At 42.7% G+C, this 69,987-nt stretch overlaps 4 protein-coding genes across 11 annotated transcripts; 1 reads left to right on the forward strand and 3 right to left on the reverse strand.

Annotated features, from left to right (window-relative positions):
* Nucleotides 1-7,606: 7,606 nt before the first annotated feature.
* MEIG1 (meiosis/spermiogenesis associated 1) lies at nt 7,607-14,626 on the reverse strand. 2 transcript variants are annotated; one of them, XM_027679494.1, is made up of 4 exons: nt 14,474-14,626; nt 11,833-11,966; nt 10,989-11,118; nt 7,607-9,057 (listed from the first exon to the last, which is right to left on the reverse strand). In XM_027679494.1, exons 2-4 carry the CDS (start codon nt 11,934-11,936, stop codon nt 8,929-8,931), a joined length of 363 nt encoding a protein of 120 aa, XP_027535295.1. In that variant the 5' UTR covers nt 11,937-11,966; nt 14,474-14,626; the 3' UTR covers nt 7,607-8,928. The 2 variants fall into 2 exon arrangements, with proteins under 2 accessions (XP_027535295.1, XP_027535294.1); XM_027679493.1 differs by having other exon boundaries at nt 10,956-11,118.
* Nucleotides 14,627-14,721: 95 nt separating this feature from the next.
* On the forward strand, nt 14,722-26,485 carry DCLRE1C (DNA cross-link repair 1C). 7 transcript variants are annotated; one of them, XM_027679497.1, is made up of 16 exons: nt 14,860-14,879; nt 14,981-15,032; nt 15,959-16,122; nt 16,316-16,479; nt 16,664-16,748; nt 17,816-17,875; nt 19,140-19,195; nt 19,850-19,951; nt 20,198-20,270; nt 20,436-20,576; nt 21,443-21,544; nt 22,162-22,298; nt 22,461-22,515; nt 23,897-23,985; nt 24,853-24,953; nt 25,430-26,485. In XM_027679497.1, exons 4-16 carry the CDS (start codon nt 16,466-16,468, stop codon nt 26,392-26,394), a joined length of 1,980 nt encoding a protein of 659 aa, XP_027535298.1. In that variant the 5' UTR covers nt 14,860-14,879; nt 14,981-15,032; nt 15,959-16,122; nt 16,316-16,465; the 3' UTR covers nt 26,395-26,485. The 7 variants fall into 7 exon arrangements, with proteins under 7 accessions (XP_027535296.1, XP_027535302.1, XP_027535298.1 ...); XM_027679496.1 differs by lacking the exon at nt 15,959-16,122 and having other exon boundaries at nt 14,864-14,879; XM_027679499.1 differs by lacking the exons at nt 14,860-14,879; nt 16,316-16,479 and adding an exon at nt 17,337-17,586.
* A 1,587-nt stretch (nt 26,486-28,072) lies between these two features.
* SUV39H2 (suppressor of variegation 3-9 homolog 2) lies at nt 28,073-38,639 on the reverse strand. Its single transcript, XM_027679504.1, has 7 exons — nt 38,564-38,639; nt 37,420-37,565; nt 35,780-36,451; nt 33,785-33,931; nt 33,073-33,202; nt 31,614-31,729; nt 28,073-29,049 (listed from the first exon to the last, which is right to left on the reverse strand). Exons 1-6 carry the CDS (start codon nt 38,580-38,582, stop codon nt 31,620-31,622), a joined length of 1,224 nt encoding a protein of 407 aa, XP_027535305.1. The 5' UTR covers nt 38,583-38,639; the 3' UTR covers nt 28,073-29,049; nt 31,614-31,619.
* A 1,688-nt stretch (nt 38,640-40,327) lies between these two features.
* On the reverse strand, nt 40,328-52,660 carry HSPA14 (heat shock protein family A (Hsp70) member 14). Its single transcript, XM_027679503.1, has 14 exons — nt 52,559-52,660; nt 52,356-52,436; nt 52,196-52,278; nt 51,126-51,174; nt 50,210-50,303; nt 49,999-50,089; nt 48,730-48,834; nt 47,965-48,126; nt 46,945-47,100; nt 45,574-45,676; nt 44,124-44,336; nt 43,560-43,733; nt 42,531-42,601; nt 40,328-40,969 (listed from the first exon to the last, which is right to left on the reverse strand). The coding sequence occupies exons 1-14, from the start codon at nt 52,613-52,615 to the stop codon at nt 40,891-40,893; spliced, it is 1,518 nt and encodes a 505-aa protein (XP_027535304.1). The 5' UTR covers nt 52,616-52,660; the 3' UTR covers nt 40,328-40,890.
* Nucleotides 52,661-69,987: the final 17,327 nt, after the last annotated feature.

Consider the following 69,987-nt stretch of genomic DNA (forward strand, 5'->3'; position numbering starts at 1 on the left):
TAACCCAAAATTCCTGGAGGACCCAGGAACTGTTTTCATCTTTGTTTTCGAGTCTAAAGTGAACCTGAGTAACAGACTTGGTTTGTTAAAATGGACTTTAATCTCATCTCTGTCAGCCCTCAACCCGAGGAATTACTCCAGAAGATAAATAAATGGACAAGACGTTTATGACACTGAGATCCCTCTCCATCATCCCAGAAGAGCTGGGTTTGTCTCCCTCTATGGAAAGGGTCACCCAACCCGGGCAGATCAAAGGGAAAACCAGCTCAAGGACTGCTAGCACTGCTCCTCCACCCCAGAGCAAGGGCATGACTTTTTCCAGTTATTCCTGCCATGCTGAGACTGTACATTTCTTGCCCTTGCATGTGGCAGGGGCACATGTTCTGCTGAGAGGACGGGTTTCTGCAGAGGGTTTTGAAAAGAGAAGAGAAACCAAAAGCTTTAAGTTTTGGAGCTCCTGCGGTCAGTTTTACTCAGTAGCTGCCTGTAAGGACTGAGATATTTTTAAATTGGTACCCAGTGGTGTTACAGACATATTCAAACCGAAACAACAACAACAGTTAAAATTCAGCAAAAATATTTCCAGCATTCCCCAGCTGTAATCTCACGACGTAGCCAAAGGTCCCTGATTGCATCTCTCAGTTTATGGTAACTTTCCTTGAGTCTCTGCCTTACAGCTTTCAGAGATTTCCCCTAAACAAGGATTCATGCATTAATTTAGTGTTAATGGAGAACTCCAGTGGCAGAGGGATCCACGGGGCAGGTGTCACAGGGGGAACACGACACTGCTGTAGTGACACCCACTGGCACCGCGGGGGTGGGGCTGATGTGAGCAGCTCGTATCCACCAGCTCCCTTGATGTGACGGTCATTGCTTGGGACACGGGAAGGAACATCAGCCCAACAGGAGGGGAAAAACAACCGCGGCCCTTTCATTTGCAGCCAGGGAGAGAGAGGTCTGGGGGAGGCAGTCAGCAGAGGGAGGCATGAGCTCACAGATTCGGTGCGAGCCTCGGCCTGTGGCGTCCCTCCGAGCTCCGGAATGCAGGCAGGGGGCTTCAAATGGTTCTGCAAAACTATTGCATTTCACTTTTTCCACCTTTGCACTTAGCTTTAAGAGATCAGACAACAGACTGAACAAATTAAGAAGCTCAAATATTCTGATCCAGGGATGCATTGTCTGAATTATTCATTATAATCTTCATTCTTCCATGAGTTTTCCAGCAGTTTGAGTTTCATGAAGATTGTGGATTCGCCCTCTTTTACATTATCTTATTTAATGTATTGCAGAAGCTGTCCCATCTGCTCCTTCATGCTCCAAAATCTCAACTGAGTCACAGTGTTTGATAGAAGAGTTAGAGAAAAATGTCCTCAAGATCTTTTATTTTTGAGAATATTTTCAAAAATATAACTGTTTCATTAATATACATGTGTGTATGCATATATAATTAAAATTTTCTTTCTGTGCCTTTGATAAACGTATAAGCAGTTTACCAACACCCAGCTCTCCTCTGAGGCTGGTGGCAGACCTTAAGTGGGGCAGCAGCTGTGGGGCTGCTTCAAAACACCCCTTTGAGGAGCAGAGGGAGGAGCTCGGACTGACACCGGTCGTTACACACTATCTGAACGGCGAAACAACCCTTCATCTGCTACAGCTGCAAATCAGGCAACATCACTTGTCAGCCCAGCGAGGGTGGCAGGAACATCACAGGGAAATGTGGATTGTTACTGATCTTCAAGAGGGAAAAAAATGTTACTTTGAATTGCAAAAGTACTTATAGCAGCAGTACCACCTCCTGATTTTGCAGGTTTTCCATCTTGTTATTTAAGCTTTCCACAGCAGGACGAACAGCAAAGAACAATCTCCCCCTCCTTGTCCTTCCTCGTTATGTGCATATGGTCCCCTTAGCACCACCTCAGCCTTGAAATTCAGGATTTTATGATGCTCTCTGCAGAGATGAAAGACCTTCCTCACCCACAGCAAGCACGCTTTGCTGTGCCAGGAGAGGTCATCCCACCAGCAGCGAGGCTCTGTGTGATTCCTCCATCTGCCCAAAACATCTCAAGGCTACCTGGCAGCAAAGTGCATACAGGAGAAGGAGATTTTCTTCCCCAAAGTCGGTGTTCCTGAGGCACACACTCCATTAAACAAAGGCTAGCCAGAGGGTGAATAAAACACCTGCCTGGCATCCAGACTGCTGCCTCCTGTGCTGAAAGGTTTCCAGCTGGCACTGCCCCAGCCACAGGCTTTTTCTTCTCCATGGGCTGTGCAATTCAAAATCTGCAGCAGCTACAGCCTCTGAATTGAAAAGCAAGTACTGTAAATCCTGTTTGCATGGGAAGCTGTTATCTTACTAAAAGCTTATGGATTTCATTGTGTCTGAATTGATGCACCATCCCACATGAGAGGTGTGAACCTCTTGTTTAGGGTCTCGCACAGCACAAGTCACTGCTTATCATTAGGTAACTCTGGGCTGAGGTTGATGACAGTGTTTGGAGACTGTGTTACTCCTCAGGCAGTAAAATAATGTTCCAGAAACAAACCCTCTGCCTTCTCTGTATCTGTCTTGTACCTCTGTATCTATCTTGTCTGTGTCGGACAAGATGTGTCTGATCAGTGAAGCACAGTGGAAAATACTTATTAACCTCTATTGACAGAGTCCCAGCGTAACCACTTCATTAGCTTATCCCTGACTAGAGTCTGTTTATTCAGTCTAGTATCATTCCCTTTGAAGTACTGGCTCATGTTGACCCTTCATCCATCCTCTGGCACCTCTCCAGTTTTCCAAAGTTTGTTAAGGTCTAAAATTCATGAAATGGAGTCCTAAGCTACTGAGAGTGTACATGACCCTGGACTTCTGAACTGAAAGTGTTTATATTTAGCAGGTGATGCTTCATATCCTCCTTAGTTACAGATGGTACATTATTTCATCTGGTGTAGATGGATTCCACTACTTTGCTTTGATATAGTAAAGAAGGAACTATGAACATTTGGTGTGATTTTTTTCCCATCTGAGGGATATAAATGGTAAAATTGTAAATAACAGAGAAGCTATTCCTAAATGAAGATTTTCAATGGTATTTTAATATCTTACTACTGTCTGTAGCATACTTAAGCTTTTGTGTTTCTTCTGTTTCTTTTGTCTTGCATTCTAAATAGTCTACTTGCAATACACATACTAGCAATGAATATCTCTTCTCTAAATACCACTTCTGAACTTATTGTTCATATCTATATCTATATCTATATCTATATCTATATCTATATCTATATCTATATCTATATCTATATCTATCTATATCTATATTTATATCTATATCTATATTTATATCTATATCTTCTCTGTTTCTCTCCAAAATATTGCTCTGGTCTGACTAAATATTAATCCACTGACGTTTTAAATAAATCTCTGTCTTTGTAGTTGCAAGTGTAGTGATCTTTCTCACTTGTTGAGACTGAAGTTGTGAGTGATAGGCTATCAAAGACATATTTCATCTCTTTAATTAGCATCTCCTCCAAACACTGATATTTCAGCCCTTGGTACACAGACCTCCTCCTTTTTTAAGAGTCAGTGAAGGGAAGCTGGGTCCCTCTGGGCTGTGACTCAAGCTCCTTCTGATCAAGACGGATCTGTCAGGGAGGTTAGGATAGGATCTGGAAGGTTCTAATCACCACAGTCACAGAATGGGGCCACAGAGCGAAAACTCCACTGTCTGTAGCTTCAGGAGACCAGAGCCAGGGAAAAAGGCAGATCTGCAGGGCCACCGTGCTGTTTTCTCCAGAAACACTGCCCAATACATCCCTGCATGGAGCATGCCTGGCTCAAGCCCATCTCTCCAGGCACAGCATCCTAGAACTTATCTCCCAGCACCCACAGCCCACCTGCTGGCTCTTCCTCGCTCACATCCCAGCGCTGGCTGTTACTCAAAAGCACCATGAGTTTGGCACGAGGATGCTCCCCGGGACAGCACAGCAGACATCCTCTAGACACCCTGGGCAAAAATGAAGAACCTGCCACATGTCCAATCCCCGTGCTTTTTGCTCCATCCCTCAAGCAGCTGCCAGCATCTTATCCACCCAACAAGAACACCTTCCCCTTGGATGAGGCATTTGGAGGAAGGAGGCAGGAGGAACATCTGCAGCAAGGAGCTGGGACTGTGTCCCGCTTCCCCAGCCAGCTAGAGCTGAGCTACTGCCAGCAAGGGAGGAGGTTTCTGTGGGTACAAGATCGCTGGCAAAAGGCTGATGCATCTGTGTGGTTGACTCATTAATGTGTTCATCCTTCCCTGAACCCATCCCCTTCTTCCCTCCCTCCCTACCACATCCTCCTCCTCCTCCTCCTGCTTTTAGGCATTCCTTTCTCTTTGTCTCCCTATCCTTAGAGCTGATGCCTGCCTGGACACCTTCAGCAGCAGCACCACAGAGCTCCTGCTGCGTAGGTGCCTCTCCAAGGCTTCATCCTTCAGAGCCAAGTGCCCGCCTTGAGGAGGCTGCCAGGAGGATATGTGAAACAGGAGAGCATCTGCTTCCCTAAGTTGTGTGGCTAAGGTTTATTCCATATCATGGAAATACAAATAACAAGGAAAACAGTAAATTAAACACACAGACATATAGCCATTAATGAGCAGGTGATGAGAGAGTTAATAAGGGAAGCCAGAGCTTGTCAGGCACTGATGGAGCTACTCTGGCTTTGGAGAGGGTCAGCCTCAATTTTGAAACTGATAAGATGGGGAAAAAATGGTTAGTGTGAATATTAAGGGGTATTTGAAGGAGGCTGGGGGACTGTACAAAACTTACTATGGGATGTTTAAGGGAAGGACCAAAGAAGGAAGGGAAGGATCAGGGTGGAACAAGTATGGGAAGATGGCAAAGAGGAAGGTTGGAGGGATCAGATATGTCAGCAGGTGTTTGGGCAGGACGTTCATCTGACTGGGCCCTGCCCCTGATCCCTGCAGTCTGGCCTGTCTTGTTAAATCCCTTTCTTAACTCCAGCCCCTTGAGAAGACTCAAGATCTGAGCCAAGGCTGGTTGAGACAGACAGGATAGAAGACACTGGACAGGATTTTCAAGGGATCCATGAGTGTGAGGTGCCTGTGAAGACCAAGAATATGGAAGAGTGTTGATGGGAAAAAAGATCCACAAAAGCACCAAGCAGCAAAGATATTTTATCCCAACACTGAGGTGTGCAAATACACTGGCTGACAAAGTATTCATAAAAATGATGATGTTTGTTCAAGGTTATATTGCAGGGACTTTTCAGGTGCCAGCCTGGAACTCTGCTAACAGTAAACATTCACCGGTCACCCTTCCAAATGCTATTTGTGAGTGTGCTGGGCTTCAGACTTGTCTAGATTGCAACAAGAAAGAAAATGTGTTTTATTAAGTAATTACAAGTTGCCAAGAGATGTTCAGCACAGGCAGGTACTGAGAAAGCAGATCCAATGAATAAATTCAGTGGAACTGGAGTACTAGGAGAGAACCTTCAAAGAGCGTAAGGGAACTCCATTCCGGCTGCTTTCGGGCAGCTTTCGCTTCAGTAAAGTCAACATGAGGAATAGCTGCACCACCAGATGCTGAGTTAGAAAGTTGTCTTTAACAAGTTTGAAGCCAATCAATCAATTTCAACACCTTGAAACAAGGGAACCATTTTGAAAACCAAAAGGTTGAGGTTTAACTGTCTTCAGAGCTGGAAGAACAACTGTCCACTCAGGTGCCTAAGTGAAAATTAAAACACTTAAACCATCTTTCTGTGTGTTCTTTGAGCTGCTGTGACTGCAAAGCAACCAAATAACCATGATATCACTGTCAGAAAACACTGTTCCACAATAGATTCAAGTAAAGGGTGAAATCAGAGCACACCAGCCTGGAACACATGAGGTTGCACTCTTGCCATTCCACATGTAGCTGTCAAATGGAAAGCCTGAAAAGCAGGTCTTGGAAGTTTATTCTACCTCCTTTTATGAGCTTCAACAGGCACAGAAAGCCTTTATTCCTGTCTTGAACTAGAATTACCCCAAGTAGATCAGTGCAAGCTCACGGGGAGCCTTGCCACCAGCCACTCCTTGAGCTGCTGCAAATGGCTGTTGAGAGCATTACAGTATTCCCTGATAAGAGGAATACCAACAGATAAAAAAATACCTTGGATGATATTTTCACAGAATTACTTTTTACTAGGACTCTTATCAGAAAAATAGCACATATTTTCATCTCAAGGCACTAAAACTGAGAGGTGAGATTTTATCTCCAGCTCTTTAAAGTTGCTAAAGTTCAGTAAAAAAGTTTCTGTAACGAAGTTCAGAAATTATTTATTTTTCTATGAACTTTGTGGCACCCCTAAAACAAATCATATCTTCTCCAGATTGCTTACCCCCAATATTTCTTCACAAGTTGGTGACATTACATTAAGACAAAAGTACGCTCACGTTTCCCCACATGCTTAAAACTGAGTTAGGGGACATTTCAGTTACAGATGTGTCAGATAAGGGAAAATATTGACAGCACTTCTAAGTGAAAGATACATCCAGCATGAGTGTAGCAGGGGAAACTTTGCTGGTACTCAAGTGTCACCTTCATGTTCAGCCAGAAGGGCTGAACACCAAAGCCAGGTCAGGAAGAACTTTGACAGGCTGAAGGAATGGTTACATTACCTTAAGTTTAGCATGAACTGGAGTGAAATCTGGATATGAACTGGATGCCAAAGGACAGTCATAACTGGAACTATCACTGCCAGTACAAAACCTGCTGTCCTGGCAATGAAGTGAGAGAACTCTCAAATTCAGCAGAGTCCTGACAAAGGCTATGTCTGTCCACTGGCCTCCAGCACTGATTACAAGGCTTGTCTTTCCTTTTCATCCAATTAATCTTTCAAACATCACAGTGAGATTCAATCTTTTCCCACACTGACAACACTGAAAAATACAAGTAATAAAATCTAGGTAGTTCACTCTCTCAAAGGGAGAAGAATCTGCCAACTCATATAAAATCAGCATTTCAGAAGTGGAACGTGAATTCCCATGCTGCTCATCTGAAATGAAATATCCACAGGCTGTAAGAAATGCACACTCTTGATCTTAAAATATAGACAGAAGCATCCAGCAGTATGGCAAAAATATTAAGGAGTAGTCAGGTAAAATGAGGGAATACTACAATAATTTCTTGCATTTGTTTCAATTTTTAGAAGTCTTTCTTAAAAAAGAAAAAAACCCCAAACCCTAAAAAGTTCCCTGCAGTTTTAATTCCTGCTCTTCAATGCCCAACTGTGTCTTTTTTATAGACAGAGAAAATGGCTGTACCAAATGTTCTCCCTTCTTCTGCGTTTGCTGATAGCAATAATTTCTGTCAATAAGTGTGAGTTGGCTGTACAACACATCTATTTTTCATGGTTTTTTTAAAAGGCTCTTTTCATGTCTGCTAGAAGATTTCTTTTTTAGGAATCTATGAAGTTAACAAAGTGAGATCCACTAAATTAAAGTGACAAAATAGATGGGTTATCTCAGTAATTGTTCTGTTCCCACTGTTTAGTTGCAAAGTACGCAAAAAATTCTGTCTTAAAAAGTAAATCCAGAGCACTCCAAACAAAAAAAGAAATCATAACGAAAGGCTGAAGTGACATTTAGTGTTGCAATGCTTTATTTCTGTCATTGCAGTAACTCTCTCTTTATGTGCCATTAAAACCTTCTTGGAATATAACACTTTCACAGTTGCTTCTGAGTATCTTTCAGTCATTTCTCTAACAGAGCTTGTAAAAAGTAAAGTTGAAATTTTCTAAGCAGTCTCAATAAGTGAGGAGACCATCATCAGCCACTGTCAGTGGGATCTTTTGAATTTTGCACCCATACTACTTATTTTGATTAGGAGCTGTAAGTCCTCTATTTCACATAGGCCTCTTGAGAGGCCTCCATCTTAGGCTCAAATGAAAGAAGAATATCCTTAAGACGGATGGTAAAATGTAGACTGCTAATCTATGCCTAAAACTCAGTTTAGTTACCCCTTGGTTGACAGTCTAGAGACAGGAGATATTAATAACATTTTTTCTGTAACTACCATGAACATACCTATTGGTTTACATAACAATAATCTGTCAATGGTCAATTATGCTGACAATGTACCATTTGAAGTTAGATGAAATTAATTCTGCCCAGAAACTCCACATATCATCCGTGGAAATTACCTAACCTTAAATATTACATAGTGTGTATTTCATGTCCTCCCTGAAGGTTGATACTCCCTGTTCTTACCATGTGTAAGTCCACAATCCATCCCCCACCTCAAGAAGGCATATGCTACCAAGTCAATTAATACTTCCTCCTGAGTAATTAATACTTACACCTGACTAAAATACTTTGCGGATACCTTACCTATTGCTCAGAAAGACGTTTTTGTTGTGACTGTTTCTATCACAATAACCAGTCTTTAAATTTACAGGTCATCACTGGCCCTTGCTGCTTGATTGTTCAGTGTCCTGCATTTCAATTCTTTGCTTGTTATTCTTGCACTGCTTTTCAGTGTTCTGGCCTCACTTTAGCTCTTTAGCCCCTGGAGTCTCATAACCCTTAGCTACACCAAGAGGCTGTGTCTGTCATTACCCAGTGCCAACAAGATTATATTGTTTTGAGTAAAGGTTGGTGCCTATACTTATAATGGATGTTACACACAGTTAACCCAAATATATGATGCCCATTTACCAGCTTTTTATCTTTATGTCTAACCATTTGTAACCAGGAAAATGAGGAATAATAAGACTTCCAGTTATAGGAGGAAAAAAAGTGAAGTTTCTATGTTTATAGCTCCAGGCTTCTCTACATTTCCAGCACTCCCCCTTTTATATAAGCATGGCATCAATACTTAAGGTAAGTCAGATTACACAATTCATTTACTTGCAGGTCTTAGCAGACAGATTTATAAAAACAAACTAGAACAACAACAAAACTAATACACATAAACTTTCACTTTATGGACATCTTTGTCTTCGCATTCTCTCTGCTTGTTGTAATAGAAGAACGTATTGTCCCTTCTCTGAAGTTTCTTAATGAATCCGGTTTCTGGCCAACACTCTACCTACAAATAGAATAAAACCACCTGAACATGCTCACATTAAACCATGTTTGTGCATTATCTTGCAAGGAATATAGGGTATACTTCCATGGGAAAACCTCATTTGCATCTAAATACTGCTTTTCTATTAATTTGCTGAACTTTTAAAAACAGATTAAGAACGAGGTGTCAGAAACCAGTTTTCAGGTTTACTACAAAGAGTTATATGATCCAAAAAGTCTAGAAATGGATATCCAAGGATATTTGATGGACAAATTTAAAATTGGACTAGTAAAAGCTTTTAAAATACCTTGTTCAGGAATATAACATTGATGCTATTCAGTTATTAAGTAACCTGGGAGGCTGACAGATTCCATTTCTGTAAGACTGACATATACTTAAAGGTTTCTTCCTGACCTTGAAAAACATGCTTCTTTGTGAAAATAAAGTCAGCCGTACCTATCACAGCAGGATTGGTCCTGCATGAAACAAACCAGCACTCCCCTGGTGCTCTTCAGTGTTGCACAGTGTGAAGCTTTAAACTACAGGCTTGAGCACTTGCATGTTCAACAGCTTTATGGCTTGAGTAGCTCTTTGCAGCTTCAACACCTGTGAACTGCTTCTGATCAAACTGAACCTCATTTCTCTTCCAGACAGAGCTGACAACAGGATGTCAGACTAGAGCCTTCTCTAATTGGAGAGTCCCAGAAGTGGTTTCATCACTTACCTTATTGCTTAAAGGCACACAGCTGTATTACTTGCATTGTCTGTCTAAACATAACAGCCTTAATCTTTATTCTGCCTACATTATAATTGCATCATTAGTAGCAGCTGCATTATAGAAACCTAATATAGGGTAAACAAGACATTTCAGAATGTGTTTGAAAGAGAATCACTGCCAGGCCCTGGCAGGTTGGAACAGAACACCCGCTCATTTTACAATGAGTCTGTGGTGTTCTTTAATGTTCCTCAGGGTTTAATTGCCAGTGATTGTGCCCTGACATAAATCTTAAACGCACAGATCCTACCACACTAATTACAGGATTTCCTTCTGCAGTTATTGGAATTTACATCACAGCCTTTGCAGTGGTAACTGAGCCCACAACAAAATAATAAACTGTGTCTTATGCACACCAATGTTTTGCTGTGTTGTGAGGAGTAGTGTGTGAGGATTAACTGGATGAGGAGTGACTTTCTCAGGAACATTCTACTCTTTCTTCTGTGCAGAGGAGTTTAAGATCTTTTAAAAGTGAATTTTTCATACTGTATTTGCTGTTTTGGAAGATAAATTGCAGACCTCTGAAAAAGATGGTGCGTTTGCTGTATTAACCTCTTGGTTAATACCAAAGTATTAAGTAGCCACCAAATGCCTGGCCATTACTCAATAGCTCAATGGCCAATACTCAGAGGAGCAAGTCCTTGGTGTTGACAAAAGCCTGTATCACAGCTGCTTTTACCACAGCTGGCATCAAATATTTCCATTGTGGAAATATTTCACTTCCAATAGAGGTCAAGTTTTGACTGTGCACAAAGTCTGTGCTGCCACACAATCCAACTGCTGAAGCTCGTGATAGTGACCCAGGACTGACTCCTTGGACAACAAACAAGTTTCCCATCAAAGCCATTGACAGACTAATGGGGAAACTTCAGAGAACTCACTTTGAAATATTGCTTTCCTCAATGCTGAATTATTCCCTTTAGTTATCAGCTACATCTATTCAAAGAAATCTGTGATGCTTCTAAATGCATAAGAAAGGGGGAGCAAAAACAGCTCAAGAATTCAAGTCAGACCTGTGAGGAAAAACACTGTATCAGAACCCAGACTAAATGAAAGGAAATAAGCAGCACCTCCATTTTTATTTAACCATTTAACATGGGACAGAAGTTTAAAGTAATAACCCTTGCAAATTCCTAAATCTTACCACATCAACTTGTTTTACTTGTTTATATTCCACCTCATCTCTGTATCCAGCTTGCTGGAATCTGTATAAGTTCTCTACATCATCTGACCATGTTTTGGCACGATGCATAGATTTTGGTTTGATGTCAGCTTTAGCCATGACTCCAGGAACTTCAGACTTCTTCCTGAAATTAGATTTTTAAAAATTAAATAGAGAAGACAGAAGCAGGTGATTTTGATGGAGATATACAGAAATGGGTAAAACAAAATTTTAAAATAAGGGAATTACAGATTGAGTTAAAAAAAAAAAGTGATAAGCAGTTGGAATCAAATTAAATACGCTATTTGATCTCAAACCCAACTTACCTATACCTCAATATACACCCTGACTTAATCTACTAAAATTTAATTGTGCATATTGATGCATTTAAAAAAACAGCAATTTTAAAATTTCACATCTTTGCAGTTGCTGTCCTTTTGGGACAGACAGTTTTTCTGTTTTTTTCTTTCTTCCTCCTGTAGTGACACCAAACTGAGAGACACAGAATGAAGATCATTTTGCAATTGAAAGCAACCATTTACTAAAATCAAAACATAGTTTTCCCACCCAGTTATGAGGTGTCACATACGAATTAACAGGATAAGCACATATCCTTATTCTAAATCTTTAGGGTAGTCTTGAGATATCCATCTCAACATAATTTTTTTTCTCCTGTACTGCAAAGGGCTCTTTTGTAGCCACCACAGAATTTTTTTCAAGCCCTGCATATGCTCATCAGTGTTTGATGAGAACTGTTTTCAGTCAGTATTGACCTTAGGCAGTCAGTATGATTAGCAATAACAGTAGATCTTAATAAATTATAAACTGTGATGAATTTAAGGGTGTTGTGATAACTTACATGTTACTACTGTTATGTACTTCTTGAGAAGATATGCTGGATTCACCTAATGAATGTGCTTCTTCAAGACATCCAGATAGGTCTGGTGCTTCCTGAGTCACCATTAATTCAGGGTGCCTGATCCACAGGCTTTCCTGCTCAAAAAACAGATGTAAAGGTCATATATTGAAAGTTCCAGCTTGGTGACTTCAAATAACAAAAGCACAATCCTGATATTGGGCTGCTATTTAAAAATTTGTACTCTTTGTCTATTTTAGTGTGTCCAAGTTCCACGCACTGTTGTTCCACGAGCTGTTTTCATTGCAGCAGAGCAGGAGACAGCTGTACTCCAGCCAGGAATTCAGGGAAGAGACAAAAGACAACAGACAGATAAAGGCAAATGAAAGAATTCAAGAGAGTGGTAAGAAAATATTCAGCATAATACCAGTAGTTTTCATTTAAAGAGAATTGTTGAACAGTGAAGTGGACTTTGTTAAAGATTACAATGTTTGCCTACTCTTCATTTAGGGTAAGTAGTGAGATTTCATATATCTCTGTTTTGGCTTTAGGAACACATTTACTAATTTAATCATAACATAATTACTGTGGAATCCTGACTAGCCTGGGCTGGCATATAGTGGTTTCCTTAACAGTTACATAAGAGTTTGTGGGAGGAGAATGTCTGCTCCTTAAGGGCATCTGCTCAAGGACCATTTTAAGCGCAGTAAGGGATTACAGGAAAGGGAGGAAGCCATGAAACAAGAACCTATGGAGACTCAAACCTGAGCAGTAAATGAGGGACGTGGTGATGAGAACCAAACCTGGTCGGTCACATTAATTGATGCGGCATGAGAGGAGTGTGAGAATGTTTATTCCAGTAAGGTTCTCTGATCAGAGCCCCTTGTCAGTTGGGAAATTAGGGAAAAGGGGGGAAAACAGAAACAAAATATAAAGAGACAAGGACCTGACAAAAAAAAGAAAGACCATGACAAGAAACAAACCTCACCACTCCCACCAGTGGATGGGGTATCAAGAAACTACAGGCATCAGGAAGAGCAGCCTGGACTTTGCACTGATAGGACTGTGAACCAGGGGGACCCAGACTTGGAGAGGTGTGGGAATCCACGGAGCTGTACAGACCTGTGAGGAATGCATGCCTGGCTGAGCCCCACGCCTGATCAGCACAGACTGTCCTACTCTATTGTAACTTCTTAAATCTTAAGCATCTCTGTGCATAACCTCACTTTGTATCCCGTATATGCATGTGATGAAGGACAAAGTGCCAGCTGCTGGTGAGACCTGTGTGTGAGTGAACACTGGTGCCAGCTCCTGGAGTCAGACTGGGGGCAAGGGCACCTCTGGCCTATGATGTCAGCTGCTGGTGCAGGTGGGGGGCTTTAACTTCCAGCCACTGGAGCAGGAACAGGATGGAGGAGGGCTGTCATGAGTGAAGGGCTCCATGTCAGCATATGGAGCAGGGCTGTGGGTCACAGCTTGTGTGCCTGGTGCTGGATACTGGGGAGAAAGGGTATCTGTATCTTCACCAGCTTTGGTAATCTTAGGGCACACACCCATGTTTATCAGCTAATTTTAAGCTGAAGGGTAGTGGCACCTTGGGTCCAGGACAGGGGGCCCTGCAGCATCCTCAGCCCAGGCAGGAGCCCCATGTTCCCATGCAGGAGAGGCTCTGGACCAGAGCAGAAGGCGAGATGGCTGTTTCCCACATCACTTACCACGAGTCAGCAAACACAGGGCCTGTTTGGGGTCCCAGAAAAGTCACTAAGAGATTTCATAGAATCCTAGAATGGTTTGGGTTGGAAGGGACCTTAAAGACCATCTCATTTCAAACCCCCAGCCATGGGCAGGGACACCTCCCACTGGATTAGGTTGCTCCAAGCCCTGTCCAACCTGGCCTTGAATCTTTCCAGGGATGAGGCTGCCACAACTTCTCTGAGAAGCTTTTTCCAGCGTCTCACTGCCCTCTTTGTAAAAAAATTTCTTGCTAATATCTAACCTAAGCTTTCCCTCTTCCATAGAATCATAGAATCAGCCAAGTTGGAAAAGATCTCTGAGACCATCAAGTCCAACCCTTGATCCAATACTGCCATGGTTACCAGACCATGGCACTAAGTGCCACATCCAGTCTCATCTTAAAAACCTCCAGGGACGGAGAATCCACCACTTCCCTGGGCAGCCCATTCCAATGCCTGAGTACCCTCTCTGTAAAGAATTTTTTCCTAATATCTAACCTAAACCTCCCCTGGCAGAGCTTAAGACCACGCCCTCTTGTCTTACTGATAGCTACCTGGGAGAAGAGATTAACCCCCACCTGGCTACAACCTCCTGTCAGGGAGTTGTAGAGAGTGATAAGGTCTCCCCTGAGCCTCCTCTTCTGCAGGCTAAACAACCCCAGCTCCCTCAGCCTCTCCTCATAGGGCTTGTGGTCGAGTCCCTTCACCAGCCTTGTTGCTCTTCTCTGGACCTGCTCCAGCACCTCAATATCCTTCCTGAACGGAGGGGCCCAGAACTGGGCAGAATCTACAAGGCAGCTCCTTGTACGCGCCGAGGTGCGCAGGCTGACGTTCCGATGTGACAACAGTGTGACCGCAACCCCGCGCTGCTCCCACAGCCACCCGCCCACCCAGCCCTTAAGAGGGCCCACCTCGCTTCGAGAGCCGCAAACGAGGGGGTCTCCTCCCAAGCGAGGCGGGGCGGAGTGGAGCGGCGGCCGAGGCGCGATGGCAGCGGCGCCTCTTAGGGCAGCTCCCTCCAACCCCGCCCCGGGTCCCCCCTCACTCGGGTCCCCCCTCACGACGCCAACGGTCGCCAGGCAACCGTCCGCCATGGCCGCTTTAAAAGGGCCGTGCCCGCCTCTGATAGGCCGGCGGGGGGCGGGGTTGAGTTGCGATTGGCTGGGGGCCGGAGGTGAAGGCGGAAGCGCGCGGCGCCGGCGGCGGCCATGAGCCGGTTTGGGGGTCGCATGCGGGAGTACCCGGCCCTGTCCATCGACCGCTTCGACCACCACAACCTGCGCGCCCGCGCCTTCTTCCTGTCGCACTGCCACAAGGGTGAGCGGCCGCGAGGGGCTGGGAGCGTCCCCGGCTGCGCCACACCTCCCCTACACCCCACTGACCACCGTGCCTCTCTCTCTCTCTCTCTCTCTCCCCAGATCACATGAAGGGGCTGCGGGCGCCCGCCCTGAAGCGCAGGCTGGAGGGCAGGTACGGCGGCGGCTGAGGGGGGACGGGACCGGCAGCGCTGAGGGGGAGGCGGCTGGTGCGCGGCAAAGCGTGGGCAAAACACCTTGAGGAGCTGCCGTGGGTTACAAGTCACAGCAAGGACACACCTCCCTCTAGACGAGGATGCTCCAAGCTCCGTTCAACGTGGCCTTGAACACTCCCAGGGATGGGGCAGCCACAGCTTCTCTGGGCGAGCTATGCCAGTGTATAATCCACCTCACTATACGAAGTTTTCCCCTTTTATCTACCTAAGCTTTCAATTTAAAGTCATTCTCCTCTATCTTTGTAAAATGTCCCTCTCCATCATTCTTATAAGCCCCCTTTAAGTATTGAACGGTGGCAATATTGAAGGCTCCCCAGAGCCGCCTTCTGTCTATGCTGAACAACACCAACTCTCTCAGCCTGCCTCCATAGGAGAGGTGATCCAGCCCTTGGATCGTTTTTCTGTCCTCCTCTGGACCTGCCCCAACAGGTTCCTGTCCTTCCCGTGCTGGGGACCCCAGAGCTGGACGCAGCACTCCAGGTGGGGTCTCAAAAGGGCAGAGCAGAGGGGGGAGAATCATCTCCTTCGGCCTGCTGGTGATGTAGCCCAGGATGCAGTTGACTTTCTGGGCTGTGAGTGCACATGACAGGCTCATGTTCATTTTTTCATCCAGTAGTACCCCCAAGACCTTCTCCACAGGGCTGCTCTTGATCCATTCATACCCCAGTCTGTATTAATGCTGGGATTACACAAACTCAGGTGGACTTGGCCTTGTAGAACTTCATGAGGATCTCTGCTGTTACTCCCTGGAAGTGCACGCTGACAGTGCTGTCTGTGCTTGTGCTGTGAAGAAGGCCAGCAAGTTGAGGGAGACAGTTATTCTGCTCTGGCCAGCACTTGTGAGACTTCTTTTTGGAGTATTTAGTCCAGTCCTAGGCTCCCCTGGACAAAAAACCCACCCCAACAGGTGTTCTGGAGCAGGATCACCACACTGTTCTGGGGCAGGAGTGTGTGATGTGTGAGGAGAGGCTGAGAGCTGCATGTCTGCAGCTGTGGGACTAGGAGTCAGCTGTGTGTTACTGTTTGCAGGTAGGGATAGAGAAGACGGAGCCAGACTCTTCTTGGAGGTGCATAACGAAAGGGCAAGGGACACCTTTTTCACCATGAGGGTGGTCAAACATGGAAAGGGAGGTTGTGGGATAGCTCCCCGGCACTTTCCATTTATTAGAGTAGATGTTGCATCTCCTCAGATGCAAGCAGAGAATCTCTTTTTGCTCGTCAGGTCTCTGCACTGTGCACAAGATTAATAGGGAGTATTCTGTGTTCTGCTGACTGCTGACTGCCCCAAACACCTGTTCCAGGGGTGTGGGTATAGAAACAGAAACCTGTACATGTGACCACTTCATTTGTGTCTACAAAAATCCATGCAGGCATGGGCACACAGAGGTAAGCTTGGGTTTGCTGTGCTGAAGAAAAGCCTGCAGGCTTCCTGCTCTGCAGGTCTCTTCACATGAGAGAGTGTTCTGAGCACAGGTTTTGATGTGCTGGGTGCCAGGTGCTGATGTGTCGTTAGATTGTTCCTCGCCTCTACTTTAAAAAACACTTCTCTGTGCTTTTTGTCTCCTCACAGCTTGAAAGTTAAACTATACTGCTCACCAGTAACTAAGGAATTGCTATTGTCTAACTGGAAATACAAGTTTTGGGAGAATCATATTGTGAGTTTGTGTTTATTTTCAAATTGACGCTTTCCAAGCAGTGATTGTAGGAAAGAGGAAGCCTCTGCTCCTCAGAAATGCCTAAATGTTGGTGTCGATACAATGTTTCAGATCTCAAGTATTTCCAACAATGTGTCTTTGCGCTGCTTGCTGTGTGGGATTGATTTGTTGATGCTTAATTATTATTCCCTTCCCATGAGTTTTTCTTTCCTCTCACCCTCAGCTTTACATGGCCGTCATCTTTATATTGATCATTTGTATCTCTATATTCATTTCCTTACCTTGCTCATGTGTTTTTGCTCCTGTCCTTAATTAATTTCTCTTTTGCTTAATTTAAAATCTCTTACTGCTTGGAGAATATATAACCTGTAGTTATATTATTTTCCTTTTGCTTTTTGGAAAATGGACTATGTCTAACATGAAAAAGTTTTAATGATGTAAAGTCACTGAAGAACTTAATCAGTTTACATGATTTCCACTGTTTGGAGCCAAACTTCAAGGGATCAATGTCATGTACAGATGTGACTTGTAGTTATTTCCTTACCTTTGCAGACACAGGCAACATGAAATTGCACGTTTTTTTTACAGAAATAAAAATAATCACCTCTGCACAAACACAGGAATCCATACTCCCTGTGGTCTGTGGGCTCTCCTGGTAATAGGGGGCAATGGGAAATGCTGTAGCACAGATCTGTCCTAGGAAGATCCACTGATCCACTGGTGTGCTCTAGGACTGGGATGTCTTGGGTCTTGCAGTCATCCAAAATAAGGCATATGATCCAGCCACAGAAAGAAAAGCTGTTGCTGTAATAAGTCCCACATACTCTAACTTTTTTAGGTATGTAAACCTTGGTTGAGGTATCTCCATTTCATTTTTAGACAACTTTTAGGAAACTTTTTTTTCCACTGGAAATAGAAATTCATGACTATGGGAAAATGAGTTTAATTTTACAGGCTTAGCAATAACCACAGTGAGTGCTAGAGATATCTAGATAATGAATACCAGCCATAAACATGAAACACAATGTCCAGTAAATCCTATAATGCAATTAATCATTTTATTCCAGGTTGCATTGGAAGTTGAAACTCCAACTCAGATTTCTTTAGTAGATGAAACATCTGGTGAGGTAAGTTCCAGGAAAAAATGATTCATATATTAGTAATGGACAGTAATGCTGTTTATATGAGTATAGGAAACACCTTACCTGTAACATCCCAAGAGGACAAGCTATTTTTAAAATGCATGTTACCCTCCTCTCCTGGATGTGCAGCCAATGAATTCTGTTGCCGTGCTTTGTTCTTACAATCATAGCAATCTTTTGGTAATGCCTTTCCAGGGCATTACCAACTTACTTATTGCTCTTGTGATCTTTTTCACTTTGTATCTTCTGACTTATTTTAATTAACAAGCTTTAAATGCAGAACGTTAAGGTCTAGTAGAGGATCTCCACACAAAGTGTATCCCAAGAGGCCATTTCTGTGGTGTTTGTGGATGCTTGGTAGATGGGATCCTGCACATAGCACGTGCTCACAGGCCAGAAAGCCAAATGTGTCCTGGGCTGCAGCACAGGAACTGTGGGCAGCAGGTTGAGGGAGGGGGTTCTGCTTCTCTGCTCTGCTCTGGGGAGACCCCACCTGGAGTGCTATGTCCAGCTCTGAAGTCCCCAATACAGGAAAGACATGGACCTGTTGGAGCGGGTCCAGAGGATGGCTACCAAAAAGGGGAAGGGCTACATCTGAGGAAAGGTTGAGAGTTGAGGTTGCTCAGCCTGGAGAAGAGAAGGCTCTGGGGAGACCTTTCAGTACTTAAAGGGGGCTTATAAGAAAAATGGGGACAGACTTTTTAGTAGGGCTTGTAGGGACAGAACAAGGGATGATAGATTTACACTAAAAGAGGGTTCATTCAGACTAGATATAAGGAAGAAGTTTTTTACAATGAGTGTGGTGAAACACTGGAACAGGTTGCCCAGAGAGCTGGTGGATATCCCATCCCTGGAAACATTCAAGGTCAGGATGGATGAGACTGAGCAATCCAATCTAGTTGAAGATGTCCTTGCCTGGGGCAGGGGTGTTAAACTGGATGAACTTTAAAGGTTCCTTCTAGCCTAAACTATTCTGTGATTCTGTACTTGCTCACCAGGAACTAGGGAATTAGAACTGTCTTATATCCAACTTGCTTTATAGGCACCTTACAATACTTAGTCCTCTCTTCAGACATGACAAGATGCTCATTGCTCTTTAGTGCTTGTTGCAATGTGAAGAGACTCTCTTGATTTAAATGCTAAATTCTGCAAGAGGCTGTGGAAAGTAATGTGTTCCTTTCATTATGCTGATAAAAGTACTGGTAGTACTTGCTACACTGTGTAAATAATGCTAACCCATCTCTTCCAGAAAGAAGATGTAGTGGTGACACTTCTGCCAGCTGGTCACTGTCCAGGTTCAGTCATGTATGTACTTTCAATGCCCTAAATGTTTCTGCTGAGAGATTTGTCCTATAGAGTTCTCACTGAGTACTGTTTTGGGTTGTGGTGCTGGTTTTTTTTTTCCAACTAGAAGAAGCTAATGAATTTAAAATTCTTACTTGGAGGAAATACTATTGTGGCAGGGCCCACCACCTTTGATGAAGCTTGGAAAACCACAGTACTATCTGGGATCTGTCCAGATGGAAGTTGTTACCTTGGTGGGGCAGATTACTATTCCCTGTGCCTGAGTGATTTCAACTGTACTTAAAAATAACATACAAAACTGTTATTGAAAATAAATCCTCCATTTCTTGAGTATGACATTAAAAAGAAGGTGCCCAGCTCTAGATACAGCTGCCCAATAGATGCCTTTGGCTCCAACAGACAGCTGGGCCACCCTTGTTGGTTTTGTGAGGCTTTTGTCTTCAACTCTGACTGGGCCAGGCAGAGGTTACTTTCCAGACATACTGAGTCTGAATTGTTTGGTTTATCTGAAATTACTGTAGAAGCAAGTTGAGCCCAGTGTTTCTATTACAGCCTACGTTAGTCATGGCGACTCCCCTAAGCAAGGTAACAAATCACTACCTGGCATTTAATGCTTTATTTTGCTGCATTTGACCCAGCTGTTGCTGTTTGCAGGTTTCTGTTTGAAGGTGAGAATGGCACTGTGCTGTACACAGGGGATTTCAGGCTTGCAAAAGGAGAAGCAGCCAGAATGGAGCTTTTGCATTCAGGGACCAGGTGAGCTATTTGTGGGATTTAGAAAGAATAAAAGATCATATGGCATAGACAATTCAGGAATAATGTACTCATTTTTCCTCATTTTTTATTCTGGATTAAATATAATTGCAATGCTGCAGTTACAAAACCCCTTTGATTTGTTCTTTGTAATAAAGAGGTAGATTTGCTTCCTTTTGAAAAGAGGAAGTGGTGTGTCTTAGTACTGTGATGCAATATTCCCTCTGATATCACATTTCTCTCCTCCAGAGTAAAAGACATCCAGAGTGTGTATTTGGACACTACTTTTTGTGATCCCAAATTTTATCACATACCAAGCCGGGTAAGTCCAAATAAGCTGTGAGAGGAAAGGTCCTTAAAACTGCTAACTAATTAACCATCCCTTTTTTATGTAAGTCTTGCAAGACAATGCCATTTTGCATTACCAAATTGCAACACATAGAAAGTATCTTCAAAGATGATTCACAGCATTTTCTACACTTTTCAGGAGGAATGTTTAAATGGGATCTTGGAGTTAGCGCGAAGCTGGACCTCACTGTCCCGCTGTCACGTTGTGTGGCTGAACTGCAAAGCTGCTTATGGATATGAATATTTATTCGTAAACCTCAGTGAGGAACTCGGAATCAAGGTAATGTTTCTATGATTGTTGCTTTGGAACAGATCCTCAGTAATGATTGTGGCCAGTCACCGAGCTGGCAGTGGCTGTTCAGAGGGCTGCTGTGTGTTACAGATGTGCCTGCTTTCATTAACTGCCCTTAGGAAGCTGCAGTTGTGCTCAAAATGAGTTAACGAGTTGATTTCAGTCTGGAGCAGAATCACAGAATATGCTGAGTTGGAAGGGATCCTTGGAAGGATCCTTGAGTCTAGGCCTTAGCCCTGCACAGGACCATCCCCAAAAGTCACATCATGTGCCTGAAAGTATCATCCAAATGCTTCTTGAACTCTGACTGTCAGGCTTGGTGCTGTGACCACTTCCCTGGGGAGCCTGTTCCAGTTCCCAACCACCCTCTGGGTGAAGAACCTTTTTCTAATATCCAACCTAAACCTCTCCTGACACAACTTCAGGCCATTCCCTCCTGTCCTGTCACTGGTGACCACAGAGAAGACATCAGTGCCTGCCCTTCCTCTTCCTCTCACAAGGAAGTTGTAGACTGCAATGACATCTGTACTTTCCAAAGAGAAGTTAATTCCCGGTTTTCAAGCTCAGCGTTTTCCTCTCTCCCTTTTAACTTATTTACATACAACACTAATAGTGAGCAGTTATATTCTGACTTTCTGATGATATTCTTCCCTCCTCAGCATGAGAGATATGTTCTACTTCTTCTAGATGTCCAAGTTTTGGCTCACACATCTCTGCTTGGACATTATTAGTGGGAGTAGTTTTTAAATGTCTCCTGGCATCTGGGGAGAGCAGAAGCAAATCTGTACAGATGCTTGAGCTGCAGCCTGGCAAACATGCTGAGCTAATGAAGAGTAAACTCTGCCTTTCTCTAGGTGCACACGAACAAACCTGATATGTTCAGGAACATGCCAGAAATCCTGTGCCATCTTACTACAGACCGACACACTCAGATCCATGCCTGTCGACATCCTTGGGTGTGTATCATTCTGCAGAGCCTCTGCTAACTTTGCTCTGAAAGTGTGGCTACAGGTGCTATATTTTGGGCTTGTTGTGCTAATGAAGACTGGTGAAATGGTGGCTTAATGTAAAGAAGAGTGAGAGCTTTAGTTAGCGGGTTGAAGTTTTTTAAAAAAAAAAAAAGAAGAAAAAAGGGAAAAATATATTAGCTTATTGCTGGAAATAGTTTAATTGTATTTGAAACCTGAAAATTGTATTAAGTGAAGTAAAACAAGCAGCAGATTAGATCAGTCAGGTATTATCCATGTAAATGTATCAAAAGCAGCTCAGATGATGCCTGCTGCAGCCATGCACTGTGTGGTTGTAGCACATGGCCTTCCCTTTCCAGGATGTCTGTCAAGCTGGAGGCTCCAACTTGGAGGAGCTCAGGTAGAAGCAGAGATCACACTTTGGGGCATTGGTCTCTATGACTGATTTGCTTTGCCATCTGCACTAAGGAAGCAATGTGTGACTTAGAATGTTTCAAGGGAGTTGGAAGTGAGAGGAGAACTTGGTCTGCCTAGATACTGTGTTGCCTAATTTCTCGGGGATAAAAGGTTCCCTATTACACTTAATTTTATCTTGCATTGGGCAGGATGATGACTGCTTCCGAGGGAACAGACTGCCCTGTGGGCTGACTTGCCAAAATGGAACTCCCCTGCACATAATCAGCATCAAACCCTCCACTATGTGGTTTGGGGAAAGGATCAAGAAAACCAATGTAATCGTGAGGTGAGCATTTGGGCCACACAGAAACCTGTTGTTTGAGAAACGTATCTTGCCTGACACTTGTATACTTAAATCTCAAAATGGACTTCAAGAGCAGGTTATGCTTGACTGTTGACTGAGGATGAAGAGCAGTTATCTAATTTTTGTGCCTCCTCTGTTTTTTAGGACTGGGGAAAGAACGTACAGAGCTTGTTTCTCTTTCCACTCTTCATACAGCGAGGTTTGTATACTTGTAGTTCTGAATATACGATGATTAAGAAAACATAAAGGAGATTTGATTGTTCTGGAGTGAATGACATGACTTGACACAAAAAAAAAATCTTGTCAATAATAAGACATCAGGGGATAAGAAGTCCTGATGCCGAAGACAGAGAAACTTGTTTTAATATAACTGCAGAGTAGCATATTAAAGAAGGGCAGGATTACAAGCCTATTTTTTGTTCTCTGTTCTCAGTGTATAGGTCATAAGTTTGTTGCCTGCCTTTGTATTTTAGATTATTGTGTAACTATGCAATGCTTAAAGCATGGAGTTTTGGTTTTCAATACATTATTTATCTACTGTGACTCAGTTTTGGGTAGGTTTGCCTTTTATTCCCTGCCCACACATGTAAACAGAATTTTTCTTGCATCCTATCTGCCACTGCTACTCCTTTTTCTGTGTTAGGGAATAAAAGGGAATTGGTCATGGCAGCATCCTCCCCCGAGGATTTAATGTGACTCGATCCAGTTCTAAAAACACTTCTCTCTCCTAAAAAACTGAAGCTGGATCAGCGCTAATAAGGAACCTGTAACAAAGCCTTGCCTCATACAAAATGGAGATTATTCAGAACCCCAGGAAGACAGTCCTCTTTTTAAGATCCTGTTTAAGTTTTAGTTTGCTCTGCCATAAGGAATTTTAAATGGAGGTACTAGCATAGTACATACAACGTGACAGGTTTACTGGTGGAATATGGGGGGTAGTGTAACCGTAACACTCCTTCCTCCACATGCAAAAATAGATGGGCCCTGCTGTCTGCACAGATAGGAGTGTAATCTGCAACCTGCAAGTGTTTCCAGTGCTCAGCACTGACAAAGCCTCAGCTGGAGTGGAGTGCTGCAAACTGAACACAATTCTTCAAGAAATTTGCTGTCTGGAGAGCATCCAGAAGACAACAGAGTAAGGCTTGGAAAAACTGATGTGTTTTGGGCTTTTGCAGGGGACTGAAGGGAGACTTTAGGAAAAGTCCCTGAGGAAGAGAATTACCTGACTTGCACACATAGGGACTTGAAGTCCAGTAAGAAAAATGCAGGTTTGAAAACACTGACAGCAGTAAGGACAGGGAAGTGCTGGATCACACTCCAAATCTGTCCAGTCTTTTTTTTCAGAGATAGTGATGATCTGTAGAAGTTGATAATTGTAGTGAGGTGTTAGGTGAGGCTGAGTTTTCAGAATCCTTTCCAGAGCTATCCACTTGGATAGAGTTTAGCTCATGGGTCACATTGGTCTTTACATGAGACCAGTGGTAGTACTTTTCAGTATGCTTGCATCAGTGCTGCCTTTAAGTGAAATTCTTAACTGTTGATGTAACTTATCAAATTGCTTCTTCTTCTCTGGAATTTAGATTAAGGATTTCCTCAGCTATATCTGTCCTGTGAATGTGTATCCCAACGTACTGCCACTGGGTGGGACAGAGGACAAAGTAATGGAAATGTAAGTGACAAATGGCTGCTGGATGGAGGTGGTCCAAACTCGGTTCTTGTAAGGACAACTTCCCTCTTGAATCCTGGCCTCTCAGGAGGGGCACTGCCTTTTGCTTTGCTGGTCTGATAATTCTTTTTTCTTTTTTCATCTATATTCAGTCCCACAAACTTGAGCTTTCTGAAGCACACTTGTACGCTGAGTTAAGTGTGAGAGTTTGTATTCCACACACTACTTCTATCTATGTGTAAAGGCTTTCCTGCTGGTAAACGCTGGAAGCTGAATACACATTCATCTCACTGTGTTCTGTGACCCATTTCTATTTCATTGCAACTTCTCAGAAGTTTCTTTTTAAAAGGGTTTCTTTGAGGTCTTGAACACCTCCCCTCTGCATCAGAGGCCAGTTCTCTTGTGCAGCTGCAGGTGTTGGCAGCTTAGAAAGCACCCTCACAGAGCAGGAGAGCAGTGGTGTCACTCAGTCTGAACAAAACTAGGACTCCTTTTTCTGTTCCTTTTTTCTTTTCCTCCTTAATTAGGAAAGGAGACTTTATACTTATCAGTTATTGAATAAAACTGCAGTCAGATTTTGAACCCTCTCATCTTGTCTCACTAAGCAAGGAACTACAAGATAGTTTCCAAATGACGTACATGTTTTAAGGTAAATATGTTGAAATGACAGATCTCTACCTTTAAGCTGCTCAAGCTCACCAATGAATCAAAAGCTTTTCCCTAGGTATTGCTGCCTTTGCTTTAACATTTTTGCTGCAGTGCCTGTGAAAGGCATGGAGCAGTGTACTTACATCAAGTTAAAAGTTTTAATTCTGCTCCTGAAAGTGTCTGCTGTGTTCTAAACATAATTGCTTTTCTCATTCCCCTCAGATTAAAGCCATTATGCAGGTCATACAGGAGAAACATGGAACCCAGGTACAAGCCCTTAGGAACACTGAAGAGAGTCCACAAGAGAGAATTATCTGATACAGGTAAAGGTTCTGATGGTGCTACTGCACCTTAAATGAAAGTCTGAGACTAAGCAGAGGTGCCAAAAGCCTCAGTGTTCACCACAGTCTGTCTTTGTGTTCAAAACAACAGTTGGAAAGGAAAAATATAAATTAACTTTGGATTTTAAGAGCACTAATTGTGTAAAAACACACTTGTTTGCAGTCTTACAATGTACTTACTGCTCAACAGCCCTTTCAGTCTTTGGATACAGTTCCTTCCCACAGTCCTGGACCAGCTCTAGGAAAACTTGTTCTAACTGCCCCTCTGTGAGGCACTGAGCTGGACAAGGCATGGCAAACACTGTCAATAATGTCATGCAAAGTCTCCAGCTGGGTTAAAGAACTTTTTCCTCAATTTACACTAAATAAATTTTTATTAAAACTTTGCTCTTAACAAGATTTTAGCAGAGATGTGAACTTTTCTTAGTGACTTTCTTTTTCTGTTCGTTTCCTGACAGATGAAGATGATCTCTTTGATTCAGAATTAACTTCTGCAAGGCCTAAGATTCCAAAACAGCAGACAGGAGAGAGCAGGCCATCCAGCACAGGACAGTCTGAAAATGCTGAAGGAAATATGAATGAGAGCACAGAAAGTTACAAAGCAACCACAACTTACACCTCCCTCCAGGTAGATTTTGTGGACTGTGAGGAATCAAATGATGATGATGATGATGAAAATGATGAAGAAGAATCTGAAAAAAATACAGTTCAAGTTCTTTCCCATGAGCCAGATGCCACTTCCACAGCAAATTTCAGTGGAGTAACTAGTGACCAACAGGACTCTAATGCTGATGTCCCTCGCTGGGATGAATTCTTTATGTGTAATAAGTTAGAGGAAAGCTCTGAAAATGAGGACAACATCCCATCTTCGGCAGATGCTGGTGGGTCCCAGTCGCTCTTCAGCGATTCGGATGGAGTAAGTGACTCAACACACATCTCCTCCCAAAATTCTTCTCAGTCGACACACATATCAGAGCAGGGGAGCCAGGGCTGGGATAGCCAAATGGACACAGTGCTTATCACCTCCCAGGAGAGAAGTGCCCTGGACTTCAGCAAAGGTGGGAGCAGAGCAGTTGTTCCTGTGCTGCAGGAGACTGCCAGGGACAGTCAGCCGGAGAGTAGCAGGGGGAAGCCACCAGGGCAGAGCAGCCCCTGTGTCTACGATGGTGCCTGTGACTTGAAAAGCAAGGGCTGTGAGAAAGCTGCAGAGACTGGCACTGCTCGTGTTCAGGATGCGCTGGTGGAACTAAGTGACAGCTCGAGGACTCCTGACCTGGAGCTGAGGAGGGACTCCCAGAGCTCCTCTGACTTCGAAATTCCCTTGACTCCTGGTGCTGAAGTGCCTCAGCCAGATAAACTGCACCATTTATACGAGAAGCTTGCAGCAGGGGAAAACATACTCAGTGAGAAAAAAGTCTCCTGAGGACAGATATAACTGATTACATTGTGGTGATACCCAAAATGTTTATTAATACCCGAATTCTTTTTCTCTTTAGTGCCAATTACTATATGCAGCTATGCTGACTCATGCAATTTTTTTTTTCCAGAAATATCTTACTGTCAGAACTAGGAATTTGTAGCCTGTGTAACTTTATTGTTCCTTCCATGAAATATTGAAAACGAAGTATTCCTAGGAAGGACTGTAAAAGCATTCTACCTCCCGAGGTTCATTTCTCCAGGACTGTAAGTAGACAAAAAGTGGACCAGACAAAAATAAGCACAGAACACTAAATGAAATTTAGGGTTTATCATGAGCTCTAAGAGTTTGCCTTTGTAATGTGATCTCAGGTTTTAATAAAATACCACAGTTAACTGTGGGGAGGAACACATAGGAATGACCATGTAAACAAGGCAGTATTATCATTATTATCACTATTTAATTAGTATTCACTGCAGTTATTTTTAAAAACAACTGCAGAACACATTAGATAATTACTGAGAATGTGAGGGGTTTTTAATTTGTTGTTAAATCAAATTGTTCAAGTCTCTCTTTACACTGAGCAAGTGGTGTCATCTGACTTTTAACTCCTGAATGAGGTACTACACACCACTGTCTATGCTTTAACTCCAACTCGTTGCATACAACTTGTCATCAGTTCCTCCATGGTTTGGTTTCACAAAAACTTTAAATCTTGTGGTTTCCAAGCCACTAGCCCTGGCCTGCTCTGGCAACAGAAAGTAACCTGTTATCCCAGACAGGTGGTTGCATTACTTGAGGCTCCTGTACTACAAAATTTCACTTCTTCTGCAACATTCTGTAGACTTCACTGAATTCTTTTTCAAATCAAGACAATATATTCTCTATAGATGTGTGCCATCATAACTTTCTTTGCCAAAATTCTTAGGTTCTACCATGGAAATGTAATACAGGTTTTAGTTAAACTGCAGTGCCTATAAAATAAACCACAGAAGTCATCTGAAAATCCCTGAGGTTTCCTATCCATGTGGTCTTAAATGCCAAAGAATTAAACAGACCTTTAACACAACATCTCTCCCCTCCAAGTGTGCCTTGAGTCTTTGTGCCATGTTTAGTGATATGTGAATGTTAAACCAGCCAGCATTCTGACACTGGGAACGGGCAGGAGGGGACAAAGCATTGCTCTGATCTACATATGATTTTAAGGATATTCAAGATCCGTGTATTTCGTCACTGTCACCTTGTCCGGTGTTTGTGGGATTTGTTTGTGTAATTTCCAAATGTGATTTATCAAATTTTGGGATTTTTTTAGCAAGCCTGAATGGAACTGCTGTTATAACTACTTCTGTGAATAAAGTCAGACAGAGCAGAAATTATTCTGTGGGCTTGTTTCATATCTGTAGTGCGCATGTAAGTTCAGGGCTGCCTTTACAGGGTGCTCAAATACACAGGAACCCAGTCTGCTTCAGGCAAGTTGACAGTGTAAATTTATACCACTTCTCACCAGCCCTAAACTGAAAACAGATGATTTCCTCCTGGTTACTCTGCTGGAGTCCTTACAGGGCTAGAAAATTTTGGGAACAGGACAGGAATTAAGAGGTTGCAGTCTTAAAGCAACTTCTACTGCTGTAGCTAATTTTGACAGGCTAAGATTTATTTTTTTTTAAGAATGACAACAACAAGAGAAAAACTAGATTTCATTTATTTTATCAAAAACTATAGGAAGATAGCAATACTAGAGATCACACAGTATGAAAAGAAAATGTTCCTGAGCTTACAAACTGCATATTCTAATGTACACAGTTCCTAAAACATACATTAGAAATAACCAAAAGATTGACTTAACTTGGAGATTAAATAAATAGACAATAGCTTTTCTTACAGGTGATCTTGCAGCTTTAGTTTTGCTACCAAATAATAAAAATAATCCCAACAAAAAAGAACAGCTGGAGAACAAGCCACCAGTCCCCAAGAAGTGCATACACACAACTGAACTGGTGACCATGACAATGCCAACAAAGCAAAACAAAGGCAGAAGCTGGGCTGGTTTAGGTTCCCTAAGAAATTGAAAATAGCTTTTTCTCCTTTTCCAATTTGGCAATTTTCTGCCAAACTCATAGAAACAGCAAAAAGAGTTTTAAAAGTGACATAGTGTCCCTTTAAGCTAATTCACTGATGGCAATCCAAATGCACTGTGCATATGTAAATATAAAATACTGTTCAATGCTCTAAACTGGAAACTGGATACATGGATTTACTTCAAATAAATACAAAATGCTGTTGCCTCCCAGAACATAAATTAACGGATCTTTATTTATGGCAGAAGATAACACACATATCCTTAGAGAACAGCAGCTTTATTCCAGCACTGGTGATAACATTCACTGCCTCAGGACAAGGCAGATGCTGAGCTCAGGTACAACTGCCACAACTGTTATCTTTTAAACTTGCAATATTTAAATCAAGCTGGGCATGAACATGACAGACAGAAACAGGAGCCCGCCCTGTGCCCCGGGCGCGGGCGAGGCCACAGTAAGGAATCCATTTCTTGCCGCAGCCGCTCTCTCCTTCCTGCAGTGACAGGGCAGGCTGCCGACTGCAGCGGATTAAGGAGCTGGAAACTGCAGATTCCATCCACATGGAATGCACCGCTGGCTCGGGCTACATGCAAGAGAAAGCACTAATGACTCCAAACGATGCAAGATCATCTGGAGTTTGCTAACATGAAAGCTCCACATTCCACTTTAAATAAAAAAATAATCATTAGAGATGTGGCATGATAAAAGCTGACTAGATTCAGCATTTATCCAAGTGCGTGAATACAGGTGAGCTTGGTCCCATCAAATACTTTCAAATCTAAGCAAACTTTCTCCTATTCATTAAGCAATATAAAGTCTCTATTTCAACGTGTATCTCTGTATTGGAGATTACAAAACTCACACAGCATTTCCAGTGGCCCACGCTCTTCACCCCATCTGTGATACTGATTTGGGCTAGTAGCATATAAAAAAATGCCATTTTCTACCAAAGGGCCAGATCTTCACTGCAAATGCAACTGTGCTTGTTAATGAGCAACCTGTATTATCCTTTGAAGTGCTAGTAATTAACATGGAATTTAAGGCATTTGCTAACATTAAGTAAACAATTACATGCTGGCACCTTATAAAGGTAATTAGCTGACCTATGATACATAGCTAGCATCCAGTTATGGAGCATCCATTTATGGAGCAACATTGTTCTGCCTGACCCTGTCAACTTTTACATGACTTGTAAGCAATATGCAAGTTTTACGAGATTTTAATCCATGAGAACAAAGCACTTGGATCATCCCCAGAGCACGGACTTTGGCTGTAACTCCACTCCTAACCACCTTCAACTGTTGTTTTGAAGCCAAGCAAAACTTAGCATATGTTACGAATAGATTGAGACAACTTTAAAATGATCAGGAAAAAAAAAGACGACTCAAGCAGCTGAAGAACAGCACGTTTCTCAGCCTTTACATTCAAGAACATCTTACAAATGTCTGCTGGAAACGGGTATACTCACCCCTAGTCTAACTTCACTGAAGTTAACATTTTTGCAACCAGAAAATACAGGCCTAGTATCTTAGAAGTCTGTCACTAGATAAAAAAGTCACAGTATGTAAAAACTTAATGGAAACCAGTTGTGAATATACATCAATTTCCAGGGTACTTTTGCACCTAACAGATAACTTGAGCGTATCTCCACAATGCATCAACCTTGTTAGACAATGGGCTGCTCTCCCTAACTTTTGCTATCTATTTTCAAACTGTAGTCAGCAATTTGTTTCAGCCATGACTGCCAAATTTCTGCAATGAAAACAAACAGCAAATGTTACTACCAACAATCCCGTATTTACAAATCCACTGTAGAAATGCAATCCTCCTATAGCATCCTAACTAAAAATCAGAATATAACTGAAAAAACTTCTAGATAACAGAACATCAGCTAAAAAGTTCCAAGCTTTACACCTGGGATCTGCTAACACCAATTACTTCACTCGCATGGAGTTCCATGGACATTTTACAATTTGCATTCCTATGAACCTTCATTTGCACACCGGCTGTCCTTAATCCCTCTCTCTGGTGCCATAAAGGTTATTGCTGAGCTCTTGAAGCTTTTCTTTATACAAAAAAGCAAAAGAACTGTCAGCTGTGATTTAGGATTCAAATCGAATGCCTCCTGACTTCTCAAGGTATAGAAAACATGTAACATCACTTCATCCCCCTGGAATCAGCTCCTGAAGGGCTATGGCTGTGAGCTCACACTCGAATGTCAGTGGCAACTTGAATATGAGTCAGCAGTGCCCTGGTAGCCAGGAGGGCCAACCATGTCCTGGGGGGCATCAGGCACAGCCTCGCCAGCCGGGTGAGGGAGGGGATTGTCCCGCTCTGCTCTGACCTGGGGTATCCTCACCTTGAATTTTGTGCGCAGTTTTGGGCACCACAATGTAAGAAAGATATTAAGCCATTAGAAAGTGTCCAAAGGAGGGCAAGAAAGACGGTGAAGGGCCTGGAGAGGAAGCTGTATGAGGAGCAGCTGAGGGCACTTGGTCTGTTCAGCCTGAAGAAGAGAAGACTGAGGGGAGACCTCATTGCAGTTACAACTTCCTTGGGAGGGGAAGAGGGGCAGGCACTGATCTCTTCACTCTTGAGACCAGTGACAGGACTCAAGGAAATGGCATGAGGCTGAGTCAGGGGAGGTTTTGGTTGGATATGAGGAAAATTTTCACTGATAGGGTGCTTGGGCACTGGAACAGGCTTCCCATGGAAGTGGTGACAACACCAAACCTGACAGAGCTCAAGACAATGCTCTCAGGTGCATGGTGTGACTCTTGGGGTGTCCTGCACAGAGCCAGAAGTTGGACTTGATGATCCTGATGAGTCCCTTCCAACTCAACATATTCTAGAATTCTGTGAATATTCAAATCAAGGTACATTTTAGAGTTTTCTTTGCATACATTTTACTGCTTCCTACACAACAGTTCTAGAAAAATCTATTTTTAATCCCTGTTATCAGTTTTGTATTTGCCTGAAACACTACAATCTCTTTCTTTGGCTAATGCCATTTCAATTACAAACACAATGCCTTGTTTTCACAATACTTATTTACATTAGATGTAAGAATACTTGAATATATGCATGAAAGAAGAGTCTTCTCAAAACACATTTAAAAGAGAACAAAGTATTTGTGACTTTGGATACCCGAACTCAGTTGAGATAACCTCTGCAACACACGGCTCCACATTTACAGACAGTTCTGATCCTCTTTTTGGATGGGCTAAGACCATCAGCAGAGTCTGAAGTCAGATCTATTGAACCTGCAGCACAGATAGACACAAGTAAGAAAGTTTTAAAAGACAGACCTAGATCATGCCTGGCATTCAAACATCTTCTAAAGGCCTTCTAACACCTCAGATAAAAGGGTGCGAAGCTATACTCAAACTCTAACACCCTTGTTACCACTATTGTACAACATCCAGCATACACATCAGAATCCAAAACTCAAGCCTTGTTCCCTCACGTCTATATCCACATAGATCAGCTGAGAGTGTCGCCAGCCTTGACTGTCAGTGTTACAGACACCACATAGAGGAGGAGGAGTTTTAAGGATTCCAGATCAATTTGGCAGTGTCCTGGGTTAAGCCTAGCTGGCAATGAAACACCATGCAGCCACTCACTCCCACCCCCACCCCAGTGGAACAGGGAGGATAATCAAGAGTAGAACTTGTAGGTTGAGATAAAGACCTTTTAATAATGGAAACAATACTAGAAATTATAATAAAAAGAGAAATACAAACGCAAGTGATGCACAACACAATTGCTCACCTCATCCAGACCCCATCCCTGAACCCCGATCCGCCCCTTCTGGGCAACTCCCCAGTTTCTATACTTGGCATGACATTCCATGGCATGGAATATCCCTTTGGCCAGTTCAGGTCACCTGTCTATGTTTCCTCCCATCTTTTTTATAATTTTTTTTGTGTACGTCCTCACTGTCAGAGCATGAGACACAAAGTCGTCCTTGACTTAGGATAACCACAACATAGCAGCAAACAAAACATCAGTGTCTTATCTCATACACAATCCGAAACACAGCACTGTACCAGCTACTGAGAAGAAATTAACTCTATCCCAGCTGAAACCAAGACAGTCACATCATCTCTTCCACAGGACCTACATCCACAACTGAGGCCTTCAGACACCAGAATCCAGAGACAAACCTGTGGTGCCTTACACTGCTGAGCTGTTACAACTGCCTTAGTAACTATCACTAGCAGATTACTTAGAAAGTAGTTTATCTGAAGTGCCTATTTGAATAAAGGAAAGCTTTATTTAATAGTAGCCTGACCATTCCTTTGAGCATTCCTGGGACAAACCTTCAAAATCATTTGCCTCATCAGACAATCCAACCACAGTCCCTGCTGTGAGCTAGGAGTGTTGAGGGAGGCAATGCATTAGAAATGAAGGCAAAAGCTTCTCGGTGTGATCTTTTCTGCACAACACATCACAAGCAATGACTGTTCTGAAATCCAGAGACGTGTTAGGGAGGGCAATGCCTGAGCTGAAATGCTATGATGTTTGAAATGCTACCATCAGTCAGGCTGCAATAAAACCCACCAGCACCCAACCTCCCACAATAACCCTGTTAAAATGTGCAGACCTTTCATCTGGTAGTCAAAGGTCAGCTCTTCTCCAGGCTTGATGGTTCGGGTAGAAAACAGTGCTATTCGAGGAAGACGCAAGTCGAGGTTGTCAATAAACACGTTGAAGACTTGAAGATTTGGATCACACTGCAAGTAAAAGTGAATGCAGCTTCTGTTAAGAAAAATTAACACTAAATTTTGCTGAAGTGTTTAAGCAAACCAAGGTCACAGGAAAGATTTAGGAGGGAAAATGGTATTTCTCCCCTCTATATAACTAAGAAAGCACAGGAATTTTCATTTGTGCCCCTACCAATGAAATGCAGCACAACACCACATCCTGCCCTGCTACAAAATAACATCAATTTCTGTTGCCTTTGACTCCTTGCTAATTTTGTTAAGGACCTGTCATACATTAGGTATTTCAGTTACTTGGAGAAAACACACCAAATCAACTCCATTTGGTTGTCTAGAATCAGCTGATTCAGTGACAAGCCCAGTCCTACCAAATATCCACTTCAGGCAGCATCTCACTCCTGGAGTTTTGTAGGCAGTCTCAGTCCAAGTAAGGCCAAGTATTCCATTCTATTTATTATGTCATCTGACTGACTGGCATGAAACTACTCCAGAAAAACTGCAAATATGGTAAGAAAATGTTTACAACAGGAGAAGATATTTCTGGCACAATTAGGATAATTCTCCAAATTCTTAGTATACAAAACAAGGTCTTACGCTGTGATTCACAAAGTGGGACACATTTCCATATCGAGCTGCATCTACTGTAAATTCATCTGAGTCATAATCCAAATCAAACAAGTATGTATTTCCCTGGTTGTCATAGAGCTGGCCTCGCCTCTCTGCTTCCTCACTTGTAATCACCTGAAAAAAAAAAAAAGAAAAAAAGAAACCTGCATCATATTATTAACTATTACTAAATTAAAACAAAAATCGGAATCAAGTTAGGAAAGAAGCTTTACTTAGCAAAAAATACCACATTCAGTTTTTGATGTTGAAATAGCATTCCATCTCAAATGAATGAAGAATATATACATACAGCTAAACTAATTAGTGACTGAGGCTTCTCTGGATGCAATTTGTCTACAGCACTACCTTGTCTCAGGGAAAAAGCCATCTGAGCACCTTCTACTAAGAGGTCTGATGACAATACCATCAACTGTTTCTACCTAAATTTTCTATATACACACGTTTTTCATTAGACCCAGAAAGCCTCTTTTACTTAAGTTTCAGCTCTCTCCCTTTGCACAGATGAAGACCAACAGGTATCAGTCTTTAAAACCCAGGTCAGGTGGTCCTTTCCTCCCTCCCCAGAAGCATCTCTTCCTGCTATTTTTGACTGCAATGGAAGATCCTAGTCATAACAACTCAGATAGACCCATCACTTCACAAAGCTCAGTGTATGCAATTAGGTGAGCTTGTCACTTTCGAGAGAAGAAACGGCTGGAACTACTTCATCTGTAGCCTGTTACCTTAAATGCATTCTGTTTATTATGATTTCAGCAAAGAAATAATAATCTGGCAGCAAGACAGATACAAAATGTGATGGAATTGAACTATAAATCCCTCTAAAATCTTTCTGACAGACGAGATTTGAGAACTCCTTCAGCAGCTGGAAGTAGATTCAGTCGAAAGGGTAAATACACTTTTTCCTTTAAGCAACAAAGTTACATAATCACCCTTCTGCATTAACCCCTCCACAGAGATATTTGGAATGTCTGGTAGGGACATGAGAAGTTAGAAGATTTGGGGCATGGAAGAAATACAAATGAGACCATAAACCTTTGTACAAAGGGACAGAAGGAAATATTTTGAGTCAACACAGTAGCAAGGCAGATTTGTGGTAGAAATGTAACACGCTGGATCACAGAGGCTGCCAGAAGCTGCTGGTGCAAAGAGCCCTGAAGCAGAGCAGAGGTTGAACCACAGAAATACAGGGCAATACAAGATCTAAAGAGTAACTCAAGGTCTGTATTTTATAATAGAAAAGTTCTCTTTGAAATAGTATGAGATTCAATAAACAGATAATGTCCATACTACAAGTGTTATTCTTGCTTTAATCAAAAGTAATAAATATGCTTGGAAATACTACCTTAAAAGGTCAAACAAAACAGAAAAGAAACTGACAGACTGTGCAGGGAGTTTCATAACAACTGTGCCTCAGGAACATCAAAAACTACAATAAAGATGATCAGGGAAGAATGAAGATTATAACTGCCATAAAAGAAATGGAGGATTTGCCTTTAGAAATACTATTAGGACACATATCTAAAATAATTCTTCAGTGGTATATGGGATAAGTATTCTCTTTACAGTCGACCTTTTACAACTGCTCTGGAATGAAGGAATGTTCTGGACAATATAATTTTGCTGGCGACTTGAATGCCTATTTCTCTTTCTACTCAAAAGCAGACTGATCTATTATACAGTAAAACCACAGAATATCCTGAGTTGGGAAGGGTACCACCAGGATCAGGGAAGTCCAACTCCTGGCCCTTTGCAGATCACCTCAAGAATCCCACCACGTGTCTGAGACCATTGTCCAAACACTCCTTAAACTCTGTCAGGCCTGGTGCTGTGACCACTTCTCTGTTCCAGTGCCCAACCACCCTCTGGGTGAAGAAGTCAAGAAGTGTTAAAACTGAGAGAAAGGTCAAAGACTTTATCTAATGTTTCCTTTATTGTACGTAATTCATCTAAGGAGATACATACCTCTCCAACATACTCCATCACAAAACTGTTGGTTCTAATTTTCTGGAGGGTTTTTACTCCCCAGCCACGGCCATTGTTGGTTCTGAAGATGCAAAGGGAATACGGTGTGCCTTTCTGCACTATCCTATTAGGGCAGTCAGGCCCACACCTACAATAGGAATTGCACTCATAGATGGGCAAGCCAGGCTGGATTTTTAACTTCTTACGTTTATTGTAAGCCAAAATAAACCCAGCCTCCTTTGGACAGCACTTCTCAGCAGGGCAGTCAGCACATTCACAGCCAGTCGTTATTCCATTGAGCACATTTATCCCCGGAGCAGGTTTATACTCATTAATGTAGTAGAAGTCTAAGGGAGGGCCTTCAAGATCCACAGTGTTTTCTACCAGAATCATTGCTTTGTGATTCTTTTTCCTGTTGAGTTCTTCTTTCCATCTCTGCAGGGCTATTCTTTGCTTGGCCTTCTTTACAACATAATCTGCAATGGCAGGTTTCAAAGCTTTAATGTGGTTTCTCACTTTCAGTGCTTTGCCTTCTCTCACCCGAGACAAGTATTCATTCTTGTCACTAAGAAAGTTCTGAAGAAGCAATGGGCAGTTCAGATGCTTCTCAGGTTCCCAAGTATTTGAAGATTCTGGCCATCCTTTCCATTTCACAAGATAGTATTCTTTGCCCTTGAAACACAGAAATAGATACAGATTTAGCCACAGTTCCTTTTGCTGCAATCCAGCATCACAGGGCACACAGACAAACAAAAGAGATCTGGAGTTAAGGATGAAGCACACAGTGCAGAGGGCCTTGATGTCCCCATAACAATTACAACTGGGCAAAAAGAGAAAAATCAGGTTTTCTGTTTGCAAATTAAGGACAATTTTGCATACTTTACATATCATCTCTAGGGGCAAAGAAATCAAAAGGTGGGATGAATTCTGATCCCTAACAGCATACTTGGAGGAGGAGGCTAATTTGTCAAGGCAGGTGGCACGTTATGCTAACTTGCTGTATGACTCATATGCACAAACAGAATGTAGTTGTAACACATACAGAACAAAAAAAAAATCCAAAATTTAGCAGAAAAGTCTAAACCCCATTGTTTGTTATATCAACCATCCTCCTAAAGCAGTAATTAATTTGATACGTGTAATACTGTATTTACAATGAAGCAGCATACATTTTGTACTTATTTTAAAAAGGCCAAATAACTGTAACAAGGCCAAATCCTGGGACTGAATTTCAAAGGAATCCAGTTACAGCACATGGCCCTAACTTCTCATCAAACAGACTGAAAGAGTCAAAAGAGAAATACAGATGGTTGTCTGCAAATAAAGGAGAGGCATCATAATTCATACCAAGCTACCACCTAAAGCATCAGCATCTTATTTAAATTCTAGATACACAAAGATGAAACATTTCATATTCTAACATTTCTGTAATTTCAGGAAAAGATCTTCCTTCCACATACTGAAAGCAGCAGTTTACACTGCTTTCAGTTTACAGCTCAAAGTTTAAAAGATATTTAATTTGATGCAAGCAAAAGCTTTGTCCTCACTGCCTGTTGCTTTATATCATGAGCAAAACTATCTTTAGCTCACTTCCAAATTTCAGCTGAAAGAGTGATCAAATTGCTCTGTGTTTCTCTTACCTCTTCTACCTTGTAGTCACACAAATATTCCACCTCATAACTCTTTAGACTCCTGTTGGTGATTCCAATGGATTTACATCTGAGATTTTCCTTCCTACATAATTCTTGGAGGGTCTCAAGTGAAGCTAGACATGGCACATACCAGGCTACAATAAGAAAATTAGTAAAGAATCCTATTTAATGTCTCGGCTAAATTGAAATCATTATTGCCTTATCCCAGAATCCCCACATTACCATTTGTGACAGCAGTCCACGAGTCTCTTGTACAGCAGTAGCGTCTCAAACTCAACCGTTCTCTAACGGCTCAAGTGAAACACGCCAATGATTCCCTCCCTGCACCTTTATTCTGCACAGTACGTACATTTATAAAGAACAACAAATATTTTGGAAGGCAGAGACTTCCACGGGCAAAAGCTGCACTAAGCGCCGAGCAATTTCCCTGCAATTACAGCATCCCATAACTGAACCAAGGCAAGAAGGAAACCTCCATTCTTTAACAGACCGCCAAATTTCTGTAGCCAAGCGCAACGGAGCACTCGCGATGCAACCATGGAGACTGGAAGAGGAAGCAGAGACCCACGGCGCTCTTCCAGAAGGATCGCGGGTGCCCTGTCAGCCGGGCGGGTTTCGGGGGACGCAACACCCCGCGGGGCGGCTCGGCGGGAGCGCCCGCGAAGCACCGGGAAGCCGGGGTGGGATGAAGCGCAGCGCGGGAGCCGCGGGGCCGTGCCCGGGGCTCCGCGGGGCTCTCCCGGTCCCAGCGCCGGGAGCTCGGGAAGGCGGGAGGGGGCGGCGGTGCCTTTTCCGCGGCCGCGCCGGGACCCAGCGCCTCTCCCACCTCCCGCTCTCCTCCCACAGCGCCCCTGGGGCAGCGGGCGGGATCCTCAGGGAGGCAGGCAGACCCCCGGGGCAGCGGGCAGGACCCCCAGCCCTTCCCTCCGCGCCCCGCCGCGGGGCTGCGGGCGGGGGCGGTGCGGACGATCCTGACGGAGCCGGGCGAAGGGGAGCGGCAGCGGCTCGCAGCGCCCAGAGCGGGCGGGAGCCTCCCCTCGCGCCCTCGCTCGGTCCTCGCCGCCCCCCCATCGCCCGGCGCGGGGCGGGCAGCGCCCCGGGCGGCCCCGACCCCGGCGCGCTCCCCCCTCACCTCCTCGCCAGCCCTCCATCTTGGGGGGGGCCGCGCTCGGGCCGCGCCGGCTCCGCCCCCCGCCGGAAGGGGGCGGGGCACAAAGCGCGGCCCTGGCGCGCGCGGGCCCCGCCCCTCCCCTCGCGCCTCATCCGTGAGGAGCTCCCGGCGGGATCCGGCCGGGAACGCGGTGAGACAGGGGTCACAATGGAGTGAGGCGGATTTAAAGCTCCCCCGGGCCCATCAGCGGCAAAGCTGAAAGGAGGAACCGCGGAGAAGCGGTTCGCGCACTTGTGGGAAAAAAAAAGTTACACCATGATGGCACCGCACTCCTCAAATGCAGTGTTTCCTATTCATGTGGCTTTCGAAGAATCCATCAGTTTGGAAAACACCTCTGAGGTCATCGAGTTCAACCTGTGACCCAACACCACCTTGTCAGCCAGACCAGGGCACTGAGTGACACGTCCAGTCTTTCCTTAAACACCTCCAGGGACGGTGACTGCACCACCTCCCTGGGAAGCCCATTCCAATGTCCAATCACCCTTTCTGTGAAGAAATTCTTCCTAATGTCTGACCTAAACCTGCCCTGGCACAGCTTAAGACTGTGTCCTCTCGTCCTGTCACTGGTTTTCTGGGAGAAGAGCCCGAACCTGTAGCGAAGGTTTCGAGTTCGCTCCAAACCCCACAAACCTGCACCCAAGCAAACTGTGCCTCGGTGTCTCTTCATGGGTATTTATAAGGCTGTGGAGCTTCACTGCCCCTGCATTCCCAGACTCTGGCTTTTCCAAGATCCCTTTTAGAAGTTTTCACAGAGGAACCAGCAAACTGCAGGCCTGTCAGTCTCACTTCAGCAGTAAAATTATGGAGATTATTCTGAGAGGTATTATAAAACACCTGGAGGACAATGCAGTCGCTGGTCACAGCCAGCACAGCTTCACGAAAATCTTGCTGGACAAACTGAATTTCCTTTTACAACAAGGAATCCCACCTAGTAACCAGGAGAAGCCAGTTGGTGTTAGGTCTTTGGATTTCAGTAACGCATTCGATACTGTCTCCCAACAGTATCCTTCTGGATACAGCTGAATAACCATATTACACAATGGGCCAGCAACTGGCTCAGAGGTTGGACACAAAGTTACAGTGACAGGGATGACATCGGGCTGACATCCAGACACTTGTGGGGCTCCACAGGGCTCCATCCTCAGCCCAGGAAGGTGGTCCCAGCACTAAGCCTGTCAGAGATCAGAGAGTGTTTAGACACTTTCAGACATACGGAGTGAGTTTTGAGGTTACTTTGTGCAGAGCCAGGGGTTGGACTGATGACCCTTGTGGATCCCTTTGAACTCAGTATACAATTCTAGAACTATTCACTCATTTTCCAGAGCCAGGGATAAGGCAGGCTTAATTTTTTTTTCCTTTTTTACAGGCTACTATGCCATACAGTATCTATTGCTTTTGTGAGATAGGAAGAATATTGAAATATAAGACAAGTTGAGAAGCTTGTATTAAAACAGATAATTGAACATAAGTCTTCTCAAATCCAGACAGGTAGCCCTACCCTAGTTTTTATCTGATTTTGAGGGTCTTTGTGACATTTTTAGTATTTTACAACACCTGGCTGTCAGCTTGAACTGTTGCCCCTTAACTGCACATTAGGCTGAGACCCTCAAATCCCATAACTACACTTGCCTGCTCCATCTCCTTACTGAAAAATCCTGCAGTTTATACCCAAATATATGGCATACATGTTGGAACAGTGCCACGCAGAATGGAGAATGCTAGGTCTGCATAAAAAAAAAAAGTATTTTAATGACACATAAATAAGCACATTTAAGTCTTACACATATTTTTCAGGTAATACCACAAAACCATTTTACAGTTACTCCAGAAAAAAAAAATAAACAACAGCTCAATAGGCCAGCATGAATAGACACCACCTTCATGGTTTGGGGCAACATCAAGACCTCACAGAATTTCAGTCACAATCTGGTGCAGTTATCAGAGAGTAGATTTTCACCAGTTGGGTACAGGACCTGAAAAGTACCTGATAGGAGAAATCTTCAGACTGTGTATGTAATATGCTTGTTGCTGAACCACAGGCACAAGCATTTGTGCTTTGCATTTTTTAAATCAAGTGCTGATAATTCAACGATCTGCTGTCTGCATGTCTTGATTAACACGTTGCACCATGCTTTCCACTCCAAACAGACTTGGTGGCAAATTAATGTGTTACTTGAGTTTATTACAGTCCTCTAAGAATCAAAGACATCCCAGAGAGTCATTGCTTTGGCAGAGAAGGAAGTAAGAGACAAAAGTCAACTTAGAAAAATGTTGCCTTTCACAACAGGCTACGACGCCACTTCAACAGTGATGATTTCACACTTCCCGGTATCTTGATCCGTGCAGGTAACGTGCAAGGACCCATCCCTAGATAAAACAGAGGGGTATGTTTAGGACTCAACACAACACTAAGGATGCCACTGCATGTTCCAGAGAGGATAAACAACAGTCTTCACACCATTGAAAGGAAGAAAGATCAGCATCAAAATATCCAGGGAAGAAAATGCTTCAACACAGATGAAAGTGGTTTATAAAATCAAGTCTAGTTTAGTGAGTGTTTAGATATGGATTTCTTGCCCTTATAGCATCTATCTTCTCTACATATGCTGAAACAGACTCAGGAACATGTTTAAATACTGTAATTGAGTTTATTTAGTACAAGTTTATAAATATGTGTAATATTATTCAAAATATTCATTGTGAGAACTGAGTAACAGCAACAGACTGATAAGAACATCAAAGCATGAGAACTCGACTTTTAAAAAAGTGTAAGTAGTCTTTAAATTCCAAGGATCTTCTTCAATAAGGAAAACCCTTATTTTGAAAATCCAGGAATTAAGAGACAGTAGTGAATCCCACTTCAGCTAGACATAGACACACAAAATATTCAGATAGAAATAAATGTGCTCCACTGAACTTTCTCTCCCTTTTTCACCTGTTACTTAAACCTTTAAAATAATGCCGTTTTTCTGCATGACAGAGTTGCATCTATAATCCCTGGGATGCTTTTCTTACCAGTGCTAAGTGCAAATCTCTGCATGACAAACAAGGTATTTTAGGTGAGGTCTATTAACAGGCTTTAATACATGTGACAGCCGTTGTAATAAAATTAAGTACTTTGAACTGAAATAACAAGGGGGGGTTTAGTTTTTCAGCAACATCTACACAACTTGTGTATGATTTAGGAAAATAATATGAAATTCAGGGCAGCCCTGAGAAGACAAAGATGCCTTGACTACTTAGAATTCCACCTTCGGATATCTTTATAAACTATTCAGACTATTTCAAATGAGCCCAAGCACTCCTATTAAGGCCTAGGGAAGTTAGAGAGATTTTTCCAATATCCTGTCATCCCCATTCTGCCATAAAACATACTTTCATACAAACTTCATACTTTCCTACAAAAAGTCCCCAGATGAACATGTAAAAAGTAGATTTATCAGTCCTGATCTACTGTGGCACTGTCTCTCTACTTAAATCTGCCTCTGAAGGGACAGAGCCACAGGTTTTCCCTGTAAATGCTGCAATGCTTCATGGATTCCTTTGTAACTAAAAAAGACAAAATATCCTTCAGTTTTTCCCAAGACTGTGGGCAGAACTACCCAAGCCCCTTCCACAAGACATTTGAGATCCTGACCGCTCTCACGCATGGTTAAACTGACCAACAGTTCAGAAGTTCCTAAAAATAACCCATACAATTGTGTTAAGCTTTATTTCTTTAGAAATCAAACAATGAAAGCACTGAAGGTACGGCAGAAAACCCACATTCCTACAGAGTTTGCCCCTGCCAGGACTGTACAGCCCTGTAAGCAATGAAATGCTGAAATTTCTCAATACAAAATTAAACATTCTGTACCAGGAGCAAAGACTGCTTGTCACAAGTGGGATGCAGCAAGGTAAACAGCAGAGCAATAAATATTTTGGGTACCTTTTCATAGTGAGAACAGTTAGTATATCATGTAGGCCATCCTCCTTTTTATCTAAATCCTGGAGTACAATCTATTAAAAAAAAAAAAAAGAACAAGTTAAATTATAATCAAGTTCTCCAAACTCCTGTGCAGCAGTTTAATGGAAGCGACACAACAGCTCCGATGTGAATACATTCTGTGTAGCAACTTGTACTGGTAACTCCAAATCGAAGCATGCCCCAGTGGACTTCCTTTATCTGTAGTGCAAATTTATGTATTTTTAGCTATTTGTACTATTGTTTCTGTGCTTTTGTTTCAGGATCTATCACTGAGATAGCTGGAGACCTACCACTGCCACAGCCTACAGTAAGAGCCGAGCATGTTCCTTCACTTAGGATCAGTTCTGTAATTATTCGGTAACACCCTTTCCCTATCCCTCTTAAAGATATTTGGGCAGGACTAAGGTAGAATAACTATTTTCTCAAACATTCCATCAATTTCAGACACATCTGCCCCTTCCCCGATGCTTTCAAAGGAAAGCACATCATCACTGTTTTAAACAAGCTGTGTTCTCTCTGTAGGTTGACTCCTGAGCGAGATCTTTAAATCCTCACTTGACATAATCATATAATCTTACAACTGTGAAAAATCAAATTTAATATTTAATACCAAGATCCCATCCAACCTAAGAAGATCAAAAAGTAATCAGCAGTACACACACTAGCCACATCATTATGTTGAGCAGTTTTACATTTAAAATGCTGGAGATTTGTGCCCTACTGGAACGACTGGAATCTCTCATCCCAGTTGAGCTTACTATACTAGTGCCAAACATCAAGCCCTGCCAACCATGTAGGAATGCAAAAGGGAAACTTTAGTTTCTTTATAAAGTGCTTCAATACTTTGCATGTAGAGAAGAATGATTGAAGACTGACGCCCAGAGAGATGCAACCTTTCTAACAAGTTTTGGTAGAGGTGGGATTGGTTTCCATTTTTTTTCAGATCCAGTGGTTGCTATTAAAAGTGCACGAGTGTGTACATACTCTCACCTGTGCAAATTTATCTTCTTCGTTCATGGGACCTTTCCCCAATGACTCGTACAGTTCAAGGCACACAGAAGAAATGTTTCCAGGGGCATGCAGGGTGTGCTGTCTTCGAGCTGGCAGTGGTGTCCCTGATGGAAATAGCACTGTGAATTTGTCAGCCCCTGACTCGTCTACTCCCTTTAAAAAGAAAAAAAGAGTTCATGCCTTTCTCTAAGTGCTTTTCTGAGCTGGAATTGTCACAACAATGCTCCACAAGAAAAGAAATCCAACATTCATTCTCTCTGCCACATTTATCATCACAGCAAGTAAAAAAAAAAAAAAAAATTCACATTCCTATAAAGTAAAAGTCCAGCTATTACAACATAGAAAAGATACAATCTATCTCCCCTTAAAATCAAGCCATTTTTCCTGTCATTTTTCTGTCAATGAATCCAAGTTACTACATACTACTGACCTATGGACAATCTGTAGAAGTAATAAAACAATACTGTTTCTCTAACATCAATCATTAGTGCCATATATTCATTACAGCTGTAAAATCTTCTAATATTCTAATTTTAGTCTTACCTTTAGAAGAATATCTTTGGCAGAACACTCAATAAGTGCTTCTTCTTCTAACAAGGTATTCTCTTTTCCTAGCAGAATTCCTGCCTCTATGGCTGCACCAATGGGAATAACTTCATCTGGAGGAATTGAATTCAGTAACTCCACAGTTGGGAAAATGTCTTTGATCAGCTGCTGTAGCTTTGGGATTCGAGCAGACCCACCACACAGAACTACCTGGAAAACGTGATACAACAATTTCAAATCTTTCTGCTGTCAAATAAAACAGACAGGTCACAACATACAGTACAAAACCACAAACTGCTCTGGGATACTTTATCATCTGTAGTTGTTACAACAAAAACTGATGTAATCTCTGGCTGACTTCTGATACTTTTGCATTTGAAATGAAAGGAAATATGGTGTCTTGAAAAAGTGTTTCTTATAGCAAGAATCAGCTAGATAAGGTAATGTTTTCAGAAACTGAGAAATTCATCACAAAAATAGCATCAGGTTGGAAGAGACTTCCAGAGATAATCTAGTCCAACTTCCTGGCCAGAACAGGCAGAGTTACAACCTGCTCAGGACATTATCTCCACAGATATATATTCCACAGACTCTGTGGGCCCTTATTTCAAGCATTTGATTTTCCTCACACTACAAATTCCTTTCTTGGAACCTAAAATTTCCTCATGCTGTAACCTGTGCTGCTTGCCACTCACCCTTCCATCATGCACCTGTAGGAAGGAGCAATTCAGGTTTTGTCCTTAAGTCCAAGTCTTATTACAGTGACTTTGTTGAAATCAGCCAGATTTGGAAACAAAGCTAATTCCTACTTTTCCTTATGTAAAACATAACTTAAGAGTTGTAAATCAGGTTCATTTATTTTTACTTTTCAAGTGTTTCCCCCCCAAAGCATTGAGGCCTGAGAGCCTAAAAGGCCACCTAAAAAATATTGCCACTAGAAAACAAAAGCTGTTCTCTGAACAGTGGCATGGGATGCTTCATTATCCACCAGGAAAACTGAGATGTGACACGGCAAATGCTAATTAAGAGTCTGAAATAGCATTAAGTGTCATTAAAAGCACCAGCAAGCTTCTTCAGAAGTGTCAGCAAACCCCATGCAAGGCTCAGTGAAGGCAGAAGCAAGTCCATATACTGAACTTAAGGAAGGTATTCCTCAGCTCTACCAAGAGTTACACAAACACACAAAATAAAGACCAATCCTCTCCACTTATTCAATATGCAGCAGTAAAAATGCACCATTGAATTTGACTCTATCTTATACTTAACTTCAAGTAGCTGAAATCAAAGCAAATATAGGACTTCTAAAGATCTTGATAGACTTTGTTGAAACCCAGCAAAAATGCTTAAACATACCATGAAATACTCTCAGTCTGCAAGGAAAACAGGCCCTATAAATACTGTTTTTGGGGAGCTAAGCACACTACAGACAAGTGACTTCTATTATTACCTTATTAATATCATCTGCTGTAAATCCAACTTGCTGCAAGAGGTTTTTAATGGCTTCTACACATTTACTAAAAAGTGAAGAACAGATAAGTTCAAACCTGGCCCTAGAAAAAAAAAAACAACACAAAAACATTCAAGAAGGGTCATCTCATCTATTAGAGACAAATACCTGAAATGGAAGAATGATCATTTTTAGAATATTCTTTGGTTCTCTAGCTATACTTAGTATTTAAGGATTTTAAAAAATATCTTCTTTTCCAATTATTAATCTTGAAGTGATTCTGTTGTTGTGAAAGTATCTGTGATTAATTCCACCATTAACACCTATATGGAATGCACATTCATTCTTCTTCAGTGTGCTCTAGAGAAAAAAAGTATTGTCTCAACAAAACCCAGCATTGCTGTCTTGACTCACATGTGAAAAAATAAAGCAGCAAACATCCTGGAACCGTTTCATCACCTTTAAAATGGACACAAAGACTCAATTTTGAAATTTCAGAGGCAAATCAAGCTGTGTCCTGATCTGCACACAGGGAATAGGTTAACCAAATTAAAAAACAAACTTGTGCTTGCTTTCATCTCTTTCAAGCCTGAAGAGGAAGTTTTACTCTGTAGGAACACAGCAAGTCAAAGTCTGCAGCGCTAGTCCAGAGGATTAGCATCCTTATCCAAAAGAGAGCCAACCCAAGTTACACAGTATTGCTTCTCAAGCTTGAAAACACGCTGTGCTTTATTGTAGCAGCTCCAACTTCTGCAGCAGTGGATGCACAGCTCTGGAATGGAAAAGTCTATTTTATTTTGCTAAAGCTGCTGCAGTCTGGAAGAGCAGTTGAAGTGAACTAAATATCTAGATAAGTATCATCCCAAGGGAGAAAACACTTAAGAGTAGGACACAGTGGTATAAACAGACAGAGAACATTTTTCTACTCCAGCTGTCACTGAGGCAGCATCAAGACTTCTATGACTCCTATCATTCTGGAGCTCATTTACATGAAGAGTAAAAAAGTCTTCTTTTCTTTAGGGAAGATACAACAACAAAAACACTAAGGGGGAAGAAACAGCCACCTTGCTTCATTACAGTATCTATTCCCCTTTAATCAACAACCACACTCCAGAGACGGGGTCTCCTTGTGCCCTTTTTCACTTTATTTTCTTATTTTCACCATTAGGGCAACACTGTGTTACTGCCCTAACTATACAGATTGCAGCAAAACAGAACCATCAATATGAAACAAAGCAAGATGGCCTTCTGTCTTCTGTTTCCAAAATAAATGCCACCGTAAATCAAAGCTTATTGAACTTCCTAAATATCACCTAGGAAAATTTCAAGAACAGTTTTATATAAAGGCAGTAGCTTCAAGATTTGCCTTACCTGGACACGTTACAATCAAAATCCAATCCATCGTACAACGAATCTACAAAACAGTTTGCACTTCCCAGGGTCGATAAAGAGTGTTTTGCAATATCAGCACTGTTCATTAACTTCATCATGGCTCTGGGGTTTCCTCTAATATCATGTTTACAAGACCTGTATTAAAAAACCCCCCAGAAGATACCAATTTAGAAAGGCAGGAATTTGACTGATAACGGTAACTTTCTGAAAGGAAAAACAGTTCAGAGCTATTGAACTCTTTCTGTAGACATTTTAGTATTAACTACAATGCCACTATTGAAAACTTGCCAAGAAAAAGTATCTATTTCAATTTCAACTAGAGACCACTGTGAGGAGGCACCCTGAACTCGGGCATTAGTGTTTATCATACAGATTAAAGTCTCTCTGCACAATTTCTCAGACAAACAAATTCTGTAAATGACTGCAAGGAACAGTAAGAAAAGGTCTGCAAGCTATTGATTTTCAACCACAGATTAAGAAGAAACAGAACAGTGACCATTAGACATGTCAGCAAAATAGTAAGTTTTATCCAGAAAGTCTTTTTGTGGCAGTATCCAACTGATCACCTCGAGACCACTGAGCTAGTGGTTATGCATCATCACAGGATGGCGTGACATACAGATTTCAGCCTGATGACCCAAGCCCCTCCACAGGTTTCCACACCAAGAAAACCAAACAAAACCACACAATCAGTTCCCTGACACCCAAAAAGCTTGTGACTGAAAGTATGGAAGCAGCCCGCAGTCACACACATCACTCAAAACACAGCAGAGTTCATAGCTGAGCCCTTATACTTCAACACCAACTCCAGGCAATATCCACACAAACCCAAGCATTTCCCAGTCTTCCTCCTCAGCCCCCAACGACTGCTGTTCCTTTAACATCTTTATTTGAGCCATTTCACTCCCAGACAGTCTGCTAGATTTTTTTTTTTTTTTAAATCAAGCACTAGATAATGAAGTTCCTGTCCCAGGAACATGCTTGGAATTCAAAACTTACCTCTGAAATTCAGAAGCTAAGTGTTGTGCCAGAGCTTCTGTGAAGCAAACTCCACCAATACTGTCATCTGTGTTTGTAGCAAGCACACGATATATCCCACTGTTTACTTCTATGACTGTGATAGAAAGTGATGTCCCACCAAGTTTATAAACCAACACATTGCTGCCATGTTAAAAAAAAATATTGAAAGTAGCATGAATCAGCCAGCAAAAAAGATGTTAATTTTGACACGCTGTCTATAAAAATTACCACTAAATAATGTACTGCAGGTTTTAATCAGTTTTGTCAAGAGAATTGAATTATGGTGTTTGTGTTTAATGCATCTTAGTAGTTCTGACTACTTGACAACGTTCTCTAAAGAACAAAATTAGTCTGTTTCATACAGTTAGAGTAGCCAAGGTTTCTCCTTCAACACAACTGAGAACTAACATTGCTTTCAAGGTTACAGGGAAGAAGTATATGAGAAGGGTAAAAAGGGTTGCATTTTTCTTCAAGCCAATCAGTTCATTAAAGAGAAAGTAAGACTCTGGGTATAAATCTTCAAAGACAATTCTAAAAATATAAAAACCAAACCAAAGGGATTTAAAACACTACAGAATCACAAATGGTTATAGGCTTTATTGAGAGGAAAAAAAAAAGAAAAACAAGCCTCAAATCATTAACTTTGTATTGACTGCTAAGGCAACACAGCATCCCCTCATTTAAGATTTCTTGAGAAATAAGTACAGCAGCTTAAATTTAAGAAGTAAAATATTAGGATTTTACCTTTTCCCAGTGGGTGAATCCTGGCCAATTCCATAAGCAAGGAGAGCTGCAGATGGTTCATGGATTAATCTCATAACATTAAACCCAGCAGCTGCAGCTGCTTCCCTGTGATAAAGCACAGCAGCATTTCATTTTCCTTTAATGGTTTCACTATAGTCACACACTATTAACATTTCATCTGAACTCAGAACTTGGTTACAGCATGGTATTAGCAAAGCCAAGTGACTGGAAAAGGAAGGCACTAAGTTCAGTTGCTATCGTGTTCTTGAAGTAGTTGGATCTGCTGTGTGCTTATTGTCAATGAAAACTCTCATATATCAGTCTACATAGCCCATAAAAACTGCAAAACTCCCTTCAACTACAAGATTAAAAACCCTACTCTCAATCAAACTTGGTAACTTATCTTCAGGTGTGGTATTAAAAACTGTCGATACATTATTTCAACAGGTAACATGCTAAAGAAACCACTTTGTTTCAAAATGAAGTTACCCAGCCTCACTTGTAACACTTTCTTTACGTGTTTTCTCAAAACTTCAGTAACCCTGGGACTGCCCTGCAACTTGTTTCCTCCACTTTGAAATTATTTTGAAACTGTTTTACCAGAGCAATAGAATGCTTCATTATAAGTGCTGCAAATACCCAGCTCACTCATGTTTTATGAGCAACTTTTAGGTGCATTTTAATTACTTCATGACAGTTAAACATAAGGGTTTCCACATCTCAGAAATACTACAACCACATATCAGCATCTACTACAGAATAGTAGATACTGCCAATTATGCTCAGCTTTAAGCATACTTATATTTTCATACAGAGGAGCTGCAACAGCAGAAGTGATTCCAAACAGACCTTCCAAACAGAATAGTGGTGTATTTTCCAAATCTGAACTCTGACAAAAGAGTCCTCAGCAAGTCATGTAACACCACTTGGTTTTGTGAGTATGAAGGAAGGGAAATTAAGAAGGGTGAGAAACTATTTCAAAGGGGACACTGAAGATCTGGATCTGAAATGATGTTCTGTCCTTGATGATACCAAAATTCTCTCTCACTATAAATGATTCAGAATGTCCTTTGCGTTACATCAGTGAATTCCACGAAAAATTTCTAAACCCAGGATTTAATCTCCTGCTTTAGTATTTTCCCCATTCAAATAACATCCCAATATCTTGACAGTCACAAGCTAAAGTCCAGCAGGAGAATTCCCACTGCTGATCTTCCAGCCTGTCTTCTTTAGGCACGTTAAGTAACAGAAAAATCTTAATCCTCTTACCCAAGGGCATTTTTCTGATTCTCTCCAAAATCAAATGGCACAGTGACAACAACATCATTTACATCTGAACCCAGCGCAGACTGAGCAGTCTCTGTTTATAAACACAGGCAGAACATGTTATTAAAAGCAAAAAAACCCAATATACTACATCTTAAAAATACAAGGACAGCTTAAAAAGCTAAAATGTGTTATGATTTCAATTATTATATACCTTTCATTTTACTGAAAATCAGTTTTGCCACATCTTCTGGGCTAATAAGTTTATTATCTATTTCATATTGAAGTTTTCCATTCTTCTCAATTATCTGTAAGCAAAACCAACACACCTTTGTTAGATACACAATATGGTTAATAAAAAAAAAAAACAATGTTTAATTTAGTTTCTGTTCAAAGTAAAAAGAACTGGACTGTGTAAGTACTCTCTGCATTAGTACTCTATTACAAGGAAATAAATGCTTCCAAGATGCTTATCAAAGATTACAAAAAGACCTGGATCATTGACACACACAACAGTGACATTCAAGGACTTAAAGATTCCAGACTTCCTTTTTCTATTAAGTTTTCCTTAGTACAAAAGCAACGTTTAGAACAAAAGTGCTTGCCTGGTTATATCGCATAAGAAAAAGTCCAGCAATTTATAAAAGCACACCAACACAAACAGCCAAAACCCAGAGAAAAACCTGCTTCTTCTTTATGAATGTATTTGCCAGGATACTTTTTTCTCTTGTTTTGCAAAATTTTCTAGTAACAAGCAGAGCATTATTCAAATTAAATTTGCATTTAAATCAAATGGTTAAGCATTTTTATCACAAGGTGCTATAAACTGAGCACCTTCTACCAGCACTAAGAAAATCCACAATGCTACTACCCAAATATATTAAGATTCATCCCTTTAGAGAATGGCCAAGAGATAGGTAAGAATTTTTCTGTTGGACTATGTCATGCTGGTAGATCTCAGAACATAGTTATCTACTTGATAAAAACAGAAACACAGCAGCAAGTGGACCTCATATAAAGAGCTGATTATTACAGAACACAGACATGAATGGCACAAACAAGGACAAGAAGAAAAATATAAAGTTATATAAGTTACTCTGGGAACAGCAGAAATCCCAGATCATACTCACAGAGCACTTGCTTTCTGCAATATATTTCTCTGCCTGTGGGTCACCAGCACTGTCCAGACAAATTCAAAATAACAAGATAAATCATTTGCTCAAGGGTAATTGCACAAATTCACCTTGCTCATATTCCTTATCAACATCTCCAATATATCAAACTATACTTCCACCAAAATTCCCATTTTCACTCTACAGATGCATTTATACACTAGAAATAAAACCAACAGTTCTGACTTTCAATCTCCTTTCCATAACTAATGATTGAAAAAATACCTACTAGTTAGGGAAAGGGGAAAACAAAACCCAACACATTGTTTCAACCTGCTATCCCCAATGACCACTACAAAAGATCTCTATAAAGTTATGACCTGAAAAGCGCTGGGAAATACATCAGAATGGACAACGTGAAGGGGCTGTAATACAGAGCTGGGTCATCACTGAAAAGTTCTGATACATGTCTGATGTCAGATCTAACCCAACGAACAACTAGAACAACCCAAGTTTTGTTCTAGTCACTGTAATTGCCAGTGCAAGCCATCACAGCTCCACTGACTGAGGAATCACAACAGTGTGTTTCACTATTACAATAAAAGTTTCATGCAAACAAAGCCACAGTGGATTTCACATGGAGAAAAACAACCCGGTAACGAGACATTTTAGTTAAGAAACTTAAGTGTATACAAAAAAGCATATGTGCAACTTGTTACTAAATTTCACAAATTGATTTTCGCAGAGAAATTCAGACCTAAAATACTACACACCTCTTTGCTCCTGGAATGAAACGTAGGCCAAGAAGCTAATAATATAAACCTGGTCTAGAGGACAGTGTGTCTTCCACGTGCCTCCACCGCAGGGAGGTGGAACAAGAGGATCATTAAGGTCCCTTCCAACCCAAAGTATTGTGACTATGATAATAGAATGATTTTTTTCAGAGATTACATGCCAATGCCAGGTTAAATTAAATACTGTCACAATACATTACAATGCCTCCAGCATCAGCGCTGAGAGGTTTCACCGACCATCTTCAACGGAGAAAATCAAACTTCTCACCGCTCCTTGCACACCCGTTGTCTTACCTTCGCCCGAGGATCTGCTTTACTTTCACTACGGTGTTCGAAATATTTCTGATCCTACTCTGCTTTGCGGCTAAGCCAACCACCTGAATAAAAAAAAAAAAGAAAAAAAAAAAAAAGTGAGCAACACGCAGAGCCCCCTCCCTCCTTCCCTCAGCCTCACCTCTTCGCTCTCCGAGAACGCCACGACCGCGGGGGTGACCCGGTCCCCGGCGTCGTTGGCGACCACGTCTGCGCGGCCATCCTGAGGGGAGAGACAGAGACACTCGTGAGCCGCCCCTCGGGGATTCGCCGCCCCGCCCCGGCCCGTCCCCTCCGACCGGCAGGGACCCCCAAGCAGCCCCCCAGCCCCATCCCCCCTCTCACCTTGTAGACGGCGGCGCAGGCACAGGTGGCTCCCAGATGAACCCCTATGGCCGCCATCGGCCACACCCGCCCCGACCTGCACCGCGCGCGCCCGCCCCTAGCCAATCCCGCGCCGCACCGCCCGCTCGTCACCGGCGGGGCAGCCAATGAGAAAAGCAAGGAGAGGCGCGTCACCGCGCATAGCAACGGGGGGCAGACTCTGCGGGGCAGGCGAGGGGGTTTTGGCGGGAAGCGGCGCCGAGGGGTGGGAGGTCCGTGAGCGGTTCTTTGACGCCGGCACACCCAGAGTGGGGGAAAATAGAGGTGGAAGTGGAGAAGTTAGAAAATAGAGGCATTAAAATAGATATTAAAGGGGAGAAAGCAGCAGCTTTATCGTGCACATGCTGCAGCGTGTTTTATCTCCGTGGCACCTCTCGTGATTTAAATGCAGGCAATGGAGTGCGTGGAGACTTTGTAAATCACAGAATCACAGAATCGATTAGGTGGGAAAAGATCTCTGAGATCATCGAATCCAACCTATGACTGAAAAGCACCCTGTCAACCAGACCAGGGTACTGAGTGCCACATCCAATCTTTCCTCAACACCTGTAGGAATAGTGACTCCACCAACACCCTGTGCATTGCATTCCAATGTTTAATTGTCCTGTGCATTGCATTCTGATGTCTAATCATCTGGTCTGTGAAGGAATTCCTCCTAATGTCCAAGCTTTCTATATTATGGAAATATTTCTGTGTCCAATGTTGCAGGTCAAGCTGAAGGGCTGGTTTTGTATCATCTACCGAGGCATGACTGGTGTCTGAAAGCAAAGCTCGGTGTCTCATAATGTTGCACTGCTATTGGAGAAACATACCCTCAATACCACAGGAGAAGGGGAAAAAAAATAAAGGAAATTATTTCTACATTTCTATTGTCAGCCCTGGGGAAATCAGCACCATTTGCACAGAACATCATTCACACATCCTGGTCAGAGCTATCATGTTGAAGGCTCCTCAGATTTTGTGTGTCCCTGCAAAGGGCATGCAAAGTTACCAGAGAGCAGGTCACCTAATGTTTGCAGCTTCACACTGTACAGATGACAGCATGTGTGCAGATTTGGGTGCTCATTTGCATCTTGTTTCCACAGAAAGTCTAAATGCCCTGCTGGACCACCTCACTGCATCGTTCTCAAGCTTGTCCTTATCCTCCTTTATATATGATATGTCAAAAGTTAAAGCAATGAATTAAGATCACATAGAGGTGAAATGAGTTACCTGGAGTCGCAAAAGGATTTTGTGTCCCAAAATGGATCCTGGCTTTCTTATGTAACAGAACAATCTTCCTTTGGGTTACTGAGCTTGCTGAAGTCTGACCAAAGGCTGGAGCTCAGATGCCAGCAGTCTGTGCTCAGGAGATGATGGTAGCGTTGATAAAGGTGAAGCTTATACAACTGGAAACAATACCTTTGAAGTTTGTCCAAATTGTAGCTCCTTTCTGCGTCCTCTTGTAAATGGAGGACTTAGAAGAGAAAAAGGGTAGAGGTGAGCATGAGAGACCTGTGGGGACTGGAAAAAGGTATTGTAGAAGACAGGCATGATAAAAGTGATGCTTTTGACAAAAGAAAAGATGAGGAGAGTCTGGGAAGAGACACTGAAGACAGGAGGATAAAGCAGAATAGTAGTCCATAGTATGGAAACCAAGAATATTTTTCCCATGCTTTCCCCCAAATCCTAATACCATTTGCACCATTTATGGCAATACAGTGGTATTTAGAACCTAAGCCAGTATGTGTAATCTGTGCATTAAAAAGGGCTTGTGGCCACACTGGTAACATCTCCTACTCAGACAGGCACATTCACAGTTATTTTCCAGTTGTTGTTATGCCATGGACATATCTATATGGACACAGAGAAGTTCTGCTTATCTTAATTAAAGCGGTTGATGTTCCTTCCAGGTGTAAAAAAGCCCGAGTGAAGCAGGCAAGAAATGCCTTAGTTGAGGTTTGTGGGAGCAAGTAGTGTTTGTTGAGTAGTGAAAACCTCTTGCCCGTCTGTGTCCTTCTTATCTTATTGGGAAGTGTCCTTAGCTAATAGGAAGCTCACAGGCTGCGCTGACCTTGAGTGAGCTGAGAGATGGGGCAAACAACTCACCACTAAATAAAGTGGAAGCAACATCCTGGATTCGGGATACAAAAGAAATTAAACTTTCACACCTCTGTGAGAGCTGTCCCTCTGAGTCACGAGGAGGAGGAAAAACATCCAGCCCCAGTCTGACTGGAGTCCTGCGTATCTTCAGGCACCTACATCCAGCAAACAAGCCCACCACACTGCCTTTTTATAAAATTCACCTCAGATTTAGCCAGGTACTCTGCTAAAACCCCTTAGTATTATTTCCCACCTGACAAAGCAGTGTCACAAACCTTCCCAACATCAGAGCTGCCCCTTCCCTTCCAGTCCATGGCACATCTCTCAGCCATCCAAAAACCAGAGCAGCCTCTGTCAGACCAGTGCTAGTACAATACAATGGAGCTCACCCAACGTCCTTTGGTACCAAGACCTCTCAGCAGCCTGACAGGCATGAGTGCAAAATGGATCCCCCTGGCACTGTCTGTGAGCAGATGAATGTAGGAAAATCACAGACAAAAGGACAGTAACATCAGCTGAGTTATTTATAGAGTCACAGAATAGTTTGGGTTGGAAGGGACCTTAAAGGTCACCCAGTCCAACCTCCCTGCAATGGGCAGGGACAGCTTCAACTACGTCAGATTCCTCAGAGCCCTGTCCAACCTGGCCCTAAATGTTTCCATGGACGGGGCATCCACCACCTCTCTGGCCAACCTGTGCCTTTGTTTCACCATGCTCTATGTAAAAAATTCTTCCTTATATTTAATATTAATCAACTCTCTTCTCATTTCAAACCATACCCCTTGTCCTGTTGCTACAGACCCTGCTAAAATGTTTGTCCCCATCTTTCTCACAGGCCTTCTCTAAATGCTGAAAGACCTTTAAAGTGGAAGTGAGTGTTGAACAACAGACTGTATTGCAGCTGGTGAATAGTATATACTCTAAAATGTCCCTTGGGGTGAGGAAAGAGGGATGAGAGAACATCTTTTAATTATCTTGTGTGCATTCTGGCTTAATTCTCGGGAAATTAAGCCCCAAGGAGACTTGAGATGGCAGCTGCAAAACTGTGGCCTGTGATCATCTCAGGCCTGGAGATGTGAACAGAGCCAGAGGAGTGGATTGTCAGCAGAGCTGCAGGAGAGCCTGACAGGCGAGGGACTTGGACAGTGGTCCTTGACTTTGCCCTGGCTTTGGAAACAGCCCCTTCTCCAAGACAACAGGGTGACACTGTACAGTCTTACTGGAGGTGCTGGCATCTCTGTTGGAAAACTTTCTTCCCCACTGCTTGCCTTCATAAAAACATTAATGAGATTTGTTTTGTTTGCATAAAAAGAGTCTCTTCAAACTGATTGTATAAATCCTTCGAAGTAATTACATCAACATTATTCATATTGCACTGCTTAAATTGGGAACAGGAATACATGGTGTTGGGGGGTCTGTATATCACCCCCAAAACTGGGTTTTAGTGGAGGCTGTAGCTATTTTTGGCTTTGTTGTAACATATCCCACCTGTTACAAAAGTCACTTGATAAAGTAGATTTCAGTATCCCCGTTGCTTCATAGTCACAGTACATAAGTGATAGGGAAGAAGCCATGTCAGTTAGTGAAATACTTGTGTTAATTTTTAATAAGCTGAACAAAATGTTCTGATGGGTCGAAGGTCAGGAAGTGAAGTCTTCCCTCAGCAGTTTGGCAGGCAAACCTGTTGTAGAGTTGGCATCAGTGCCTGTAGGTGGCGGAACTGCAGCATGGAAGTGCAGTGCTACAACTTATCTGCAGCACTTAGTCTGTTTGGCAGCTTGTAGGTTTGCAGAAAAGTTGAAGCCAGATTTTTTTTTTTTACTTACACCAGAGTGCTTATTAGATAACATCCCAAGATTGGTTTATATTTTAGACGACATAAAGCATATTAAACATCTCTGATTTTGCTTGTAAGTCAAAAACGGTAGCTTTCTTTCTGTCTTGTCTTGAAAAACCTTGGAGTACCTTCAAAATAAACCATCCTTTATTGCACTCCACATCACCAACTTGAGTCACAAAGTAGGAAAAATCTGATTTTCTTACGACCCAAAAGAACCAAACCTCCAGCCTGTACCCTGCATGAGCTGCTGACCCATGCTGAAGGATCCCGAGGGAATTTGCCAATGACTCCATTGTCGTCCTAAAAATAGGAACCTCTTCCAAGTCACTCTGGTACATTTCTTCTCTGCTTCCATTCAGCCAATTGCAGATTATCCTTGACAGGAGTAAGGAGCCACTGAAGGCCAATTAAACACGGTAAACATACTGCACGGCTAGAACAGAACTAGCACAAGTCACCTTTGACAAGGCTTTGTTGGAAATTGGCTATTAGGAAAATCAAATTCGTGTGAATTTCTGTAGAGTAAATACAAGCACCTGCCACAGATAATTGCCTGTACACTCTGTGTTAATAAAACAAAAAATATGTAATATTCTCATTGCTGTTTGGGGAATTGCTGTTGACTATGTCAGGCACTGTCATCTCTGGGCACATCTATGATGGTCATAGTTGGCTGAACAACTTTATTAATCTTGTCAAGCCTGAGAACTTTTAAAGATATGTACAAAATATTTTTTTCCCCCAGGAAAATAATAGAAAAAATAATAAAATAACTGCTTTTTAAAAATTTTGGCCTTTTTCCTCTCTATGTTCCAGTTTTCCCATCTCCTAAATCATGTCAAATTCACTCTGTAGGTATGTTGAAAGGCTTTAATAATAGATAGGATGTGTGCTGAGATCCTTGGCTGGAGGATACTCTGTAAATATAAAATGTTATGGTTAATAATGCAGATCTAAGTTGTGGCATGAATTACAAAGGGTGCCAGGAGGCAAGCCCAGAGCTTTCCAAGCAAACTTCATGGTAAAACATGCCTGAAATTCACATTTGTGCTCTGAGTGGAAAACCTTGTGTTCATTGAGCACTGCCATGAAGTTCATACTCTGCAGGGCAAGGTCAATACAAAAGGACGAGAGGAAATGGCCTCATTTTGTGCCAGGGAAGATTTAGATTAGATATGAGGAAAAAATTCTTTGCTGAAAGGTTGGTCAGGCATTGGAACAGGCTGCTCAGGGAAGAGGTGGAATCACCATCCCTGAAGTGTTTAAAAGACATGTGGATGTGGCACATGGGGACGTGGTGAGCACAGTAGTGCTGGGGTTGGACTTGATGTTCTTAGAAGTCTCTTCCAATCTCATTGGTTCTATGATTCGATGAAAACTAAGTGGTGTTTAAACCAGCAGTTTAAGAAGAGCCGACTACAAAAACAGGGTGTGATCAGCATCAGATTAGTTAGTGAAAAATGTCTTCATCTTAGGCAAAGAACAGATTTAGGCACAAGGGTGCCAGCTAGAAGCAAGAAGTTCATTCTGTGCACTGTCAGAGATTTACTACGTGACCTTGAGGAAGCCATTTAATTTTACTGGTTCTTGAGTTCTTTGTCTGAAAAAACCCGAATCGACAAAGAAACAAGATTAGTGCTTTCCCTTCCTCCCAAGGGTGTTCTGAGGATAACCACATTAATTAGTTGTCTACTTTGAGGTGAGTGTAATAGGACAGAGTAGTTAGAACACAGCTTTTCCTTATCTGTGCTAACCAGTCCTGGTCAGAACCATGTCAACTTAATTGATTTTTCCAGAAGTTGATTAATCACAATTAAATGTCCATGTTAAAACCAACACTAAGATTAGCTTTCCTGAGCTGAGATCAGAGCAGTGATAGATTTTGAGCTCCTTTTATTAAAAATAGTGTTAATGGGATACATGCAGAGCTGATAGAACTATTTCATTTCCCACAATCCCACTGTTATCTATAAAGCTAAAAGATGAAATTACAGTTTTTCTTTAAACTACAGAGTAGTCATATTTTTTTAAGTGTTAATGATCCCTGTCTTTAGCTAACTTGTTAACATTCCTTTGGCAGTCTCTCTTGTTCAGCTTAAGGTTTTTATTTTCTTGTTGCAGTATGTAAAGAATTTTTTAACAGATTTTACAATTCATTTATAGAAATTCAATTTTTGCTGTGGACATCATAGCTGGTCAGCAGCTGTGGAGATGCAAAGGAAAAGAATGGCATCTGGAACCATTATCCTTTGTTTTATGTTCTGAGAAAGTCCTGGTTAAATGACAGAAATTGTGCTCAATAAAAATCTCTGTCCATCTGCACTCATGAGTATTAATTCAAATCCAGTAATGACAATAATAATGATAATTATGAACAACAGAGGACAGTCCTGTGGCCTATGAGAAGCAAATTTGGAGGATCTGTGATTAATTTTCAGCATACATGGCTGCGTGTTGTTGGACAGCCATTGAAATCAGTGGGACTCTTTCCAGCAGCTTCCCTGGTCATTGGCTGGGGCCCTAAACAGCCTGTTACAGCAGGGGAAAATTAACATTGCTGTTGGCAGCTCATCAGCTGATGACTGAATAGATACACTGAAATTCCCTTCCACCTTTGCAGAGGAAGCCGGGAAAGGCCAGGGGTGCAGAGGAGGGAGCTGCTGGGCTGATGAACAGACAGCTGCACTTTTCTTCCTCAGTGACAGCATCACGGCTTCAGAGGTATTTCAGGCACCCAATGTTTTTTACTGTGTGATGCTTTGGGTTTAAAGACCTGGACCCAGAGAGCTGCCTCTAAAAGAACAGCTGCCACTTCTGTGGAAAGCTGTTTTTATGGAACTGAAACACTTCTCCTTCAGGACAGACCAGGGGCCCAGGCCATTGGTACATAGTTACCATAGTTACCTCACTGATCCTGCCTCCTGATCCACAGGAGGGTTGCGCAATCAGGCAGTTTGTGTTGTAAAATCTCTCCCCACTCAGATGTTAATCAGTCTGGCTGCAGGGACTTCTCGTTTCTTTGGAAGCAAGAGGAGGATCCCTGAAGTCTCCACAGAAGAGTTGCTGCAGAAGATGCGCTGCTTTGTGGTAGCTCACACGGGACAAATTCCACTCCACCAAGAAGCAGTTTTAGGCCGACTTCAGCAGACATATCTTCAGCACCAATCTCTTCCATGGGCCTACCCTTTGAAGAAAGGCATAAGCTGGATTTTCAGCTCTGGATTTTCCCGAATTACCTTTTGGGGATTTTTCCTGGCCTGTTCCCATGCCCAGAGGTTATTCCTCTGAGTGCTGTTCAACCACAGAGCAAAAAGGCAGGATCCACTTGAAAAACTTACAGTCATAATGAAAGTGAAAAGTGAAGAAATGAGCAAAACCAACAGGAATTCCCTAGGGTGCAGAGAAACAGTGAATCAGTCTGGCCAGGAGACAGGCAGAGGTTTTGGTGGATCACCCTCCTGCTCCTGAGCTGAAGAGTGCTTATCCACTGTGGGTCCTGGTAGGATAGATTAGGTGGGCTGAGCTGGAAGAGCCTCATCCTTGACTTAGAACCACAGGTTGTCTGTTTTCCTCCTCTACACTGTAAAAGCTAGTAGGAACTCCCACTGCTTTCATGGGATGCATTCTACCACGAAGAAGAGCACTTCTTTGCTGTATTACCTTACTCATTAATTAATTTAATTGTACATGCATTACATTTACTCATATGACAGAAGGACACAATACAAGGCTTACCTTCAGGATTTATTATAGGTACAAAATCAAACAAAACACTGCCAAATAGTGGCAACATCATTCAATATCACCTTGAAAGTCCATTATCTGTGCATTTGCAACATCCTTTACGAGCAGGTCTAGCATTTCTCTACCCTTTACTTTGCCATGTGTTTTACCCCACGGAAAAGGGAGTCCCATGATCCTAGGACGTGCCTTGTGGCAGTCAACATCCCTGAATTTATGGTGCCTTGTACTCCCACAGGCAAGCCTTCCCTGCTTGCAGCATCCCCTCTCAAAGATCCATGAAAAGCATAAGATGGCAGATATTCATGTTGGTGAGCTTGAATAAGGTAGGTCGAGGTTTTAAAGCAAATTGCTTTGTTTTGGGGTCTCGTTGTGTAGTCACTTTGGGTACCTTCCTGCAGACTGTTTCTGTTCTTCAGCCTTTCTAAACCTAAGCAGAAAGGGAAATAAATAATGCTGTAGTCCCTCCCTCCCTTTTCTCATCTACTTGCAGCTTAGGCCAGAAAAGTAGAGAATTTGGGGCTTACACTTTCCTGTTAGCCAGAGCAGCCTTTGTTGGAGGCCTGTCTGGATGACTCATGGATGAGGATAGACACTTTCCCAGCTCTGCTGTGAAGGAGGAGAAGTGAGACTCCTTCAGAGAGAGGTTGCTTGTTCAAGTTGAGCAGCTGTTAACAAAGACTGCTGAGTTTTAAATAACCCGAATAAATGAAATCTCTTTTCCCTCTTCAGTTAATCAGGCCTTGCTTTCATTTGAACATCAAAAACCTGTTTGCCTTCCTCTTGCCCAGATGTTTTTGTGTGGTAGATAAAAACTGAATGCAGGACATAAACAGCCAGTGCCTTGGACTGAATGAAGCCTCATTCCCAGCGGCTTCATGACTTGTGGGTCTGCTGCTTTTGTCCTAGTAAAGTGCAGGGATTGGCATGAGGTTTTCTCATGACTGGCACTTTGAGACTCATTCTCCTGTGTGATTTTTCTGGTGGCTAGTAAGATTTACTCTACAGCTTTGCTCTTGGGGAGGGGGAGGCTGTGGAGATTACAAATTATGAGGGAAGAAATGAGACAGAGGAGCTGGGGTGCTACCCCCTCTAGAAGCATCATAGACTGTGGTAAAGCCCTGGTCCTTGGTTTAAATACTTGGAGCTACAGACAGATCACTGGAGGACACAGGACTGCAAGCCAATTTCATTTGGGGTGCAACAACTGGTCTTCCTGACAGTGCTGCCCTGTGTTACAGCAGTTGCTCCACAGCATTTGCATCAACTGCGTGTTTTTTTCCTCTCCAGCAGCACAGAGGAGTCAAGGACAACATGAAAACTTACGTGCTCTCTAAGGCATCTCTCAGATTCTTTCCTCTTGCAGAAAGGAAATGGGACTTAAAATACATGGAGCTTTCCAGGAGGGTGAGAGAGTCTGAGCTCTGGAAGTACTGACAGGCTGGGGAGAAGTCAACAAGGTCTGCATGGAGAAAGCAGAGCTTGTCCCAAAGTGTACATGTGGAAAGCCCAGATCACACTCTGATTTGACACCAGTATCAAGCCCATATTGTTCATAGATACTGCCTAAAGGGGTGGCTGGGATTTTTATTAGGAATTGCTTTTGTAGCACCCTATCAGTGCAACACATTTGTCAAACACCTTCAGGAAAGATTTCTAACAGACGTACAATCATTAATTATTTACCTTGCAATAGGTAAGCAGAGGTCTCAGTATGCCAAGACCTATACATAACACACACATGAACACACACACACAGAGAAACTGTTTTCCTACACTATTCTCGGAGAACATGGTGTAAATAAAGCCACAGACAAAATCCATAAATAAATAAAAGGGCTCTGCCCTGTTACCAGTGAAGTCAAGGGTCTCTCGCTGATGATACTGAGAGCAGACTTAGCCATGGGGTATTCCTGGAGCACGTGCAACTCTCGAATGGAGACAGGGAAGTGTCAAAATACAGTAGGGGTGAAACTCGTGTGCCCTAGCTCAGCTGCCTGAAGCACAAGGTCCAGGTCTAAGCTAGTTCACACATGGCAGAAATGGGCATCTGAAGAGGCACTTTCAGCCCACTGGTTTTTGGACCAATGGCAGGTCCCTCACGTGCAAAGATCTCACCTTCAGACACGTAGTCTGGCACATACAGACCCTACTCTTTGTTTTCTATTGGTTGTTCTCTCTCTTTCAGCACAGGTAGGCAAGTGAGCAGCAGTACAGATACAAATTGCAGCTATTAGTCAGAAAATGCTAACCAAAACTAACCAGCCTAAAGCCTGTGTTGCTAGGAAACAATCTGCCTCTTACTATGCATCACTGCCATTTGTATGCATCCACTCTTCTGATTTTCTTATTAATATTCCTCGCCTCAGACTCAGTAAGAAATTTCCACTACAGGCTGGCATGGAATCCAGTCCTCTCCAGGTCTCCCAACAGTTTAATTTAACCTCAGATTGCTGGTGCAAGTGGCTTTAGTCACTCCATTTTAGTCTGGCAGAAAACTGGCAGAATTCACGTGCCCACATGCACGTGCACATCTGCAAACATGGACAGCTGAGCTTTGCAGGACACAGCACTGTTTGCCACCTTCTGCTTTTCCAGCCCCTCCCAGAGGTTTCTTCCTTTCAGTACTGCTGTTGCCTCTTATATGCCTTAAGGAAGTAACCTGCCTGCTTGTGACTGTCCAACCGTATCCAGAGGGAAACTTAGGGGAAAAAAATTAATCTTGCTGAAATTATTTCTCTTAGGTACAGGCTACACTGACAGAAGCACCTTTACCCTGCGTTTTTGTGTCAATGCCAGGGAGATCTATTGATTTACTGTATTGGAACTTAAGTCAATGTAGGTAAATCAATACCCAGCTGCAGTGGAGATTAAGTTTGCCATCGATTTTAAGTGTGTGTGACACTGGTAGAGTTTGTCATTTACAAGCTCAGGGTATATTGATGTGAGGCAGCTTTAAATCTCTCTGGCCATGTTGCACAAACTGCATCTGAGCTCTGCTAAGATTTAGGCTGGGAGCTGGAGGGGGGTTTTCCAGTGATGCATTCCCAGTCTGCTGATGGTTGCTGATACGTGAGGTCTCCTGATAAAACACGTGTCACTGCTTCCCAATGCAGTTCTGTCAAAAAACTAAAGTTCAGCAAAAATCATGGGTTTTGCTTTTGTTTCAGTGTGTTTTCAGGTGACTTTAGTTAAAGAATGTCACTACGCTATCAGGGTTAGGAAGAGGCTGTGCCTGCAGTGCCATCAGCAACTTGTGAGAGCCACAACCTTGTCCAGGCAGGGCAAGGAGAGCACACACCACCAGAAGTCTCAGTTTGGGCACTCACTGCTGACACTGAGCAGCAGCAGCCAGAAATCACGTCATCTTATCATCTCATACCGAGGTGTTTGGCACCACCAGCAACTTCCACAGGCAGCTACTTGGCCACAAATCCACCTTGGCTTTCCTGGAAGGCTCTTGCCTTTTATCTTAGCGGTGAAGGAAGGAGGAACATCCCTGTGGATAACCCTGTCCATTGCATATTACTGAAAAAAGCAGAATCCTGGAAAAAAAAAAAGAACAGGTTTTTTTTTTCAACAATCTGATTGCAGGGGACAAAGGACAAAATGAATGTTTCACCTTGTACGTGTAGTCGTATAATGGATGGGACAGTCAGTGTGGCATCAATGTATGTATATGTTCCCTTGTGAGGATTATTCCCCAATCCATGGATCTTTGCTGTTTGGCAGTGATTCTTGAACAAGCCTCTGTTTTCCTTTGCTTGTTGTCTTTGTATCAGTTTGTCACAAATACACAGCCTAATGCACTTGAAGTTTTTATAAATGAAAACTCAAGTTTTTTAGACCTACTCTAAATTAATCTCTTCCCACATTGGTGTATTGTACTTTGCCAAAATTTGTAGATATCCAAGGGCTTTGCCACAATCTATAGATATGCAAGGGCTTTGCCACCTCATTTTACTCTGCTAACCTAAAGTTTGCAGAGGATTTCAATAGAATTTGAGCTCTCAATTCTCTTATTGTTTTGGTGCTCTTAAAATTCCTCGCAATCAGGGATTGCAAGGATACAATGGATGGCAACACAACCAGAAAATCTCACTACTCCAGGACATTCTGCTTGTTTAAAGGGATTATTTGGCATTATTTTACAGGTAGGGCCCAAGAGCTTAACTTAAAGTACAGAAAATGAAGGTGCAGGAAGGTCAGCAGAAGGCCATGGTGCAAATCATAAAAGGAAAGCAGAGGGCTGTTCATTGTGTTTCTGCCTCAAAAAGTGGGATTGAGCAGAACCCCGTACAACCCCACCAGAAAGGAACGTGCCATCTTCCATCCTGGGCTGCCCAGGCACCCTCATACTGTGAAAGGTGTGGGAGGCAGCAGGACAGGTTATGACATGAGTCCTTAGCGAACAGCTTCAGCCTGGATGGGCAGGATCTGAGCTGGTTCCAGAGACTGAGACAGGCAGCAGGTCCCTTAACAGCAAGGAGAAACCTTCCTCTGGTAACTTGACTCATCCTGGAAAAAGCAAGACCTACTTTCTGCTGCCTGGAAGAGCAGAACAAAACAAGATGCAGTACTTAGGAAAGAACCTAGTTCATGCACTGGCAGCTCCTGAAATGTGCTATTTCTTGTAGCTCAGTGCCATGTCAAACATCAGCAGAAAAAGGAGTCAGATTGCAGTTGGTTAAATGCAATAGCAAAACTGGTAAAAAGCAAACTTCTAAGCTTACATATTAATAAATGTCTAAAAGTTCATATTTGAACCTTGGCAGCCTTGTCTTGTCTGGAAAGGCTGAACTTGAATCTCTTGACTCAGCACACATCTCTAGTGCCATTTGGCATGCCCAGCTGGGCTGGAAGGAAGGGCATCTCCTGGAGGTCCCACGTCACATCTGCCCACACTTGGTGTTTCAGCCAAGAGAGTTTGAAATGTGTTGAGTTCACTGAGTAGAGCATGTTTCGTTTGGGTTTGCAATGAATTTTCAGTATCTCCTGTCACAAACAGAGGTAGACAGATGAATGGATAACTATCTATTTCTTTATCTATCTATATATAAATATATTTGTAAGTTATTTGGGTACATCTGCTTTAAAAAGGGAAGTGCAGAAATACATGAAAATTAATCTTTCAAATGTGGCTGAAATGCTCTGATGAGCAGGAAAAGACTCTCAATAGATTTTACACAGGTGCACTGTATTTTACTACAAACCAGTTGGCTTATCCTTAGTTAATTGGAGGGCTTGAATGCATCTGCCCACCAGTGCAGCTCTTTTAAGGGAGAGATGGGTTGCATTCTTAGGGATAACCTTCTGATCTTGCAGATGGGAGAGGAAGCTTGTGGATCTCAAGAGTTACTTTATTGTAGGCAATCAGAAAATCCAAACCCTTGAAACTGTAGTCTCTGTTGATGTAATTCTGTTGATTTTAGCAGCAACTTGCTTGTCTGTTGGTTTCATTGAATTCACTTGTAGCCCAGCAATTGAAACCTCCTAAAGACTGATCTTCCAGTTAGGGATCTTCTTCTGCCTTCTAGACTATTCAGATCTCCCAAGCTGGCCTTGGCTTAGAAAAGATCACAACCATATTTAGACTGAGAAAAACTTAAAAATGCCATTTCCTCCACTCTGAGAAAGGGACTACAGAAGCAGTCTTTCCTGTAACACAATAATTTATAGTAGTTCTCAAGAAAAAGTAACAGCTAGAACCACCAAGTTTCTTCTCTTTATTCACTAACAATCAGCTTTCAATCTAGCCAACTTCCTGAAGAATTTTTCCTCCACTTGCAGGTGAGGTGGCTGGATGTCAGAGAGGAGAGCTCCGTTTCACAGCAGGCCACGTGCTGGTGGCCCGGCCAGCTCTGGAGGTTGTGTCCTGAGACGGTGCTTAACCAACTGCTATGCGAGCACTCTGCTGCTCACCTCCTCCATGAAAGGGCAGCACAACCCCATGACAATACTTCTAGTAACCATGTTATGGAGGACATGGGGTAGAAATTCATCATCAGCCAAAGCATGTAATTCAGTCTTCATGCTGGTGAAGATAATTTGGGAGAGGAATTGCCCCTTATCCATCAGTAATGAACCATGGACCTGCTTAATTGTTACTTGTCTCTTGGATGTGCTCTGTCACAGAAGTTAAGTCCATGTTCCTCAACCCTTCCACCTTGTTAAGATTTTCTATCACTTCATAGAAGAGCAGAGTATTAACTCTGGGGACGTGACCAAACACACCTTGCCTAAACCTTCCTGTCTACCTCCATTTCCCTCCAGGTACACCTGGATAAGATATTCTGCATTTCTTATTCAAAACTCCCATATCTTTTGCAGTGGGGTATAAAACTATGTACAAGATACACAAATTTGTATTTCATTGTCAAAGCATTTCAGTAAATGGATCTAATTGTGCTGCCTAAAGTTTGCAAAGTACCAGATTTTTTCTTGTGGCCAAGAATATATATATAAAGATAAATAGATAGATGATATTTAAGTCCTGTTCAAGACTTCTTGCCCGCTCAGCTATGGCTTATTTGCCTGTGGAGGGACCACGGAACCAGGTGTGCACCTAAGGACAGACTTGCAGTTGCCATGAGTCAAATGAGCTCAGCAGACCCCAAACAATTCCCATCATCCCATGGCTGGATGTGGGATCCTGTGCAAAATAATTTAGCAGAAAAGACACTCAAGTCACATACATTTTTAAGCAGCAGTTTTAAAATTTTAAAATTAGGAAAGAAAATATTCACTCTGGACAAAACATGGGAGTGGGAATGTTTTGTGTACCAGGTGGGACTCTCTCATCCAATGAACTGATGCAGAAATAGCTGACGCCAGCCCAGGGCATTCTGGAGCTGTCTCATTCTGTAAGTCAACATTTGCTGATGCCAGCAAGCTCAGCAGCCTGAATAGCTGTTTTTTCCCTACTGCTGAGACCACCATTCCACAGACTCTGGCAGAAGAGGTGCCTTCTGTCTCCCAACATCTCATGCCAAGAGAAAGCCTTTTGTCCGCCCACAATAGAGCGAGTGGCAGAGGAGGAAGCTGTGAAACACTAACTACTGTTGCTGGCAAGTGAGCCATAAAGGAGGGCTCTGCCGGAAGGACACAGGCTGGGATCTGACCTCCCTTTCTGTGCTCCCAGCCACTGTGTATAGGTGAAGCCATCTCTTGTTGGGAGCGCTGGAGACAGGCTGTGTGCTGAGCCGAGCCAAGAGCTCCTGGGAAGTCAACAGCACTGTTAGTGCTGGGGCAGAGATCCGGGTCCATGTCAGAAACACGGACAATGCTTCCCCTCAGTCTTTCCACTGAGAGATTTCTGACACTTGGACAGTTCCCATGGATATCAAAAATGCAGCTATGAAATTGGTAGCTATCCCAAATTAAATAATACCCTGGAGGATGAGCAGCTTTCAGGCCAAATTTGGCATCTTTTCCATTTGCTAAAATCCGCCTTCTTAATAGTCCTTGCCCTCTCTCTCTTTGTGCAGCATCAGCTCCAGAGTGCCAGAGCAGCAGGACGAGGTGCCTTTGGGCATAGGAGATGTGCTGCTGCTCCTCTGCCCTGCAGGTGTAGCTGGATCCGGTGGGACACCGATGGGCTGGATGCTCTGTGTCTGCTACAGGGGGTGCAGAGCAGAAGAGGGGTGTGGTGTGGGTCACTGTCCCAATGCTGTGTGGTGATTAAGGATCTGTTCCCTCCTTGCTAAAGGACCTTGTCTCTCCCCTGCTAGAAGCTGTGCAGGGCCATAGCCACATGTCAGTGCATTACTGACTGCTCCCGTTGTAAACCTTCAGACTCTCTTTTACAAGCCCAAGGGCTCAGAGACATATTTTTAATGTGGAATTTGAAATTCTGGTATTTTCATGTGCTTCTGGGAACCAGGAGTTTTAACTGACTCTGTCATCGAGCCTTAAACAACCTTACAACTGCTCAGCTCAGGTCTTTGATAACTAAATCACACCCTGGATCATCGTTGCCTCCCATCTTCAGAAGATATTTTACTGCAATAAGTTGCTTCTTAAATTCGGCTGTTAATTTCACATTTGAGGCATGTGAATGAAAGGGCCAGATTTTCCAAGCCTGAAGCACCTCAAAAATGCCCATGGACTTCTCTTCTTGCCACGTATTTGTTCTTGAAGGCAGAGTCAAACAGACCCATGCTGTGGTATATCATGACGTGATTATATTGCTGTGAAGTTGAAGGGTTGGTGTGAGGGGGAAACAGCTATTTAAAACCATTTTCACCAAAATCAGAGCAGTCAATGAGAGCAAGACAGCTGTTAGATGCATTGTGGGCACTGAGATGGGGATTCCTGCCTGTTTAATCAGGCAGCCAGCTGCAGCTGGCAAAACCAACCTGACAAGTCAAGCAGTGGAAAGCTGCACCTGTGAGCTCTGTATGCTCCTGTTGTGGGGTTGGGAAGCAAAAAAAAGAAGTTTAAAGACTTGATCAAACAAATGAAACCTGAAGTGTGGAAGCTGCACGGAGGTTAAAAGGTAATAGCTCCATCATGGATCATTTTGCAGGCTCAGCTGAGAGAGGACTCAGAGCATTGTGGGGAGGATTCGCTTGTGCTTAGGAAAATTTCCGCTTGACTGCAAAACCAGCAATCCTCTGTTAAAACTTGTGTAAGCTGGGTTACCATTCCCACTGCCTGAAGTTCTGGATGATTAGCTTTAAGGATACCACAGTGATGGCTTTGGATCGCTGCCTGTGAGGTCTCAGCGAGGAGCTGCGGCAGTGAAATGCCTGCAGAGCCCTGGTGCAGAGGCAGGAGCAAACACAGCCATCTGTGTTTCACTCAGGCACTGCAAGCAAACATGAAACAAGTGCATTGCATCAATACATGCACAGGTTTCAGCCTGTTGGTTGGGAGCTTCCCGTTTGCACATATAGGCAGGAGTCAGCACTGTGCTGAAGGGCAGACCCTCACCAGCTGCCCACATGGATTCAGGTCAAGCAGTCAGTCCCAAGGTTTTGCTGTCAGACCTGAGCCTGACAGTTGATTGTTGTGGTTCCTGGGCTCAGTGAATGATGTTTAAGTCACCCACTTCTACCTGAGATGGATTTTATGCAGTAATAAACTGGGTGACACTAAACTGGGAGGAGTGCCTCATATGCCAAAGGTTCATACTTCCATCCAGACCTCAGCAGGCTGGAGAAATGGGTCAGCAGGAACTTCAGAAACTCAACAAGGAGAAGTGCAAAGTCCTGCACCAGGGGAAAACCAACCCCAGCCACCAATATATGCTGGGGGCCACCAGCTGGAAAGCAGCTTGTCAGAAAAGGACCTTGGTGGACACCAAGTTGAACAAGAGCCAGCACAATGTCCCTGCAGCAAAGAAGGCAAATGGTATCCTGCATTAGACTAAGTATTGCCAGAAGTCTGGGGGAAGTGATCCTTCCTCTTTTCTCTGCTCTCTTGAGGCCCCACTTCAAGTAGTTTGTTCAGTTCTGGCCTTTCCAATACAAGAGAGACGTGGACATACCGGAGAGAGTCTAGCAAAAGACCATGAAGATGATGAAGGATCTGGATCTTCTGTCCTCTGAGGAGAGGCTGAGAGAGCTGGGACTGCTTAGCCAGGAGAAAAGAAGGCTTAGGATGATCTTCTCAATGTATGTAAATATAAAAAGAGAGGGTGCAAGGCGGACAGGGCCAGGCTCTTTTTGGTGGTGCCCAGTGGCAGGACCAGAGGCAATGGGCACAAACTGAAACACTGGAGGTT

The sequence above is a fragment of the Neopelma chrysocephalum genome, unplaced genomic scaffold (assembly GCF_003984885.1).
Source record: "Neopelma chrysocephalum unplaced genomic scaffold, ASM398488v2 Primary Assembly neopelma1_45, whole genome shotgun sequence".
NCBI classification, from domain to species: Eukaryota; Metazoa; Chordata; class Aves; order Passeriformes; family Pipridae; genus Neopelma; species Neopelma chrysocephalum.

What these genes read in the sequence shown, in the direction of transcription:
- HSPA14 (XM_027679503.1), bottom strand. Translation starts at nt 52,615, where the DNA reads ATGGCGGCCATAGGGGTTCATCTGGGAGCCACCTGTGCCTGCGCCGCC. An exon ending in AATCAGAAAAATGCCCTTGG is followed by an intron (nt 48,835 to 49,998) that starts GTAAGAGGATTA and finishes GCTTTATCACAG; the next exon opens with GGAAGCAGCTGCAGCTGCTG. An exon ending in CCAAAGATATTCTTCTAAAG is followed by an intron (nt 43,734 to 44,123) that starts GTAAGACTAAAA and finishes TTCTTTTTAAAG; the next exon opens with GGAGTAGACGAGTCAGGGGC.
- SUV39H2 (XM_027679504.1), bottom strand. An exon ending in TGATGGAGTATGTTGGAGAG is followed by an intron (nt 33,932 to 35,779) that starts GTATGTATCTCC and finishes TTTTTTTTTCAG; the next exon opens with GTGATTACAAGTGAGGAAGC. An exon ending in CTTTGACTACCAGATGAAAG is followed by an intron (nt 31,730 to 33,072) that starts GTCTGCACATTT and finishes TCTGTGCTGCAG; the next exon opens with GTTCAATAGATCTGACTTCA.
- MEIG1 (XM_027679493.1), bottom strand. Translation starts at nt 11,936, where the DNA reads ATGGTGACTCAGGAAGCACCAGACCTATCTGGATGTCTTGAAGAAGCA. An exon ending in GTACATAACAGTAGTAACAT is followed by an intron (nt 11,119 to 11,832) that starts GTAAGTTATCAC and finishes ATCTAATTTCAG; the next exon opens with GAAGAAGTCTGAAGTTCCTG. An exon ending in AAGTAAAACAAGTTGATGTG is followed by an intron (nt 9,058 to 10,955) that starts GTAAGATTTAGG and finishes TTCTATTTGTAG; the next exon opens with GTAGAGTGTTGGCCAGAAAC.
- DCLRE1C (XM_027679495.1), top strand. Translation starts at nt 14,771, where the DNA reads ATGAGCCGGTTTGGGGGTCGCATGCGGGAGTACCCGGCCCTGTCCATC. An exon ending in GTGAGGAACTCGGAATCAAG is followed by an intron (nt 20,577 to 21,442) that starts GTAATGTTTCTA and finishes GCCTTTCTCTAG; the next exon opens with GTGCACACGAACAAACCTGA. An exon ending in GAGGACAAAGTAATGGAAAT is followed by an intron (nt 23,986 to 24,852) that starts GTAAGTGACAAA and finishes CATTCCCCTCAG; the next exon opens with ATTAAAGCCATTATGCAGGT.